Consider the following 72,089-nt stretch of genomic DNA (forward strand, 5'->3'; position numbering starts at 1 on the left):
TTCACCATTATCACTACAGGTGGCCACATCACCAACTTCATTTTTCTAGGTATTGAGGTTAGCAACAACCTCATAGCCAATTAATGGGTCACCCTCCCCTTAAATGCTTTCGGAATGGGAGACAAGATTGTGCCTACAAAATGTTTAACTTTTTATGTATATTCAGCCTTAGATACAAGCTACTTTGGAATTTATAGTTGTTCATTGTACAACAATTCAGGGGTTTTTTTTCAGCTCACTACTTGAACACAACTGTATGTAATTTTTGATGATGTATTTTTTATAGAAAATGTCAACCACTCACATTTTTTGCAATGGATGTAGCACCCTCTCTACCCACTTATGCATAGTAAATCGTACTTTCAAATTATCATGATGACCCAGTTTATATTTCTTTATTGGTTTTTGTTGTTGTGCTTGAGAAATTTCAAATGATGTGGGCATGGTTCCCTTCAACAAAGTCTTCTTCTTATTGGTTATATTGTATTAATAAACAAATTCAAATTTTTCTATAACAACAATACAAAGAATATTGAACATTACAAAAAACAAACAACATATTTGCATTAAAAAAAACAAGTAAACGTTATTTCATTCGGACATTAAACAAAAGGGAACAATGTTTGATTCAATAATTAAACAAATGGAATAGAGTTTGAATTAATCATTAAACAAGATGGAACCGTGTTTGATTTAGCCGTTAAACAAAAGGGCACATTATGCTTACCGAAAAACACATTGATGGTTCAACGATGAAATACCTCTAATGAACAGTTGTCAAAAATAGTTGCCAAAAATATTTGATGAAAATAGTTTTCAAAAGGAAAACAGATTGGAGACCATTGGTTGAAAAAAAAGGACAAAAACCCCTAGATTATGCGAAAATAATTAGGTTGGAGACCACAACAGGTTTATATATGACACGAGAAAATATTTCACAATAAATAAGCAATATCTCATACGTGTCATGCTTCACAAATAGTTATGTAAGGTATTTACAATATAAGGTGATTCACAATTATGTTATGCAAGAACGTGTAATATATACAAATAAGTAAGATATTTGTGAATTTAGTAAGGTTTTGCAAAATGAAAATATTATAAATTTATGTGATATCATATCGCATATGCAAATAAGTACAATATTTACGAATTTGATGGTAAGTGCAATTTCACACATAAATTTATACGATTTTTAGAAATTATATGTAAAAATTAAGCTATTGGTAAAATTAGTGGTAAGTGAAGTTTCATAAATATATTTATGCGAAATATGAAATATATGCGAAAGATTAGGACATTTGTGATTTTAGTAGTTTCTGTTTCACCAAGATTTCATGAATAAATTTATGTGAGTTAGTTCGTGACGTCTAAATTTACATAAAAAAAACCTGCGACTTTGAATTTAAGTGTGTGTTGGATATATTAAACGACTCGTACAATTTTATTTAAAAAATGTCTAAATTCGCAATTGTAAAGGGTAAAAGTGTTCTAACTATGTTGGATACTTGGGATTTTGGACATCAGAAGAATATCGAAAATTGTAGGATTTTTAAGAAATTGCATCAAATTACGTGTACAATACCATCATTTTCCAAAAAAGTAATATTGAACCCAAATGAAATTAACTCATTGAATGTATCATATATATATATATATATATATATATATATATATATATTCTGGTTGAACAGTCTTTTCAGACATTGATCCAAAATTGCATACCGAATCTGAATCCAAATGATTAACGGAATTCAGATTCAATCCATATTTTTAGTGAAATTAAGCTCATTAAATTACATGAATCTCGTTTTGGAACTTCATTTTCTTGACCCTAAAAAACCCAAACACGAAACCAAATCCAGCAACTAGTTATTTCGGCAAGTTTGAGAACACCCTGATGGATCAGATACCCGACTAGTTGACAGCACTAAATCAACGTCCTATTTTACCGAACCATCATCATCATCTCTTTTTTTATTTGATTGTGTTTCTGAATTTAACTAGATTTTGTAGATGGAAATAAAGTTTTAAGCCGTCCCTCTACAGTGGGCTCTTTCAAATACATTGACCTGGATATCCTGATTTCTGGGCTTCTGTTAGGAAAAGAGAGAAAACCTACCACAAGTGAGAAAACTCAATTTTTGGGCATTTTATTGGATGCATCATGTGATTTCCTATCCAACATTGTTGGTGATGCTGCTTGATAAATCTTAGTTCAATTTTTAACATTTTGTCAACTAACAATCATAAGACTTCTCATATTCCATAAATCGAAAACTCAATACATCCCATAATCCATAATGACAATAAACATGTTGCATGAGTACAACAACAACAACTACAACTACAACTTCATCCCAAAGCAATTGGGGTCGGCAATATGAACCAAAAAAGAAAATCATTCTGGGTCTTCCACATGAATCCTTCTCCTCCAATCATTTCTATCCAATGTCATGTCCTGAGTGAGGTTCAAAGCATTCATATCCTTTCCTATCATCTCCATCCATGTCTTCCTATTTTTTCATTTCTCCATCCTTCTAACTGAAGCATCATTAGGCATTCGCCGAATATGTCCAAACCACCGTAAACGATTCTCTCTCATCTTATTTTCAATGGGTACAACGCCTACCTTCTTATGTATCTCCTCGTTCCGAATCTTATCTTTTATTGTATTTTCACACATCCATCTAAGCATACGCATCTCAGTTACACTCATTTTTTGAATATGATATCTCTTGGCAGCCCAACATTCCGTACCATATAGTAAAGCGGGCCTAATAGTCATCCTATAAAAGTTTTTCATAAACCGCAATGGCATTCTACGATTGCACAACACTCCAGTTGCACTTTTCCATTTCATTCACCCAACCTTTATCCTATGATTTACATCTCCATCAAACATGTTGCATGAGTAATGTTTTTTTAATGCCTTATGAATTTTGCATCTATTGCTTAATAACACCTATTCATATCTTAAAAGGAATAACAAATAACCAGATAATTAAATACAGAAACATAGTAAGACAAGTTAAATAGGATAAAATGGTTGTATAAAATAGCATATGTTAAAGAAATCATATCAACCAGTTAAAGCATTTTCAAATCAAACAAATGTACATAATATATACTTGATAATGGTCACGAGGATATGCATTAATCAACTATGACAAACAACTTTAAATCATGTAATTCATTTAAATCTCCTCATACATCTACAGTTGCATCAATCTTAGCTTTATTATTATCTTTCCATACGAATGCAAGTGCTTCTTAATGATAAGCTTCTAGATGACTTAAGCCAATCAAATTTGAATATTCCTGCACTAGAAAGAAGTGTGTCCGTGGAGTAATATTTTGTCAGGTTGCCATCACATCCAAGTGAATTTTTTTTTCCATAAAACTAACATTGAAAATGTGAAACCCCATAGTTTGGGTTGTGGGAATCGACTCTTGGATAGTCCCATTACGACATATAGGCAGGATTTTATGAAGTTTCAAAAATCAACCACCTACAATGTGTCATATTTTCTGGTAATAACTGATTATTTCCTAAACTAATGCATAAATTTCTTGTTCCACATGAAGTAAATCAATAACTATTTCTTAGATTTCCATGCAAAAAATTATGAACAAAATTTTCCTCAGAATGGATTGAATAGTGAACAATTGTTTTTTTATGCCTCTTGAAATAATAATACAAACAGGTGAACACAAGTGCTTGAACATATGATGCACAAACAAGAGTTGAATAATTACCAATCATTTGTCGCTTCCAAAAAGTATAGACAAAACAAGCAGAGTTAACATCTGATGAAAAAAATTATGATCATAAGTTAATTCAAAAAGACAATTTCCATGTACTAAACTTTACTGCTTAAGAATGTAAACATACATGTATCGACTAATCTAACACAAAACTATGCCAACACAAACAAAACATCTACTTTACTACAAAACAAGAAAGAACCATTCAAGACAACAAAAACGAAAAGAAAAAAATTATTAAGCTCAAAACATCCAATACATCATCCTTTATTTTCGGAACAAACATTGTTAGACTGATATCGGCTTTGGAGTTTCCTCTCTAGCCACACATGCCTAATGTGTTCAGGGCATGCAATAAATGTGTCAGCTTCCTTATCATTTTGAAATAACTCCATGGCCTCCAACATCATCATGTCATCAACATCCATTGCTCTCATCAATTCAACACATGCGTTAATCTTTACATTCTCCTTAGATACATCTCGGTCTCTCTCCTGCGTATCCACGAACCTATTGAAGCCATCAGCTAATTGTTTTAGCACTCCTTGGACATTCTCTGTTATTCTTCTACTTTTGTTTGACTTGCTCATGTCGTGTTGGCTTTTGTTTTTTAACGTTGCTCTATAGATTGTGGGTGGAGACACTGGAATATGTACATTTTCAGGCGCTGAATGGGATCCTAAATCCTCTATATATCCAATTCCATCATCATCTAAATTTACTCCAGAACCGGTAGGATCATTATCTGGATCCAGAAGATCAACTGTGTGGGCATCATCTTCAATTGCAACTATAGACAAGTCTCCAGCAGCTGTAGTCTCTCCAAATATGAAGTCTAAATCATAGAAGTCATGAAAGCCGACTTTTCTATAGTCTTTGGAATTTGGATGTGCCTATTAAAGAAAAGGTGGTAATAAAACATTAAAATAATGTTAAAAACAAACACAAAAATAAAAGGAAATTTTATAACAATCAACTTATACCTCTATATATCTTTCCCAAACTTCATCACCAACCTCAATTTTCATCGTAGTGGGGTTCAACCGAAACCCACTTTCAGATAATATATTCTTCATTTGTTTATAATTCTTGATTACTGTCTTTAGCCGATTCCGTATATGTTCCTTATTCAGTTGTAAACTGAATTTCCTATTCATTCGAGCAACTATTTCCTTCGTTGCCTCTTTGGTCCAAGCGCCATTCACACGCTTTCCTCTCATTACACAATCCTTCATTACTTTAAGTAAGAAGGCATCCATAGGATCTGACCATTTAATATTCGTTTGAGTTTTGATCTTGGAAGCTTTCCGCCGTCGCACGTGAATCTGAGAAGGCTGTGAAGGTGGGGAATGAGACTTAGATGATGATGAACCCTTTGAAGTTTGGCACTGAGCATGCTGATCCATTTTCCTAAAATAGTATTTTTCAATCATGAAATTGTGTTTAATATCAAGTATATAAAATTGAATTCCATACCAACAGCATAATAATAGAACCTAGTAATATATCCAAAATGCTGGTGAGACAATACCAAAACAAATTCTGAATTACAAATTATGATTCAGAGAAAAGAAGTATTGCTTCACCAAACAACAATTCACTTGATAAAGACAAGCTCGAGATTCACACACACACACACACAATATATATATATATATATATATATATATATATATATATATATATATATATATATGAAATCAAACCCTATGGGAACAATAAAGAGTAGGAAGTAGACATTTAGGATGCACGCACAGATCAAGTATTGGACAAAAAACAAATAAAAGCACTGTACAAACTAGGTCATTCTTTGTTATTCATTCTAGAAACTAAATACTTTCATCTTTTATCCAACTTCAATCTTTATAAATACATGAGAAATTTATAAGAGCCACCTAACTTATCAGCCATTTATGAAAATCTATAATGTTTTGTATATTATATCTAGATGCCTGCTTTTACAAGCTACACCTTAAGGACATGCTTGGTCTTAAAATCACTTAGGTCTAAAAAGGTGATTAAACTGCCCCCTTGTTGATTTCTTTAACAAAAGACCATAAGATGAGAAAAGAAGGGTTATATAAGGACACAAATGTCATTTTATATGTCAGGTGGGTATTTGACATGCATTCAGATCAAGCAGGCAAACAAAGGTAAATAACATAAATGTGGGGCATCTTTTCATAAATAGCTGATAAGGCTGTTTTTTGCAAATTGCACTAAATATATTCTTCATTTCAACAAAAACAGTAAAATGCACCAAAAACACACACACAAGTTTATCTTCTCAATGTTTACAAAATAGGCAAACCTTTTTAGAGAAACTTATGCATAGACGGGTGATAAAAGACATTCATTTTGCAGACTTCATTTGGCATCTATACTCTTATGAGTAGCGTACCCAGAGATGTGATTTTCTTTTCTGCCAATAAGTTCTTAAAACTTGCAGAGGTGTACATGGAGCTTAAGTAAGAGTATTATGATCCACGAGCTTGTTTGAGAAGTTCAGTTTAATTGTCAAATCCTTAAGTTTTGAGCACAGTTACCATCATCCAACATTGTTCATGTCATCATTTAACAAATGGATGTGCATATACTTCTCTTATATGTAGATAATATGATTGTCACAAGTGATGATGTACTGAAAATTAAAGATATTAAGAAGAAATTGGTTAAAGGGTTTGAAATATGAAGGATTTGGAAAACTTGTACTTTCTTGGTCTTAAGGTAGCATGCTCAAAATGAAGAAATTATTTTTGTCTCAACATAAATAAGCAATCTAGTTGGTGTCAAAGGCCAGATTGGTTGATGATACTAAGAGAGTTTATTCTCCCATGGAACCAATGAAGCTAAGAGCAACTGACAGGAAAGAATTAGGTGATCTAGTTGTATATAGATTATAGACAGTTAATTGAGAGTCTAACATACTTGACTATAACTAGATCAGATATCTCTCATGCAATAAGCCCGCTTATGAGTTCACCAAAGTCGGTGCATTTTGCTACAACACTTATAATCATCAAATATGTTAGAGATACTATGCAGTATGGTATGTTTTTTTTTCATCATCAACCTCTATGAACTTAGAGTGTATAATGATGCAGACTTTGGAGGGTCTACTTGTGATACTCTCTACTTGATGTTTTTGTGTTTTTCTTGGGATTTTACTAGCCTCATGAAAGAGTAAGAAATGGCATATAACGGCCCTATCTACTACTGAAGCAAAATACAAAGCCATGGATCAAGTTACAACTGAAATCATATAAGTAAGATTGTTGCTAGGAAAATTTAGTGTTCATCTACATGGGAGAACCCTTTATATTGTAACATGAGTATCATTCACATTGCAAAGAATCCATAATGTCATGAGAGAACAAAGCATATTGAGATAGATTGTCACTTTACTAGGAGGGCTTAAAAATAAAGTTATTTCACTTGAGTATGTGAGCTCTAAAGAGCAAGTTGCAGATATATTCACCAATAGTCTTGCTCCATGTTACTTTAGAACATTTCTTTCCAAACTTGGAATGATTTCTCTAGCATCATCAAAAGTTTGAGGGGAGTGTCGAGAAATGTAATATAGTGTATCATAAGAGTTGGGTACTACCGATCTATGTGCTTTCTTGTATTTATAAGAGCATTTTTATATTTTAGCTTAGAAAGTATGTAGCAATCAAAGTAAGAGGTCTAAATTTGTCCAAGTTGTATTTGAGGTTAGTTAATGGAGATCAACCCCTATATGTTGTATTCTCTCATTCAGTGTTGTTAAAGACGCACCTCAAGGTGCAAACAAAAAGTGCACCTCGCCCCAAGGCCCTCGCCCTTTTGCCTTGAGGCACATATAAATAGCGTACATTCCCTAAGACGTATGCCTCATACGATATGAGGCATAATCCAAAGGGCGATGTGTGCCTCAGCTTGAGGCGCGCACTATTTTAGTATCACGCACCCATTTGACCCAAAATAAGGGAAAAGGAGAGGGAGTCGAGGTCTCTCTCTCTCTCTCTCCACGTTCTCCCTCTCATTGTTACTCATCTCTTGCTCTCCCACTCTCTCTATCTCTCCCTCTCGTTGTCTCTCTCATCTCTCGTCTCTCGCTCTCCCTTTCTTTGTCGAAAGGAAGAAGAAGATGACGACGACGAAAACATAGGTACTCTCTCTCTCTCTCTCTCTCTCTCTCTCTCTCTCGATGTTGCTCAGTCTATTATGTGTGTGCATGATGTAGTGTTTGGTGAAAATAAAGGAATTTTAATGCTTTAAATTAGAGGTTTTTGTGTGTTTGTTAATATTCTTGCATTCTTTTGTGTGTTTGTTAATTTTTTGGCATTCTATTGTGTATATACATGCAAAAATGTATAGTGTTTGGTGAAGATAAATGGATTTTAGGGCTTTGAATTAGAGGCTTTTGTGTATTTGTTAATATTCTTGCATTCTTTTGTGTGTTTGTTAAGTTTTTTGCATTCTGTTGTGTATATACATGCAAAAATGTGTTGGCTGGCCTTTTTATATAGTGTTAGGTGAAGATAAATGGATTTTAGGGATTTAAATTAGGGGCTTTTGTGTTTTGTTAATATTCTTGTATTCTTTTATGTGTTTGTTAATTTTTTTGGCATTTTATTGTGTATATACATGCAAAAAATGTGTTGGTTGACCCTTTTGATAGTGTTTGGTGAAGATAAATGGATTTTTGGCATTTCTTTTATTTATTTGTATTTTTAGATATATTTTTAAGTTTTCAAAAAAAAATGAGGCTTATGCTTTATGCTTCGAGTCTTACACCTCGCCTCAGTTTTTGGTGGAGTGCTACGCTAAGCTTCAACGCTTTTCACAACATTGCTCTCATTCTTTCGATCAATTTCGATGCTCTCTCTCTCTTATTCACCAAGAAGGATCATGAACTATGGACAACTGAAAGGCCTTCTAGGTTCCAATGAACATCAATTGGTTCCCTCTAACCAATATAAACTAAGTCATCCGACACTTAAAATTATGGAAACATGATAAAAAATACAAGCTTCAATAATATAACCTTCCCAGGAGTTTTTGCAAAGAGAAACATAAAATATATCACAGGAAATGGCATTTCTCATAAGATGACAATGGGAATGACTAGATGGAAGTGAAGAGATGGTAGAGTGATGGTCAAACAGAGAGTGGCTGACATTTAAAAAAAAAAACCTTTTGAAGTGCAGATCAAACAAATAAGATGCCTAATGAGTGGAGGAAGAGTACTTTGGTGCCTCTATATAAGAATAAGGGTGATATACAAGATTGCACAAACTATCGTGGTATAAAACTCATGAGTCATACTATGAGACTTTGGGAGAGGGTGATTGAGTCTAGGTTAAGGAAGGTTGTCATGATATCGGCGAATCAATTTGGTTTTATGCCTGGAAGATCAACTATGGAAGCTATACATCTTCTTAGACAACTTATTGAGAGAAATAGAGAGAGGAACAAAGATTTGCATATGGTTTTTATTGATTGGGAGAAGGCATACGATAGAGTACCTAGGGACGTTCTCTGGTGAACAATGATGAAGAAAGGTGTTTCTCTCAAGTACATTAGTATAATTAAAGATATGTATGAAGGAGTAGTAACCAATGTCCGCACTTGTGGAGGGGTGACAACCAATTTTCCTATAACGGTTGGGTTACATCAAGGATCTGCTTTAAGCCCTTTCCTATTTGCTATAGTGATGGATGAGCTTACAAGATCAATTCAAGAAAATGTGACGTGGTGTATGTTGTTTGCTGATGATATTGTTTTGATTGGTGAGTCTAGAGCTGGGGTTAATGCTAAGTTAGAATTATGGAGAGAGACATTGGAAGCAAGAGGTTTTAAGTTGAGTAAGAGTAAGACAGAATACAAGGAATGTCGGTTTAGTAAGCAACGAAGTAGTGATGGGAGTGTAGTGAAGCTTGGTGAGCAAGAAATATCGGTGGATGATTGTTTCAAATATTTGGGATCTATTATTCAAAAGTGAGAAATTGATGAAGATGTAAATCATAGGATAAAGGTTGGGTGGATGAAATGGAAAAGTGCAACTGGAGTGTTGTGCGATCGTAGAATGCCATTGCGGTTGAAGGGAAAGTTTTATAGGACGACTATTAGGCCCGCTTTACTATATGGTACGGAATATTGGGCTGCCAAGAGACATCATATTCAAAAAATGAGTGTAGCTAAGATGCGTATGCTTAGATGGATGTGTAAAAATACAATAAAAGATAAGATTCAGAACGAGAAGATACGTAAGAGGGTAGGCGTTGCACCCATTGAAAATAAGATGAGAGAGAATCATTTACGGTGGTTTGGACATATTCAACGAAGGCCTAATGATGCTCCAGTTAGAAGGATGGAGAAATGGGAAAATATATTAGTTAAAAGAGGTCGGGGTAGGCCTAGGAAGACATGGATGGAGATGATAGGAAAGGATATGAATGCTTTGAACCTCACCGAGGAGATGGCATTGGATAGAAATGATTGGAGGAGAAGGATTCATGTGGAAGACCCAGAATGATTTTCTTTTTTGGTTCATATCGCCGACCCCAATTGTTTTGGGATGAAGGCGTAGTTGTTGTTGTTGTTGTTATTTGAAGTGCAGATCATGCTTATGTAGTCTAAATATGGTAATTCTGATAGAAATATGCACTAGAACATATAGTCATTTTAGACAATATAATTAGGTAATGAAAAGCTATCCCAAAATACGTTGTTTCAGTGAAGGACTGGCTGGCCCACTTATCATTGTAGATTTTTAGGGAGACAGGTGACACCTCCAATAACGTATATAGGCAACCTTACTGAATATACTCGAAATAGAAGCAGGATTGAACCAATTTAGGAGCCTAGCAGAAACAAACAACTAGTAATAATGCATACAATCTAAGCAACATATTATCAATTAAATCAGATAATACAAGCTGATGATTTTAATTTAGTCTAATAGTACACTCATATAAGCATAGCATAAGCTTTACATCGAACTCATATTGTCTCAACGAGATGAGCTTGCACCACTATCTTCACTGCTCCAACCAAGCAGGAAAGCCATCATAATGACATGACTCTCAAATCATGGGAATGTCAAATAATCTGGTTATCATTGAACTTGATAAAATAAAAGGTTCGTATTAAACACAAATTACTCCCAGCCACCTAGGCATGGCCCAATGAACATTGTCATTAAGTAACCAAGTTCCCAACAAGCATGATCAACCAAATTCAACTCTTATAACAGGACTGCAATTTTGAAACTACCATTTTCAGACCACAACAGTCCAGCTTGATTTGCTCAGGCTCAGACTTGTTGAGAAACAACGGCTCGCAATCCAAGCGAGCCTTTCTCATCCTCTCTCTCATTTCAAGAAAGACACGTCCATTATTGCAAGTTCTGAACAACTGAACTTGATAAACCAAGCACTATGAAGTTAGAAAAACTCAAGAAAAATGACAAAAAAAATAGACCATGAAAATCAACAAATCATTAAGCAACCAAACGAAAAAAAACCCCTCAATCTTCATTAGTCAACCGCAAAGATCTGATATCCCTATCTACCATCATGAGGTTAGCTAATGTTAACTCATGTTACAATATGGCATCATGGTCGAACAAGGTCACCAAGAAAACACAATGGTACACGATGAACCAAAAGTATCTATGGCTCCTTGTCAGCAACAATATAACCACTCAACAATTGAAATGAGAGACCAATACCATGATCTTGTCGCATGTATTATTTTTTACTCATTTCATTAGGTTTTGATAAAACCGACATGGTTAGTGTTACTATTGAAACATGAACAGGTATTGGAACAAAAGAGGAGAGAGAGAATGATGGAGTGACTTCTAGCAATTGAAAGAGACAGAGAGAGGACTTAAGAGCAATTGTTGAGGCGCAAGGGAGAGAACAGGCAGATAGAGTTTTTTAGAAGGGGATAGTAAATGTTATCTCATGGGGCACCCCTTTTGCATGATAAATTTGTTCTTATCACGATATTATCATGACATGGGTTCCATAAGAAACCTATGGTCAATGAAAAACTCACTTCCCACTGACCGCAGGACCCACCTAAGTATGTTCACTTCATGCCCATGAGAAAATGGCTCATTTTTTTATGAAAAACAGTCACCTGTATCGTTAAAGGTAATTTCTCGGTGAGGGTATTTCTCAGAGAGATTTTCAAAACTTGATAAATCTTGAGAATATCTCGGGAGTTTAAAAATTTGGAAAAAAATATAAATAACAACAAAAAAGCTAAGAAAATAATAAGTTTTGCATTATTTTTCTTCCAAAAATATAAAGAAACATGTTTTGAAGGTTTTAAAAAATAAAAGAAACAAAAAATAGAAAATGCAAACTTAAAATAAAAAAAGGGTTTTTTCCCAAAAATATCATGATAATATCACGATAATATATCGCTAATATCACGATAATATCACAATATTTTGTCTTCTAGCGATATTTTGAAAATATCGCGAGATATAAACTTTAATATCGGCTACCTTGAATATCGGCATTTCTCACAATATTTTCAAAATATCACTGATATCGGTGATAGTGACGAAAAAGGGGGTCATTTACATACAAAACATGTATCAAACATGCCTTCGGACCATACCATTTAATGGCGGGCTGAGATAATACTGTCAATATGATGGAGACTGCAGAACTATAGGTAGAAAGCTCAAAAGTTTGAGCTTTTTGACATTATCCTCTTTGACAGTGTTGAATTTTAATGGAATACCTTGCCACTAAGCTTGCAATAGATTTTTCAAGTGCGTTATGGCATTGGTTAGAACGCATTATCATGGATAAAATCAAGGATGCACAAATAAAGAAGATAACTAGAGCTAAGGATCTTATTGACCAAGTGCAAGAAACATAGATTTCAGATTAAGGCATGCTGTATATCTAGGTACGATATATTCATTGCAGTACATCTCAGCAGACCATCAATCAATTGAACACTCAAAGTGAATGGAAAAGCAATAACCAGTTTCCTTTTTAGCAACTTGCTATATTTGAATTTTGGTTCAGAACACCTTATTATCAAGCAACAGTAGGATCAACAGCTTTTATTGAAATATTTCATAATGTTCCAGCTAAGAGATCTCGTGCCACCAATATGGTAGGAAGACAGCTAATATGATTTTACAGTTTGCTAGCAGGTAATCCTGTTGATGATGTTCTGGACCTTAATTCAACAGCACGGGACAGTTCTTTGACAGCCTCTTTTGCAATATGGCGTGGCCGACTTAGCCAAAGTCCTCCATCAACAACCAGTGTCGTCCCATTAACATATTTGCCTACATAAAGAAACATCATGTGTATTAGATGATAAAGCATAGTCCATTTAAAATCTTAAACAACCACGTCTGTGAAATAATGAGACAAGTGATGCATCAAAGAATGTGATTTCCAAGCACAGTAACTAGAGAAGCAACATGATACAAAAATAATGTGTTGAAAACGTTACAAGAAATCTATCAAGAACCACATTTTAAGTTACAACTGAAAATTGTATGCTTATGGTCCATAGGAATGAACTGAACTGAAATTTGGTGAAATCATGAATGCTTTTCTTAATATTAGTTCAGTATGGATCTGTCTCCCAGTTCTCTCACTTGAATTGTGGACAACAACAACAACTACGCCTTCATCCCAAAACAATTGGGGTCAGTGATATGAACCAAAAAAGAAAATCATTCTGGGTCTTCCACATGAATCCTTCTCCTCCAATCATTTCTATCCAATGCCATGTCCTCGGTGAGGTTCAAAGCATTCATATCCTTTCCTATCATCTCCATCCAAGTCTTCCTAGGCCTACCCCGACCTCTTTTAACTAATATATTTTCCCATTTCTCCATCCTTCTAACTGGAGCATCATTTGGCCTTCGCCAAATATGTCCAAACCACCGTAAACGATTCTCTCTCATCTTATTTTCAATGGGTGCAACGCCTACCGTCTTACGTATATCCTCGTTCTGAATCTTATCTTTTATTGTATTTCCACACATCCATCTAAGCATACGCATCTCAGCTACACTCATGGGAGTGACAAATAATTTTTTTCATGGGAGTGGCAGCCTACTTGGATAGTTAATCTTTTGGAGATAAATCAATTTAAGAAAAGCTGGAGAGGGACCATTTGTGAGAAGTGGCATTGAGACTCCAGCCAAGTTTTACTCAAAAAGGGATGAAATACTTCATTAAGATGGGCAATCTTCCTACTCAAACTCTTGACTTATGTAGTCAAAGGTGCCGACTAGGAGCCTAGTTGGGCTAGTCGTCAAAAAAAACTAGGAATCAGTATGATTCCAAGTTTATCACAATAGGAGTACCGACTTTCCCGACTAAACGCCTAGTCGGCGCTTAAACTGCCCTCATCTAAGCGTGAGGGCAGTTACATTTAATGTTTTTTTCATTTTACGATAAAAGGGTGGGGGGTTATAAACCTCTCTCTCTCTCTCAGAGGCTCCTGGACCCTCGCCCACCGTCGTCGCTTCAGGTACGCCTCGGACTCTTCTTCTTCTCTCCCTTTTCCTCCACCTCTTCTTCTTCTTCTCTTCCCCTTCCTCTGCTTCTTCTTCTATCTTTGTCTTTGTCTATCTTTATCTCCGCCTCTTCTTCTTCTTCTTCTCTCCCCCCTCCTCTGCCTCTTCTTCTTCTTCTCTCCCCCTTCCTCCACCTCTTTTTCTTCTTCTTCTCTCTCTATTTCGGTCTCTCTTTCACTACAACCAATTTTCCTTTTTTGTTCTAAATGACAGTTTAATATCTGAAATTTTTTATAAATGAATTGTCCATGTACTGAAGCTATTCTTTCAGTGGCTTCTATTATATTATACTTGTTATGGACAATTTTGTTGTTAGTAATTCATACATTGTCAAATATGTCTTTTTTGCTTGCAGATGACTTTTTGTTGCATCATTTTAAATTTCTCAGGCACTATCTGCAGTGCAATAATCATGACATCAATGTATGAATTGAATGAGGTGCCACCTTTTTGTCATGCTCATCTTGCCCATCTTTTAATGGAAAAACAGAGAAAATTCTTTTGTTTGTGTTTGTGTGTGTGTGTGTGTGTTTTAAGAATTCAGATTATGTTTAAATTGCATAGCTTTTGTTGATATTGGCAATTGTTCACTTGTTTATTCAATTCTTCTTAATTTTTGGGCAGGTTTTATAATATAACAGGTTTACTATGCTTCATGATAGTGGTATTTTGTACTTTGTGCATTTGTTGATTAATTTTATGTTGGATACATCTCTCTTGTTAGTCTTAATAATATTTGGGCAGGTTTTGTAATATAACATGTTTGCTATGCTTGACGATAGCAATATCTTATGCCTTGTGCATTTGTTGTTGATTTAATTTATGTTGGATACATGTTTGCTACTAGTTTTAGCACTTTATTTTAAGAATTTAGATTATTTTTAAATTATTTGGCATTTGTTGATATTCATAGTTGTTTGCATTGCTTATTCAATTGTTTTTAATATTTGGGCAGGTTTTGTGATGTTCGACATGTTTTTTTGGTCTATTGCTTATTGTTGATTGATTTTATGTTGCATACATGTTTGTTACTAATTTTAGTAGTTCATTTGCATATTTTTTTTATTTTTTAGTTTTTAATTAAGGTACCGACTAGTCCGCCTAGTCCCACCCAGTCTCAGACTAGTCTTTTTAGGGGTCCACCGACTAGGCACTGCCTAGCGGTTTTGACTACATAGCTCTTGACAAAATATTAATTTGCCAAAATGGTCAGGCTTTTTAAAAGAATATATCTGATAAAGAAGAAAACCAGTACCCTTCATCTTTTTTATGAGTTAATGATGACTACAGCAGTTGATGCTTCAATCATTAAGAAGAAACCAGCATGGCAGCAATTACATGACAATAGAACTTGACAAAATTGACTGGATTGATTCAGCAGAAACAAAAGGATAAATTGAAAACATCTTCAAAGATGAAACACTGGCTTTACACATTGAACAATGTGAAAGATTGGAATTAGTATCAAGCTCAGCAATTACACAGATAAATAAATATTTGAACAAGATTTTGGAAGAGACTATTTTGGTGCAATTGGAAACGTATAAGGTTCTTCATGTTTGTTATATACAATCTTCTTCCATCCTCGATTTATGAATCATGTCTACATGGAAGAGATAAGAAACAAAAGAGTAACAGAAGTGAACAAATTACCAGCATCTGATGCAAGATAGAGGGCAGCCATAGCAATGTCCCATCTCTCCCCAAGTTTATATAAAGGCATGAAGTCTTTAAATTGGCTCTTCATCTCCTCAGGCGAAAGTTTACTCATACCAGGAGTGTCTTCGATAGGACCAGGTGCAATTCCATTAACTCTAATATCATAATCTGTCCCCCACTCAAGTGCCAAGGACCTGGTAATACTATCAACAGCTGCCTGCAATGGAACTACATAATTATAAAAATAAAGCACAGAAAACACGCAAACAGTTATTCAAACAATAAATTCATGTTTCATGTTATATACCTTGGCAGCAGAAACATGAATTTGATACCATGCTGCAGTATAATGAAGAGTAGCACTTATGTTCAAAATAGTGCCACCTCTTGATGGACCCTTCCCTTGTTCACCTTTCTTCAAGTACTTTAGTGATTCATGGCACATAGTGAATGTGCCAACGGAGTCTATGTCCATAACTGCAAAAGACTTGCATGATATTCATATTTAGCCTTACATCCATAATAAATCTGGTAACTGTTTCATTAGAGGAGGTTGAGTTCAGGAAGCAAAATACTTTACCAGGAAGAATGAAAGCATATAGCTGATGGCCTTATCTATGAATATTAGAGGAATTTGAAGACAAACCAAATATGGACAAACATGCACATGAGAGTTTTTAATGTAAGATGGCCATCCAAGAATGTCAATACATTCACCACAAATTTATACTCCTGAAAAATTGTAAAATGATACGGTAGTTGCATGCATTACTTATGATTAATTAGGGTATTTTTTAAATTCTATAAAGAGTAATGGCACATTTATTAGATATGTTTTGGAAATATGCAATGTCTTCTGATGTGTTTTCTTTAAAAAAATCATATAAATGCCCATGCTGGTAGCCATTAGGGCATGACAGCATCATGTCATTCTTAAATTCATTAAGGATATAACTTTGTGGTGAACATGTTAACATCCATTGATAGCTGTGCATATTAACAGCTCTCCAGCATTATAAATATATATATAGTAATGCAAACATGCTAAATGAGTTTTTCAGCTTTTTTGGTGCTTTTTTCGTGATTCCGACCCCATGGATGTGTTCGGCATGGTCGATTTACTAGGGATCGGCACCCGGATTATGTGTTTTTGATAAAAAAAATGATATTTGAAGCCTCAAAAATTTACTAATATTTTGTACCATTGATTTTTCGAACCTTATAAAAACCCATCCATGTGTCGGAATTTAAAAATAAAACGAAAAAAGCCTGAAAATCCCATTTAGCATGTTTGCATCACTATATATATATATATAGAGAGAGAGAGAGTCACTAGAATATGTTTACAGAAAATATGTTTACAAGAGTGTGAACCGAGATTTTTGTGGGTTTATCTTAAATCTCACTGTACATATGCAATCTACATGCAATGTTTTATGGGGACCGGCTCTCGGATCGGCCGATTATGATGCATAAGCAGGATCTTTTAAGGCTTGAAAATCAATGGCTTAGAATCCTCATAAATACCTGGTTCAACTTCACACTCCGATAAACACATTTTCAGTGAATATATATATATATATATATATATATATATATATATATATATATATATATATGTTAAAATGTAAAACTGTACACATATGTATATATAATAATATAATAATATAATATTATTATATATACATATGTGTACAGTTTTACATTTTAACACTCCCCCTCAAACTTACGGTACAATGAGCGAAATTTTGTCTAAGAGAAAGTGAAATCGGGGAGCAGCGAGAGGCTTTGTAAAGAAGTCTGCTAACTGATATTCTGAAGTGACATATGGCAGATCAATTATCCCATGTAGATATTCCTCTCTGACGTAGTGACAATCCATTTCGATGTGTTTGGTGCGTTCGTGGAATGTTCTGTTACTGGCAATGTAGATCGCACTTTTGTTGTCACAACACATTTGTGAAGCCTTTGTTGCTTCAGCTCCCATGTCAGCAAGCAGTCGTCGGAGCCAAACTACTTCCATGGTCGTGGTTGCCATGGCTCTGTATTCAGCTTCGGTGGATGAGAGAGATACCTTATGCTGCTTTTTACACCTCCACGAGATCAATGATTCCCCTAAAAAGACACAAAAGCCAGTGGTTGAGTGTCTGTTATTGGGATCACCTCCCCAATCAGCATCAGTATATGCAATTAAATCAAGAGAAGAGGAGGAAGATAAGAAAAATCCTCGTGAAAGAGAGGACTTGATGTATCTGATAATACGCATGACTGCTCCCATATGAACAGAAGTAGGAGCATGTTGAAATTGACTTGATGTATGAACAGCATGTGTTATATCTGGTCTGGTAATGGATAGATAGGAAAGTGCCCCGACAAGCTGTCTGTAAGGAGTAGGGTCTGCAAGAAGTTCTTCATCATCAATCTTCATTTTAACATTAACAACTTCTGGAGTGTCAACTTTCTTATCATCAGTAATACCAGACCTGAAAACAATATCAAAAGCAAATTTAGTCTGAGATAATAAATATCCTCTAGGAGAATAAGCAACTTCAATGCCTAAAAAATATCTCAACAAGCCCAAACCAGTCATTTCAAAATGAGATTTAAGAAGTGTTTTGATTGTTTCAACTCCCTGTTTATCGCTTCCGGTGATGATCATATCATCCACATAGAGAAGAAGCACAATGATCCCTGCATCAGAATTCTTAATAAACAAAGCAGTGTCAGTTAAACAGAATTGAAAACCAATATCAATCATAACACGACTAAACCTATCATACCAAGCTTTTGGTGCTTGTTTAAGTCCATAAAGAGCTTTTTCTAAGCGAAGGACTTTACCCTTAGAAATACTTAGACCAGGAGGGGGTTCCATGTATACTTCTTCAACTAGCTTTCCATTTAAAAAAGCATTTTTGACATCCATTTGAAAAAAAGACCATTTTTTGATAGAAGCTAAGGCAATTAAGGTTCGGACAGTAGTCATACGAGCCACCGGAGCAAAGGTTTCTTCATAATCAATCCCATATTCTTGGGGATAACCTTTGGCTACTAAACGGGCTTTATATCTTTCAAGAGTACCATCACTCTTGGTTTTAATTTTATAAACCCATCAACATCCTATAGTTTTCTTCCCTGAAGGAAGATCTTGAATATTCCATGTAGAAGCCTTTTCAAGTGCATCTAATTCAGCTTTCATGGCTTCTATCCATTTGATATCATTTTTTGATTGAAAATATGTGGATGGTTCTTCATATGAGTGAATTAATGCAATAACTGCCCTATATGTGGGTGAGAAAGACTCGTATGATACAAACTTTCCTGGAGGCCTCGATATTCGGGATGATTGTCTAGTTGGAATGTTAGAATATTTTTCAATTGCACATGGAGGATTAGACTCTTGTCGCCTGGAATATTGAATACTAGTATCTCTATGAACTTCTTCATTTTCAACATTAAGATCAATAATTCTTTGATCATCATCAAAGTTACAATCAAGGTCATATTCATCAGATGTTGATATTAGATCTAGCAAAAAGGAGTACTCAGTGACGTCTTTTAATTTTCTAAAATCAAAGAAGCTCTCCTTTTCAAGAAAGGAAACATTTCTAAACACATATAGTTTATTATTTTTGAAGTCAAAACATCTATAACCTTTCTTATTTTCAGCATATCCTAAAAAGGCACAGGGAATCGCACGAGGGGAAAGTTTATCATTTTTGTCAGTAAATATGAAACATTTGCACCCAAATATTCTTAGTCTAGAGTAGTCTGGAGAAATGTTCATAAGTTTTTCAATGGGAGTGATATTTTGTAACGAAGAAGATGGCATCCTATTAATGAGATAGGTGGCAGTTAAGGCAACTTCTGCCCAAAAGTCTTTCGGGACTTGATTTGCTATTAATAAAGTCCTAGTGGTTTCTATAATATGGCGATGTTTTCGTTCTGCCAGTCCATTTTGTTGAGGTGTATAAGGACAAGATCTTTGATGTGTGATGCCATGCAATTTAAGATAATTTTGAAAATCTGTGGATAAAAACTCTCCCCCTGAATCTGTGCGAAAAATAGTAATATCATTTTGAAACTTGTTTTTAACCATATTATGAAAAGTTTGAAAGTATGAAAATACTTCAGACTTATGTTTGAGAAAGTACATCCACGTATGTCGGGAGAAATCATCGACAAAAATAACATAGTAAACAAATCCTCTTTTAGAAATTACTGGTGCAGGACCCCAAACATCCGAGTGTATTAATTCAAGGGGTCTTGAAGAGAAAAAGGTTCTGTTCTGAAATGGTAATCTTTTCATTTTGCCGAGAATACAATCTTTACAATCAAATGATTGAGAGTTACAAAATTTCCCTAGATTTGGAAAATGTTGGATTTAGGCTATATATGGGTGACCAAGTCTCTTATGCCACAGTTCCAACTCTATTTTTTGAATATTATAACAAAAAGCTTTCTTCGGCATTTCCAAAAAATCCATGTAATAGAGTCCTCCTTCTCTATGGCCTTCCCCAATCAGCTTGCCTGACTGGCGATCCTGTACCCAACAACCATGAGAAGAAAAAGAAATATTACACCCATAATCAGAAATTTGAGATACAGATAAAAGATTTAAATTTAATTTGGGAACATGTCTAATTTCTGGAATAAAAATTTTTTTTGTTTTATAATTTTTTTTCAAAATTTCCTATTTCTTCTATTTCAAGAGAAGTCCCATCAGCAGTAAAGACCTTTGACACACTTGTTTTGTTTTTAACACATTTGGATAGACTTTGATTATTTGGGGTCATATGAAAAGATGCACTAGAGTCAAGAAGCCAAGAAATTTTACCTAGATCAGAAAAAGATGAGGCTGCTGCGCCGGTTGAAGCTTCAGATGAGGAAGAGACACCTTTGATGAGAGGCTGAAGAATCTCCATTAGTTGGGCCAGGGAAACTGGTGCATCCTGATCTTTAGGCTCCGATCCAGCAATTGCAGCTCTTTTTTCTCTCAGCTCCTTAAGTTTGGGACATTATGGCCTGTAGTGTCCCGGTTCATGACAGTGATGACAAATAACTTTCTTCTTATCATAGTCACCATTTTGTCGGTTAAAGTGAGGAGGCCTATATGATCGAACATGATTCCCTGGTCTAGACACGGCTAAAACAGAATCATCTTCAATTTTTAAAGAACCTTTCCGGAGACGATTTTCTTTCATTGTTAACTCTTCAATAGTTTCAACAATAGAAGGAATTTTTCCCCGGTGAAGTAGGGCCGATTTAGTGGTTTCAAATTCCGGCCTTAATGTAAAGACCCTGAAAAAAAAATCGCGTCGGACACGTGTCAGACACGTGCCCTGCACGTATCGGACACGTGTCAAGGTTGGTCCGTCGTGTCGGACCCGGGTCCGAGCTGGACCCGGACCCGAGCCCGAACTTGGACCCGGCTTCTCGAACGATCGAGAAGCCTGTGACTTTAAAAAGTCACAGGCGTCTCGGGAGAGGGGCAGAACCCCCTCGCCCCTTCTCTCTCCTCTGCTCCGCCTACCTCGAGCTGTCGCCGGCGATCAGAGACTCCGGCGAGCAGCTCTGTCCGGTCGCCTCCTCTCTCGGTCCGACAGGCCTCCCGACGATCCACGATTTTTCCCTCTTCGGGCCGACGTCGGCGACTTGCCGCCGACCACCACTGCCCCCTTCTGTCCCCAAACGGCATCGCCTCCTCCACCTCTTCGCCTCCCCTCTGAGTTCCGGCGACCCAGTCGCCTCCGAGCACCAGTGTTCCTCCCTGCAGTCGCCGAGCGCCGGCGATCGTCGCCACTCTCCGCCTCTCACCTTTGAGCTCCGACGACCTGCCCCCTGACAACGATCGACGTTCGTCAGCCGACCCTCCCCCGATCTCCTCTTTCTGCTCCCGTCTATGCTCACGTTCCGGCATCGCACACCGGCGACTCCTCCCATTGCTGCGGTCTTCTGAGGTATAAAACCCTCCCCTCTTCGTTGCTTCTTTTCGTCTGTGTGCAGGGTGGATCGACAGGGGGGCTGAGCCCCCTGTCATCACCACTTGTTGGCAGGGGGCTAACCCCCACTGCCTCCCTTTCTTCTTGGTCGACAGGGGGTTGAGCCCCCTGTCGTTGGCTCTTCTTGGCAGGGGGTTCCGCCCCCTACCACCCTTTTCCTTTTGTTGTTGGACGACAGGGGGGCTGAGCCCCCTGTCGCCTCTTGTTTTGGCAGGGGGTTACCCCCCCTGCCTTTTGCTCTTGGTCGACAGGGGGGCTGAGCCCCCTGTCGCCTCTTGTCGGCAGGGGGTTACCCCCCTGCCTTTTGCAGTGGGTCGGTAGGGGGACTGAGTCCCCCTGCTCTTTTGGTGCCTCTCAGCAGGGGGCTTTGCCCCCTGTCTTTTGTTTGCCGGCAGGGGGCGGGGGCCCCCCTGCTTTCTGTTTGTTTCCTCTGCAGAGGGGCGGAGCCCCCCCCTGCACCATTGTGTTGATCCTCGGCAGGGGGAGCTGTCCCCCTGCCTCTTGCATTGTGCCGGCAGGGGGCGAGGCCCCCTGTCTTTGCTTTTATTTGTCGGCAAGGGGCCTCTCTTCTGTTGCTTCTCGGCAGGGGGCTAGGCCCCCGTGCCTTCTGTTGTTTCTCCTGCAGGGGGTGGAGCCCCCTGCACCCTCTGTTGTTCCCGGCGGGGGGCGAGGCCCCCCTGCCTCCTGCGTTGTGCCAGCGGGGGGCGAAGCCCCCCCTGCTTTCCTGTTTTCGAGCAGGGGGGGGGGGGCAGTATCTCAGTGTTTGTTCTTCGGCAAGGTGCCTTGCCCCCTTGCCTTGTTCTTGCTGCCGGCAGGGGGCTGCGCCCCTGTCTCATGCTCTGTCAGGGGGTGTTTTCCCCCTGCCTTGTTGTTGCAGGTGTGGCAGGGAGCCCCTGCTCCCTCCCCTGCCTTTCCTTGTGCTAGCAGACAGGGATGCTCCCTGCCTCTGCTACTGTTGCCAAGCAGGGCCTCTGGCACCCTTGTCTGCAGGATGCAGAGTTCCTGCATCTGCCTCCTGCAGGCAAGAGGCCTGGATGCCTTGTTGCTTCTTGTTTACCTTCGGCATATGCTAATGTTTTGAGATCTCCAGGTTGAACGGTGGATCCAGCTCGCCCTCTGTGGCTCGAGCTCTTCTTTGCCTACGCTGCATGCGTACGAGGACCCGCAACCCCTTAAGGTAGGGGATTCTTGCGTGAAAGGACAATGAACTGATAAATGCTAAAATAAGAAAGATAACTAAAAGAGGACGATATATGTATACGTATAATGTATATACGTATGTCTTTACCTTCAAGGACGCGGTTTCGCGATCCTTGTCCTCTTTACTTTCCTGCATTTGTACCTAGGCTTTCTATTCCTGTCTTTACATTCCATGTCTTTTAACTCAAAGACGCGGTTTCGCGATCCTTGTCCTCTTTACTTTTCTGCACTTTACTTTCATGCTGCCCCGCGCTTTGCGCCTTGGCATTTACTTGCTTATGTCTGCCTTGTTCTCCAGGATGTAGATCCTGGTCCTTCTTTACGTTCTTGCACTTTACTTCCTGCATTTATTTGTTGCCCCACGCTTTATGCGCCACGGCCTTGCTGCTGCTTTACTTCTCGTGCTTTACCTTCCTGAACTGTCGCGCTTGCTTTTGCCCTTATCTTTTGTATGCGTTCGTCTTTTCCTTGTTGCCGCACTTCGTGCATATGCCTTGCTCACCCATGTATTCTATTGTTGTCGTATGCTTCTTTATTGGTTTACGCTTATTGATCTATCAAGGTGCAACCCCTTGCCTCGTGAGTCGTCCTTTTCACTGGCGTAGTCCGTATAGGATCTCATACCTCACGAGTTGCTTACGTAGTTGCCTGCTTGTGCGTTACGATGATCGAGGTATGAACTCATACCTCGTGAGTAGCCCTAGCGTTCTACCCCCGCGGTGCAGCTCCGCCCCACGAGTCTTGCCCCTCGATTTGACATTGTATTGGTTTGTGCACGGGTTTGTCCCTTGTCAGCGTGCACTCCTTGAGTGCAGCTTCGAGTATATAGTGTATATCGTCTCACTTGGCTTACAAGCCACGACACGCACTTATGCACTTCAGTTCTCAAAAGACATCGTCTTAGGTGCAAACCTATTTTCTAGATGTACAGCTTGTAAAGTGATAGCGGTCAGATCTCCCAAATCGATGCATTCGGGATGGGTGTGTTACAACCTTAGTTCACCTATTCGATATGACTCAGATAGTCTTGTTTAGCATCCTGTGCACGAGTGGGGCGGGGATCCTAGCGAGGTACTTGCGCCATCTCTAGATCGGCATTACTTCACCTTTGATACGAGACCTAGTTTCTAGGCTTTCTGGTTCAACCATGTTTGCAGCGCCTTTCTTCGTGAAGGTATTGTTGGATCTACTACAAGGGATCCATGTTCCTCCTCTTGTAGTTCTACCCTTAGTCATGTACGATATGTTTAGACTACGAAGAGCAGAACGAGAGATCTATAAGAACCTTTAAACGTGTATTGACACATTGAGCTAATCCTGTTATGTTGATTTCGCCTAATAGGCAGATTGCTCGCAATTGTCTAAAGGACCCGAGCACGATCAGTTGGAACTGGAATGAGTTCACTGCGAGCTTCTATAAAGTAGAAGCATTGGGATTTCCTGCGAGAGATCCGTACCCCTCTCATCGTGGTTGTACTTTTGAACAGGTACGTTGCGTACTACGATGAGTAGGATGAGAGGTCTATGTCTGCCTCGAACATGCAATGGCATGTGTTTGAGATCACAAGAGTGATGTTTCTACCCTCACTGGGGATTGACCCCTTTCAACGTGATTTTACGTTTGAATAGGTACGATGCATACTGCGGTAAGTAGGATGTGAACTGTGTGCTTGCCTCGAACGCGCAATGACGCGTATAACTCACCTAAATAATAATCATGCACCTTCACAGGCAAGATGCTCGAATGGGTCGAAAGACCAGAGCATGAGAATGGGACGGCGGTTAAGAAACTCTCCGTCGTGCTCATTCGGAACGGTTCATCAAGAGAGAGGATGGATGGTACAAAACTCCGATGGACAGTCATATATGGCAATCTCGGGCAAAGATCCAACCTTCCCCAGTCATCGGAAGTTAGGGGAAATCCTTCGGGCCACTTCTGCAGAAGTACGGATGCGCATCCATTGGGCCTTTGTTTGCCTTTGGGGATTTACTCTCTTGGTCACAGACCGTCCCCTTAGAAAGCGGACTCAGTCAGTCATTCGGGGTATAATAAAATACATAGCATAATGGACCCCCGAATCGATCTCGGCTGTTTCTACGTTTTGCCTTGTGCGTACCCACAACGGCCTGCTCAGTAATGAGACAAGATATAACTTATACACATGATCGTGAGATACGCATGTTGTGACGTGCTTTGCTTGCTTGCTTGTTAGCTCGGTAGTTCGGTATGCTATTCGTTGAGCTAGGTACGCCCGTCGAGGCGTTACCCTTGTTGGTTAAACTGCTTACGCAGTTCCTCGCTTGGTAATAACTAGCTTCTCATACTAGTTGATTGCTTATTTTGTATTGCTTATGAATTGCTTGTGATGCAATAGCTTGTGCCTCACAATTAATGTAATCACTTGTCGATTGACTGAGCCATCCTATGGTACTTGTATGTATTACGAGTGTTGTTATGAATACCTGTCTTATGAAATTGCTTTGCTTGGTTGGTGGATAGAGTTAGTTACTCTTCACCCATTATATTTGTGAGATTGTTATAGTTGTCTGTTCAGCACTCTGATCCTTCCTGCTCTTTTACGTAGCTGTCTGCTTTACTAGAGTTTTGCTTACTCCACAGCACATTTGGTTAGATTTGCTAGTCTTGCTTGTTTCTGCTTGAGCTAGCGTTTATCTTACTTATTGCAGCTTCTGCTCTTTCTTGTCCTTTGCACCCCTACTAGTCTGTTGTGTGACTCACCCATTTTCATGGGCAGGTGGTGAACAGGTTGAGACAGCTTGCGATGGCATGATGACGCGATGCATTCAAGGCAATGCCCTTTCCTGACGTTGCGCTCCTGGGGATACTTTTGATAGATGTGGTATAAGGTTTCTTTGAAAGCATCTCTTTTGATTATAACTCTGCATTTCTAAAACTGTATTACCAAAATGTGGTTCTTCTTTTCATTTCAATAAAATATATATTTGAACTGCAAATCGGTTTGTAAGGGGGAATCTGCTTTTGGTAGTAATGTGCTCAAAGTCTAGGGACTTGTTGTTTTGAACCTGATCTTCCGTTGAACTTCTGTTTTAAACTCTGATAAATGATTGATTTCAAAGCTTTCAACCTTTTTCATAAAAGGTTTCAAGTCCACGATTTTGGGGCGTTACACTTAATCCAGTGATAAACTGGTAAAAATGTTCAGCATCGAGTTGTTTCTGACGAAGCTCGATGTCTTCGACACAATGCCACTTTGGTTCTAAAAGGGAAAGTTCTTCCCAAAGTTCGGACAACCCATTGTAATATTCACGAATAGTTTTGTCTCCTTGTGTCATCATTCGAACTTTTTCTTGGAGGTTGCACACGTGTGCAATATCTTTAAGGGAATACATAATTTTAAGATATTCCCATGCCTTATCGGCATGATCAAATTTGGCAAGACTTGAGCATTTTTTAATGTCAACGCTATTGATAAGCCATGACATTATCTTCGCATGAGATATTCTTCATTCTTTCCATTTCTTCTCGTATGAGACAATAGCCTTGATTTTCTCTTCTTCCGATAGAGGGACCTTTTTATCTCCCTCCTTTTTAGTAAGAGATAGCTTAGGTTCCGAATCGGAACCATCCACAATCCCCCATAAGCCTTTTCCCCATATATGGTGCTTCATGATTGAAGCCCATGTTACATAGTTCGCTTAGTTTCATAGGCATGATGGTGACTTTATCATTGTCATCCATCGATTACAAGGAGAGAAAGAATAGGGATAGAAGAGAAATAAGAAGGAAAATGAAAAAGAAAGAAGGAAAAAAACAATACAACAAGATGTGAAATCTTCTCTAATGAAGTGATAAAACACTTCTCTTCAAGTGGCGAACACTTTTGCAAACGGGCACGGAAACCGAGGCAGATTTTCCTCAAGATTTAGTACTTCCGCGGCTCTGATACCATGAAATGAAATGGGGATCTTCGAAACACGAGCTTAGATTAACAAGGGCAAGTGTCAAGAATGACACTAAAGCATAACCCTTAAAAAGGGTATAACTGGAAACAAAATAAAAATAAAAATGTATTCTTTATTGATATGAAAAACCAATTGCTTAAGAAGCATTGGAATGAAATACAAGAGGGGTTGCACCCCTTTATATACACAGCTGAAAGAAGACTCAATAGAGCTGTTGGACACAGTCCAACAACTCTATTTAGAGCTGTTGGAATGTGTCACTGTGTCAGTGCAACAGCTCTATTGCTAGTCAAGTCTGGACAGGACTTGACTAGCAACAGTCATTCTAGTTCAAACTGAACTAGATGACATAAAGACAAAAAATAAAAATAAAGGAAAAAAATTACAGAACAGAAAGAAATGAAAAATGTATTTATATATATATATATATATATATAATATTATTATATATACATATGTGTACAGTTTTACATTTTAACAATATATATATATATATATATATATATTCCAGGAATCGGGTACCACCAATAGCAATTCCACCTGCAGCCAGATTTGGCGCTAATCCATGTAGTGAAATCAATTGACCAGGTCCAAGTGTCATCTTGAAAGGAGCACCTTTCCCTTCAAAATATCCAGCCTAGCATTGGAAGGCATAGTTGGCAAACTCGGTGATCCGACTCGAGAATTGCCCAAGTCGGATCGGATCGCCCATATATCGTGCCACTGATTCAGGCCAATCTTGTTTTAACTAGGATCGGTTTTGAATCGTCTGACTCTGCAAGTCATTGATTTAGTCATGAATCGTCTGACTCGGGACTGATACACCACGAGACGATTTGGTTCTGATTCGCTGAGTCGAATCAGGTTTCGTATCGGTTTGTTTTGATACGAACTGGTTTTAACTTTTAAAAGATTTTTTTTTTGAGAAGGGTCTTGACAGTCGACCCTTCTTGCTCTCCACTGCAGTCCACGAACCCTAGGCAACCACCAGCGACTGTCGACGACTGTCAGCAACCACTGTCCACCGCTGGCATCCAGGCTCTATGTGTGTCTCTCTCTGAAGAGAGGCCCTCACTCTCTCTTTGCCCGTCTCCATTGTAACCTTGGGGGTCATAGATTTCCTTTTTTTTCTAAACTGATGGGGGTTTCCCATTTCCCTATATTGCAGTGTGCACGATGACATTATTGGGGGTTTATTTTGTTGTCCACAATCCACACAATCTGTAATATCGTGCATTTTCACACTTAGTTAAATTTGAGATTTTCAAAAATTTGGCTAAAACCTCGATATTAGATCAATGTTCTTTGAGTCTAGACTTGACTCAGGTCTCATCGACAAGGTCTAGATGAGCCAATCAAAAGGTGATAAAGGTTTTGTTTTTCGACCTTTAAATTCAAGAGAAATTCAAGCAAAATTCAGGTTAAATTCGAACGATTTTCATAAGCAAAATTCGAGTTATATATCGTTAGATGCATCTTGAAATTCTGAGTGTAATGGTCAACAACAACAACAACAACAACGCCTTCATCCCAAACAATTGGGGTCAGCGATATGAACCAAAAAGAAAATCATTTTGGGTCCTCCAGATGAATCCTTCTCCTCCAATCATTTCTATCCAATGTCATGTCCTCGGTGAGGTTCAAAGCCTTCATATCCTTTCTTATCATCTACATCCAAGTCTTCTTAGGCCTACCCCGACCTCTTTTAGCTAATATATTTTCCCATTTCTCCATCCTTCTAACTGGAGCATCATTAGGCCTTCGTCGAATATGCCCAAACCATCTTAAACGATTCTCACTCATCTTATTTTCAATGGGTGCAACGCCTACCTTCTTACGTATTTCTTCATTCTAAATCTTATCTTTTAGTGTCTTTCCACACATCCATCGAAGCATACGCATCTCAGTTACACTCATTTTTTGAAAATGATGTCTCTTGGCAGCCCAACATTCCGTACCATATAGTAAAGCGGGTCTAATTGTCGTCCTATAAAACTTCCCCTTCAACCGCAATGGCATTCTACTATCGCACAATACTCCAGTTGCACTTTTTTGAATTTGGGCTCCGATTTGCCCAAAAATCGCAATTTTTCAAAAAAAGGCATCGTCGAGTAGGTCCCGATTTGGATCAGACTAAATCCAATGTATATGATCCAAATTAATATGAATCTGGACTCAATCCAATACCCATATTAATATGGAAGTGATTCAGCTTAGGATCTAAATAGATTTTGGATATGGATTTGGATCTTAGATCGGGATCCATATTTAAAATCCATACCCAACGAAAATACAACTTTAAATTTGATTTTTTATATTTAAATTGAACTTAACTAGAGTTAAAAGTATTCCCAGAGGCATAAGGTACCCTCTGAAAGTTTTTGGATATTTAATTATTAATACAACAACAACAACTACTACGCCTTCATACCAAAACAATTGGGGTCGGCGATATGAACCAAGAAAGAAAATCATTCTGGGTCTTCCACATGAATCCTTCTCCTCCAATCATTTCCATCCAATGCCCCCATGTCCTCGGTGAGGTTCAAAGCATTTGTATCATTTCCTATCATCTCCATCCAAGTCTTCTTAGGTCTACCCCGACCTCTTTTAACTAATATATTTTCCCATTTCTCCATCCTTCTAACTGGATATTTAATTATTAATAAATAATTAATATATTATTAAATTAAAATTAATTCTGAATTTCAGTTTTGGTTAGCTAAATGGACTCCCTAAAAAAGTCCCTAAATTGCTAAGAGATAAGAATAAAAAACAATTGTTTAAAAGAAGAAAGACTTTTTTAGGAAGGAATTGAAAAACCAACAAAGAGAAAATTTTTAAAAATTTGGAAATTGGGTGAAAGAGACTCCCAAAAGGGGAAGTCCTCTCTCTAACCCACATTAGAAGGAGCTAGAAGGATAAGGGCTTATTTTTTTATAAAAGGGTCAAAAAAATAAGAAAGAGAATGAAAGCGAAAAAGAGAAAGAAAGAGAAGGGAAGAAGGAAAAGAAGAGGAGGTCCTCTTCCCCTAAGAGCCTAAATAGGCTTTAGGCAATATTTTTGTAGAGAACCATCGATTCTAGTTTGGTTTTTCACCGTTCCTATCCATGAAAATCAATGTATGCATCCTTAAAATACGTATTTTTGATTCCTACGTTAGTTTATATATATATATATATATATATATATATATATATATATATATATATATATATATGTGGAACACATGTAGATAGATATATTTTTTGGACAGATCTGAACCTTTGTTCGTACTGTCTGTTCTGGACAGATTTGTCCACAGTACTACTGGACAGATTTGGATAGATTTGAAGGGGGCTGTTTATGTACGAAAATAGACAGATTTGAAGAAAAGAAAATATACGTAAATCCTTGGGTGTTTTTGTTGGATTTGAGACCAGACAGATATCTGCCCAGTCCCAGCCGATGCAGTTGGCTAGGACAGAACAGACTTGCTGTCCAGTCCCACCCGACTGTTCGGCTGGGACTGAGTCCATAATAAAGAGAAAAAAAATGTAATATTCAGCAAGTTGACTTAAAGGAAAAAAAATAAGTATATATAGAAAAGTGAAATATATATATATATATATGAGATTGGGGATCTTCGAGGACCGGACAGAATTCTGTCCAGTCCCAGCCGATGCAGTTGGCTGGGACAAGACAGACTTGCTGTCCAGTCCCAGCTGACTGATCGGCTGGGACTGAGTCCCTGTTACACAAAAAAAAATATAGATGTTATGTATATATGAAAACCAGAGTTTGAGCACCCCAGCCGACTCAGTCGCTGCACAGGGCTGAACTGGGTCGGTTCAGTCCCAGCCGACTGGGTTCGGTTGGGGCTGGGACCCTGTAAAAAAAAATGAATTTTTATAAATCATTTTTTTATGATGTGTCGGCTGGGCAGTTGTGATCATTGCAAAATTTTTCCTCTTGTGTTCCCTCTTTTTTCTTCTTCTTTTCCTTTCTAGCTTCTATTCCCTTTTTTGAATGGGAACAAAAGATAGAAAAAAAGAGAGAGAGGGAAAAAAAAAGAAAGAAGAGAGAGGAACTCTTTTACAAAGGTCTCGCTTGACCTTAATTTTGAAAATATTCTGAAATTACTCGCTTCTCTTTTTTAAAATTTACGGAAAAATGGAGAGATGGGATTAGCTCGTGGATACGAGGTTCGACCGTTCCTGACGTCTTTACCAGAAGTAATCGAACCAAGGATCGAACTTATGCCTTTCGCTTTGCCTGAATATTGTCTAAGAATTTATTCTAAGTCTAGAAATGCACAAAGAATCATGCTTGTGCAAATGCCAAGATAATTGCTCTTTTGAGAATAATTCAGAATTTTTTGAGATTTTTCAAGTGATTTTTGAAATAAATTTGAAGATACTTGAAGAAAATGATTCAAATGATTGAAATTGGTTTGAAAAAAGTTAGATTTTGAATCTAACTTAAAACTTTAAACAATGGATATGAAAGAAGAGACTTTTAAGTTTTGGAATAATCAGAGTTTAGAAAATAAATCTTGAATGAAGAGAAAAGGAGAAATGGAATTCGAAATTAGAATTTTTTAAGTAAGAATGAAATTTCAAAGTCAAGATGAACTTTGAATTTGGATCGATTTTCAAGAATCAATTTTGAAAAGGGATCTTTGATCTTGAGTTTTAAATTCAAAACATGAAACAGGAACTGAATTTCGAAGTTAAATTTAAACTTGGGAAAAGTGAATTTCAAAAATAGAATTGGAATCCGGATTTGAAAATCAATGTGAGATTTGAAAATGGAATTGAGTTTGGAATTTGGAAATCAAATTGGAAAATGGGATTGAATTTGAAAATCTGAATCCAAGATGGAATTAGATTTGAAATCTGGAATCCTAAATGGAATTAGATTTGAAATCTGGAATTCTAGATGGGGTTGGATCCGAAATCTGGAATCCAAGATAGAATTGGGTTTTAAATCTGGAATCCAATATGAAATTGGATTTGAAGTCTGGAGTCCTACATGGAATGAGATTTGAAATCTGGAATCCTAGATGGAATTGGATTTGAAATCTGGAATCCTAGATGGAATTGGATCCGAAATCTAGAATCCAAAATGGAATTGGATTTTGCAATATGGAATCCAAGATGAGATTGGATTTGAAAATCTGAATTCAAGGTGGAATTGTATTTTTGAAAACCTGGGATCCAATATGGAATTAAAAGATGGATTTGGATTCTGGGAAATCCTGATTGAATTTGAAATTGGACTTGAATTTAGAGAAAATCAAATTTTGAGATTTAGAATCAATCTGAAAAACCTTGATTTTGGATAAATGAATTGAATTGGGAATCAAGACTCAATCTTTAGATAGAACTTTGGAGATTTTGAAAAATAAAAAATAAACTTGATTTTAAACTTGAATTTTGAAGTCAGGAGATGAATCTGGGATTTCAAAGTTGAATTGAACTTTGAAATTCAATCTGGAATATTGAATTGATTTTGAAATTGAATCCTGAAAATGAATTTTGTATTTCAAAGTTAAATTGAACTTTGAAATTTGATTTGAAATGGGAAGTTGAATTTTGAATTCAGAGATGAGTTTGAAATTTCAAAGTTAAATTGAACTTTGAAATTGGAATATTGAATTTTGAAATAAAATAGAATTGAGAATAGGAAGATAAATTTGAATAAGAATTGAAGATTGATTTGAGAAACGAAGAAGATATTTGAAGGATTATCTCAAAATCACTTGGATTTTTGAAGAAAGTTTGAAAAATATGATGTAATTTTATCCTACATGATGAATAAATTAAAGAATTTTGAAAATTGGATATTGAAAAGCAAATTTCATTCTTTAAGTGAATTGAAATAAGATTGAAGATATAATACATTCCTGACTATGGTCATAACATGCATTATATAATAATCTATATTTAAATTCAAATGAAGAATGAAATACATTTTGGTGCCCTTATAGAGTTTGAAATGAAACTAGCTCTCAATATATCGTGTAATATTGTGAGCTATATGTTGAGACTGTAATATCGTGTGTTTTTGTATTGTGTTAGACTTAGAATTTCTGAGAAATTTGTCTAAATGTTGAGGAAATATTGGTAGAACACCCGATGTTAGGTTATGATATTTGAGTCTGGGCTTGGCCCAAATCTCACTGATAAGACCTAAACAAGCCAAACAAGACATGATAAAAACTTTTATTTTTGACTTTTAAAATCAAGCAAAATTCAAGTAAAATTTGGGTGAAATACAGGTGAATTTCGAAAGCGAAATCCAAATTATATACCGTTAGATGCGCCTCAAAGTTCTGAGTTCAGTGATATTTTACTTTTCCGAATTTAAACTACGGTTGGCCCAAAAATCGTATTTTTTAAAAAAAAATGCCTGTCTCGATGGGCCGGGTCTGGGTTGGATCGGATCGGATTGGATCTGATCCATATGATCCAAAATTAACATGGATCTAGACTCAATTCAAGACCCATATTAATTAGTATATGATTCAGCTTAGGATCCAAATAGATTTGGATTTGGATCTTAGATTTGAATCTAGATCCAAAATCCAGATCCAACAAAAATAAAACTTTAAATTTAAAATACAGGTTTAAATTAAGGAAATGAAAGGTTTAAAAGACTCCCAAAGGGATAATGTACCATTTGAAAATTTCTGAGAATTTAATCAATAATAATTCATTATTAATTAATTATTTTAATATTAAAATAAGTAAATTCCAAAATTTATTAGATGACATAGTGAGCTCATTAGGGTTTCTAGAGGAGCATCACCCTCTAGAAGGACCCAGCAGAAGATAAAAAGTAACTAAACAAGATAAAGAAAAAAGGAAAGAAGTTTTAGAAAGTCAACAAAAAAAATTTAGATAAGGAAAGTGAGTTAGAGAGAGGGTCCCATATGGGAAGCCCTATCTTCGGCACCTATTAGAAAGCCCTAGAAGGGGGGGGGGGGGGGGGGGGGGGGGACCCTCTAGCCGCCTTCATTATAAAAGCTTAAAAAAAAGAAAGAAATAGAGGAAAGGAGAGAGAGGAAAAGTGTGGGAAGAAGAGGAAGAGAAAAGAAGAAGAAGGAGATCTACCTTCTTCTCCGATCGTCCGACAAGTTTTCCGGTTTCTTCTTCGAACTCCAAACAAGGTATGGGTTCTTTCTTTTGATTCGAATAGGGAAAAAGAGCCTAAATCGGATTTAGGTAAGGTTTTTTTAAGGAATCCCTAAAATCTGATTTGGTTTTCTAAGTTTGGGTTATGAAAAATCGGTAGATTCTTGGCTATGTATATGTATATCATATTTAAATGCTTTTTAATGGCAAACAGCATGTTTTAATTGTGATTTAAGCATATATATATATATATATATATATATATATATATATATATATATATATATATATATATCGAGGTATGTGTGTAAAACCCAAAATTTTTTGTTACAAAATATTTTAAAATATGCAAATTGGGCCTAGATCCACATTTCAGATAACCCATAAAGGGGTAATTAGGAATACATGATATCAAACATGATTTAATAACATTAATAATAATAAATAGATAAAATTTTAATTATAAAATTATTTATTTTTATTAATCTGAGGATCCACAATTGGATCCATTTGGATCCAACTTGTGGATCCATCTCGTTGGGGTCGGGTTACGGGTCGCGGGTCCGGACCCGAGCCGCACCTTGTACAGCCTTTTAAAGAAAGAAAGGGGCAACCCGGGGTTGCCCGATAATGCTGTAACAGAACAAGAAAGGGGGGCAAAGGGGGGGTTACGCAGGGCGTAACCAACCCCGCGTCTCGCGATAAAGGGGAGTGGAGAGAGAGGGTTTTGCCCTCTTCTCTCTCTCTCTCTCACGGTGTGAGTTACGCCAGATAACGGAGGGGGGCTACCGACTGCCATTGAAGGCCACAACAAGCAGCCTGTAACGGCAGCAACAAGGAGCGTCAGCCGCGGCCCTGCCCACGCGATTGCAGCCTCCGATCGCCGAAAAGATTGTCGAAAAAGCTTCAAAAAGGTACGGTGCTTCTAACGAATTTGGGTGAGGGATCGAACATGGGTTTGATCTCGTGTGAGGGGTTTGAGGGGAGCATCCAGGGAAGGCTGTCGATGGAGGTATTCCCTATTTTCAAAAAAAAAAAAAAAGGGGGAAGAAAATTCTGTTAAACCCTAGATGTACGATTTGGGGGTTTCCTGTTTTTATGCAAGAAGGGGAACCAAAGGCCATCACGAACCCTGGGGTTACAGGGGAAGCTCTAACTCGGACGGAAATAAGGGTTTAACTTGTAAATGCAAATTCTTGAATTTTAAATGCGTGATCTACACAGATTTTGGTTCGGCATGTATTAATTTAGGAAATCAGTATAGAAGCACCTGATTAGCCTAATTTGGTGTTTAATCTGTCGATTTTAGGGGTAATCACGATTCTCTTAAAGAAATTTGATTCACGTGTACGTGAAGGTTGATAGATTTAAACCCATGAACTTTAGGTTATTTCATGTACAGTGTTTCTTTTACAGTTTTCATTTGACTATAGTATTCTTGATCATGGTTTTTATACTAAGTTGCAACAGTTGGGTCAAATTTATGTTTATGTATGATAAAGTTTCATATCAACAGCTTGGTTCATCATAACTTCAGGACCATGAAGTGTCATTTTATAGCATGGTTTTCTTAATTGTATTAAAGTGATTAGGATTGGACTGGCCATCGAGATTCAGAAACTTGTTTAAATTACTTTGAAGTTTCATACCATGAAGGCCGGTGTATTAGGTGCACAAGCATATCCCTGTGTGCGGTATGTAAACAGAACAGGGATTGATTTTATTTTAAATCTTGGTTTAGATATGTTGTGAGTGTTAAATCCACAGCGGCTGATTTTATTTTTAACCTCGGTTTAGGTAGGTTGTGTTCTATGGACATGATTGAGCTTTATCAATCTGTATTCTGAAAGATAAGTCTTGCTACTGTTATTTACCTAAAATAGGGTTATCTGAACTTGAGTGCTTGTATTCTTGAAACCGAATACTTAAGGACTGTTTGGAATCTGAAGTTGTTGTTGATAATGGGGATGCACATTTAAAATAGCCAAAAGATTGCAAACCCCCATCCTTGATCTGCCCCATTTGCATCCCTAGTTGGATTTGGGCCATGAATCCGACATGGATGACCTGATATCAATGCCTTTGATATCAATCCAAAGTGTTGTTGTGTATGTTTTGTTAATGAACTATTAGTGCCTACGTTGAGTTGATATTTTCCCAGTTCAAGTGTTTTTATGTGATACATTAGGCTTTGATTAATGAACTGTTAGTATTGTTACTCGTAAGGAAACTGTTTTCCATCTTCAGCAGGCAAATTTCAATTGAAACTGCATCCATGTAAAAATAGATAACAGGCTATTCTATCTTGAATTAAGACAAATGGAATTGTGTTTCAGTGCCAAATAGAAATTAAACTCTTGTTATAGGACTGAAGGGAAGCGTTGGTTTTCAATATGTTACTTATGTTTGCCATGGAGGTGTATGATCTCACTTGACTGTTATGAATCAGATTTAATGGAAATATGTTCCAAATTTTTATAAATACTGTGTATGATATAAGTCTTGATATGAATAAAGGGAAATCTTGGAACATATGCACACCTATATATAGGTGTTAAGAATAGGTTGGAATGTCATTTCTAAGAAGGTTATGTAACTGTTATTGTTATGATTATGGTACTTATGAATGTGAGCATGATCCAGTTATTGATAATTCTTCTTGGGTAAGAATACTTGAATTGTGCACTCACACACTTAAAGAAACCATGGATTGGTTAATACCCGTATGTGATGTAGGTAACACACACATAGTGGAAATGCATATGAATGAGCAGTGACATGCATATGTTTGGGTTTATGATTGCATAAGTGCACATGCTTTTGGCTCTTTGGCCTAGTGTTATAAATGAAACACTAATTTGGTTTCATTATGTGGTGCATTGATGGCCTAAATGGACCATCATCGGCCCGGAGAGCCGTGGGTTTGGTTTTCTTTCACATATGTTTTTAACTGCATCACTAAAACCACATAAGATGGTTTGGCACATTACTACACTGTTCTAGTGGTTTATACGGGCTGGAGTCCCGAATGGGTCCCCGTAAGGGAGGATGCGGGTTTTCACTTTACTTTTGCATATGGTGTTACAAACTTAAAGAATTAACTTTAATAAAAATATAATGAATAAGAACAGTGTAATATACAGTCTAGGATATCTCATCTGGAGTATGAGAATCTTAGAGATCCGGTCTTGGGGAGGCTGTGAGGATACAAAAACTCCGTGTGCTGAAATTTTGTCCCCTGAACCCGATATTGAGGTTCTTTCTCCTAACCACGGTTTTAGGGAGAGTCTGTCACTTTACCCGAGAGTGGTGTATTAGTCACAGCTGTGAGTTTTTTTGGTACCAAAGAAGTGGCACATGTGGGCGTGGGGTGTCTGTTGTGTCCCCGACATTAGATGTGGAGGTCTAATGTTCCGAATGTGATTCGGTCGAGGGCTAAGTTGGAACTCAGTAATAAAATACAAATTGTGTGTTAAGCTACCTTGGGAACCTACTTGACCTCGGGGATCATACTCGTTTGGTGTATCCGCGGGCAACGGTAATTAAAAAGAGGAACTTAAGGTTGTGTGCATTTAATAGGGCATGTATATGAAAAGATGGAACTTAAATGAAAGATAACAGAAAAAATCATGCATTGCACATAATCATGTATTTTTCTGTTATGCATTAGATCATGCATGTTTGAATCATTCTCTATATCATGACATGATTTGGTGGTAGCATAGGATTTACTTATTGAAATCATGTTGCAAGGTTTGGTTATTTAGTTCTTGATATATGGTACTGCTTTATTGTTCTTGACTGGTGAGCATAAGTAATTGTTGGTAAGTATGGATATTTGAATGCTGCAAATTTTATATCTGCACTCACTCGAATCATTGCATGAAATCTTATTCATGTTCTTTGTTTCACCTGATTTCTTTAGAAGTAGTTGTGCTCAGAATTTCGGTTCTGACACCCTACTTTGTTGGTTTTTCACAGGACATGGTGAACAGTGAGGTTGGACTGGCTACTGGGGATGGATGAGAGTCATACTTGGGCTTGTCAGCTTCAACAGGGGACATAGTGACTCTTTCTTTTGTCTTAGTACTTCTTGCTTCTTTTCAGTTGTCGATTTATTTTCAGTTGAATAAAACCTTGTCTTTGAAATTTACTCTTACTCATAAATAAAAGAATTGGTTTGATTCTTATGGATGATGGTTGCAACTTCGTTTGTGGTGGTTGGACTATCCAATGAAAATTGGAACTGTGAGGACCCCGGATCTCTGGGAAGGTTTCCGCATTGAAAAAAAAAATATTCTGCATTTTCAAAAGGTATGGATTGGGGTCGTTACAATGTGGGATTGTTTGACAGTCTCATAAACTGTCACAATCGGCTGAGCAGGTGCACGTGGGGCATAGACCCAGCCGAGGTGCACCTGGGGCATAGACCCAGCCGACACAGTCGGCTGGGCTGGTCCACAATTAAAAAAAACTGGCAAGACCCTTTGATAGCGAGCCCAGCCTACTGTCTCGGTTGGGCCGAGTCAAAAAAAAAAACAGTGGGCCCAGTCGACTGTCGGCTGGGCAGCGACTTGACTGACAAATCCCAGCCGACTGTCGGCTAGACAGAATCATCAAAAAAAAAATAGTACAGACGGGACAGTTTAAAAGAAAACAATATCTTGAACATGTTATGTGTCTTCTATAGTTCACATATATGGGCAGCCACATGTTTATCTAAGCCCAGCCTACTGTTTCGGCTGAGCAGACTCAAAAAATGTGCGTGTGTGTGTAAAAGAAACAGTTTCAAATCGAAATGAATCTGGGCAGATTCATAGTCGGCTGGACAGATTCACATTCTGTCAAGCCCAACCGAGGGCAGGCTGGCTGGGCAGGTTCAAGAATCACATAGAAACAAAAAATTTAAAAAAAAAATATGGGCAATGATTTTCTGGACAGATTTCAACAAAAAAAATACATGCATAATGAACATGTCAGGTTTGTTCAGATTCACATGTAATGATGTCCAAATTTACATGTAAAGTATGTGCAGATTTACACATAAGTGCAGAATTACATAAGTGCAGATTTAGATGAATGTTCAAACTTGCATGTATAAGAATTACATATATGTTCAGATTTAGATGAATGTTCAGACTTGCATGTATAAGTAGAATTTAACATTCATAGGCATGTCCTGATTTACATGTTTAAATGCATGTTCGGGTTTAATGCTCATGTCTATGCCCGTTAGATGTCTAGAATTACATATGTAAACGCTCATGATTATATGCTCACGTTTATGTCCAGATTTACATGTCAAAAGTTCTGATTTTTGTACATGTCAAATGTATAGATTTATACATGTGTAACATGTAGATTTGTGTATCTATCCAAGTCCGGACTATGCGTGTTTATGACTGGACGGTTATGCATATTTGCATATGAGTATTGAAATATTTTCATTTAACTACCAATGATGTCCCGTGTGCGGGCAGCATGTCTTGGACTCGGTGAGTACGTGTTGTACCCTGAGTCATGAAAATAAAGATGTACTTTGCAAGCATGTGACCATATGCATATTAGAAATTGTTATACATATACATTCATATTATGTTTGCATGAATGTGCATATGTGGACATGTTCGGATAATTGTGTGATCACATGTTAACGGTGGTTTTTGCATAAGATGCATCGGTGGTCAAATGTGAACCGTTGTAGGCTGTGGGCCACGCCCAGGTGTTGCTTTATGTTTTGTTATATGCATCGCAAAAATCAATTTGATATTTATTGAATTTCTAAGGTAATTACACTATTAAATATTATAACGGGTTGAGGTCCCGTGTTGTGTTTTGCATGTTGATTTGCAAAATGAATTTTGTTATTATGTTTTGCATGTTGATTTGCAAAATGAATATTGTTGTTGGGTTTTGAATGTTGATTTGCAAAACAAATAATGTGTAAAGAACCTGTCTTTTGATAAAAAGATAAAATGAACAAAATAGTATAATTAATGTTTCTTTCCGGATGTCCCTTCTACAATGTGGGAATCCTGAACTTCGGTTTTGAGGAACCGTGAGGATACTAAAATACTGTGTGTGATTGTGCCCCTGAACTCAACTAGGTGGTTCACCTCCCAGACACAGTTTTAAGGATATTACACCACTTTGTCTGTGGATGATGTGTAGACACAGCTGTTATTATTAGTATACCAAGAAAGTGGCATTAGTTGATGCTAATTTCCTTAGTGTCCTAATATTATATGTTGAATTTTAATGTTCTAATAGATTATGCCGATTTCTGATATCGGTCGAGGGTCAAGTGTGAAACTTAGTAATAAGATACAAATTATGTGTTAAGCTACAACGGGGGACCTAACTTCACCTCGAGAATTTGTTGTGCCCGTTTTAAGTATCTGCGGATTTAATAAAAAGTAAAACTAAAATTGTGTGCATTTAATAGGAACATGCATACAAAAAAATTTCTGATAAAATATAATAAGTTACTCATGCATGTGCATTGACATCATACATATTCTTATTCTGCATTAGATCATGCATTTTTACCTGTCACATGGACTCGGCTAGGGAGGTGTCGTACCCGAATCGACACGCCCCAACACGGGTGCGGACACGGGTGCAGCTTCGGCCTGTACTCGGTCAACGTCGAGTCAGACTCGATCAACGAGTCGAGGCCGAGTCCGTCCACATTTTGGACTCGGTCAACTTTGACTGAGTCCAAAAATGTCCATTTGTCCCTAAAAAAGAAATTTTTTTATATTTTTTATTTGAAAATAAATAAATAAAAAGAGTCACAGTACACAGTCAGTGTTGCAGTCACAGACACAGACTCTGTTGTGTCTGTGCACTTTTTTAAAAAATAATATATATATAGCCGAGTCCCCGTGTTCAAAAATTTTAAAATTACGCCGCACCCGTGTCGCACCAGCACCCACACCCATGTGACATAGATTTTTACATGTTCTTTTAATTGTGTTATATTGTCGTGGCATGATAATTGTCTACTAATGCAAGAATGGTTATTTGAATACTGAAATTTGTTGTAGTTGTATTCATCTAAAAACGTTGCATGAATTTGATTTATGTTCATCTTGCTTATTTGATTTATTAGAGGAGTTCGTACGCAGAATCTATGATTCTGACACTAAATACTTTATGTTTTTCACAGTCTCTTAAGCCCAATGATGAGACCAGCTGCTATAGGGAGCTACGAGGATTGCGTGACGACTTTAATATTTTGTTTTGGGACAGAGTGACTCTATTTTCCCTTCTAGCTTTGGAATGAGTTGTCTGTCTCTGGGTTGTTTCCACAATTGTTTAAAAAAAATCACTTTTCAACAGGAACGAGATGAGTTGGGTCGTTACCGTGTTGCCCCTTTTCTCGTTATGCCCCGTTAGGCCCCTTCAAAAATCAAATACTTTTTGCGATTTTTCTCACATCTAACTGTGAAAATATCTCAAAAAAGAGATAAAGTGTGCGATGAGCACAACACCACCAATGTGCACAAATGCACAAGAACACTTAGAACAAATGTACACAAAGGTAAAATAAAGAAACTCAAATGCACAAAGGCATACAAAATATAAAGAATTTTATTGAGAAGCTTGGAGAACAAAAGCTCCAAGAAGTGAGAATTACAAAGGGGGAACCCCCTTATTTATAATGAGAAAGGAAGCCTTGGAGGGGCTCCACTAGCTGTTGGATCCCCTCCAACGGTTAGAATTCTAACCGTTGGAGAGGCTCAACAGCTAGTGTTGAGCCCTCCAAGTTGACTTTGAGTCAACACAAAAAAGGACAAAAAACGAAAAAGAAAAAAGAAAAAGAATAAAAGTGAAAAAGCAAAAAGAGTTACAGCATATTCATAATTATGAATATGCGCAAAAGGTGAATGACTAAAATACCCTTGTGGGTTTTACAAGAAAAGAAAAGAAACAAAAAAAAACATACATATTTATATATATATAAAGATAGATACATATACATATATACGTGATATATATATGTATATGTATCTCTCTTTATATATATATATATATGTAAATATTTACATAAAGAGAGATACATTTTAACACCCTCCCTCAAACTTAGGGCACAATGACCGAAAGTTTGCTAAGGAGAAAGTTGAATCTTGGAGAGCAAAGTGCCCTGGTGAAGAAATCTGCCAACTGATATTCTGACGTTACATAGGGAAGGTCGATGACTTTTTGTAGATATGCCTCTCGGACATAATGGCAGTCCATCTCAATATGCTTTGTCCGCTCATGAAACGTGTGATTCTTAGCAATATAGATTGCACTCTTATTATCACAACACAACTTTGTGGGTTCTTGAATTGAAATCCCCATGTCTTGCAACAACTGATGAATCCAGACAATCTCCATAGTTGTAGACGCCATGGCTCGATATTCTGCTTCGGTGGATGATAGAGACACCTTCTGTTGTTTCTTACATCTCCATGAGATCAGGGATTCACCTAAGAAAATGCAAAAGCCTGTAGTGGAGTGACGGTTATTTGGGTCACCTCCCCAATCAGAGTCAGTATATGCAATTAAATTCAACTCAGAAGAAGAGGAAAGGAAAACTCCCTTATTTAAAGTTCCCTTTAAGTATCTGACAACTCGGAGAACGGTACTCATATGAACGGATGTAGGAGCATGCTGAAATTGGCTTGCAGTATGCACGGCATGAGAGATGTCCGGCCTTGTGATGCTAAGATACATTAGAGATCCCACAAGTTGCCGGTAGGGGGTAGGATCCTCCAAAGGTTTCCCATCATCGATCTTCATTTTTTATCCCACAACTTCAGGGGTCTCACAGATTTTATCGTCAGTAATACCTGATCTGTCAAGAATCTCACAGGCAAGTTTAGTTTGAGACAAAAAATAGCCTCTATGAGAGTAGGATACCTCGATACCAAGAAAGTAAGTCAGATACCCCAGGTCTGACATTTCAAACCTTTCTTTTAAAGTGGTTTTAATGTTTCTGATGCCCTTTATGTCACTACCTGTTATCAACATATCATCAACATACAACAGTAAAATCACAATTCCTGCATCAGACTTTTTGACAAACAGAGCAGTGTCAGTGTAGCATGAGGAAAAACCATTTTGAACCATTACATCATTAAATCGATCATACCAAGCCTTAGGGGCTTGTTTTAAACCATAAAGCGCTTTTTGCAAACGAAGGACTTTCCCCTTTGGTACGTTCATACCAGGAGGAGCATCCATGTAGACTTCTTCATTAAGATCCCCATTTAGAAATGCATTTTTAACATCCATTTGGTAAATATTCCATTTTTTAATAGATGCAATGGTGATCAAACACCTTACAGTAACCATTCGTGCAACAGGAGCAAAGGTTTCTTCGTAATCGATGCCGTATTCTTGACTATATCCTTTTGCGACAAGACGGGCTTTATATCTTTCGAGAGTGCCATCACTCTTGGTTTTGACTTTAAAAACCCATCTACATCCTATTGTTTTCTTTCCTTCTGGAAGACATTGAAAAACCCACGTTTTGGCTTTGTTGAGGGCTCTAAGTTCGTTGTCCATGGTATCCCTCCATTCAATCATTTCCTTAGCTTCTTTAAAATTTCTAGGTTCTTGATACGAGTGAATGGCACTAAGGCATGCCCTATGTTTTGGAGAAAAAGACTCATAGGATATAAATCTAGAAGGATTTTTCCTAGATCTTTCAGTTCTTCGAGAGTTGTTGGAAGATTCACTAAGATCACTATATTTCTCTATTGCACTTTTAAAAGTGCCTTTATCTCTATGAGTATAGGTAATGGGTTCATTTATCATTTCTTCTTCATCATGAATGATTCGAGGAATACTTTCACTTATATCCTCATTCTCTTTTAATTCATCATCGCTAAAAAAATCTTCATTTCTAGATAAAAGTTCAAACAAGAAAGAATAATCGGCATTATCTTCATGATTTTTGTGTTCTTCAAAACCACTTATGTTTTCTAAAAAGGTTACATTTCTTAAAACATATAGTTTATCATTTTTAATATCATAACACCTAAACCCTTTTTGAGTTTCCGAATATCCCAAAAAAGCACAAGGAATAGCTTTGGGAGATAATTTATCATTCTTATCGGTGAGAACAAAACATTTACAACCAAAAATTCTTAACCTATTGTAGTCGGGTTCTTTTTTATACAAGATTTCATATGGAGATATTTGATTCAAGTTTTTGGATGGAAGTCGGTTGATGAGATAAACCGATGCAAGAGCCGCTTCGGCCCAAAATCTTTTTGGAATTTTTTGAGAAATTAGCAAAGTTCTTGTAGTTTCAATTATGTGTCTATGTTTACGTTCGGCCAACCCATTTTGTTGGGGAGTTTTGGGACAAGACCTTTGATGAACAATCCCATTATTTTCAATATAACTTTTAAAATCATTTGAGAGATATTCTCTCCCGGAGTCGGTTCTAAAAATTTGTAATTTACTATTGAATTGATTTTGTATTAACATGTGAAAGATCTTGAAAGTAGAAAAAACCTCATGTTTATGTTTGAGGAAGTATATCCAACTATACCTTGAAAAATCATCCACATAAATAACATAATATGAAAAACCTCCCTTAGACACAACGGGTGCCGGTCCCCATACATCCGAATGCACAATTTCGAAAGGTTTAGTTGAAAACATAGTTCTTTGTCCAAAAGGTAAGCTTCTCATTTTACCAAGAATGCAATCATTACAATTGAAATTGTCTTTACATAAGGTTTTAGCAAAATGTAAATACGAAAGCTTGACAATATTTGGATGCCCAAGGCGTTTATGCCAAACATTTATATCCTTATGTTGGGCAACATTACAAAAAGAGGTTTTTGGAATTTGAAGAAACTCCATGAGATAAAGATCTCCCTTCCTAGAGCCTTCCCCAATCAACTTCCCGGACCGGCGATCCTGTATCCAACATTTATTTGATGAGAATTTGATATCACACCCATGATCCGATAGTTGAGAGACGGAAAGCAAATTTAAATTTAGTTTTGGTATAAATCTAACTTTTGGAATAAAAAAAACTTGTCTTTCAAAATCACCAATTCCTTTTATTTCAAGAGAAGCCCCATCCGCGGTGGAGACAAAAGAGGGTGACAAATTTTTTGAGTATTTAGAAAGTGAAAAAACATTTGGAGTCATATGAAAGGATGCACCCGAGTCTAAGAGCCAAAGAGTCTTACCGGGAGGAGAGAAGGTGGTCATGGTGGCTCCGGAAACGGATCCCTTGAGGAGTGGTTGAAGAGCTTCCATGATTTGATTGAGAGCCAAAGTAGCATGATTGGAAGTAGAAGGACCTTCCTCCTTGGTTGATTGGAAAGTAGTAGACATAGCCACCATCTTCTTCCATTTAGGGCATACCGGTTTAATGTGACCCGGTTCTTTGCAAAAATGGCATATGATCTTACTATAATCTCTCCTTCCATAATGCCCACCATTTTCTCTTCCTCCTTGATTTTTGTTAAAATGAGGGGGTTTATAGGTTTTAACATTATTCCCCGGTCTTGAGACGGCATAAGCACCCTCATCCTCATCTTTAGAGGGAACGGCCAACACACTTAGATTGGTTTTATTCATTCCCAATCTAGTTTCTTCTCCACTTAATTTGGTAAGCACATCTTCCAAAGGAGGGGAAGACAAAGAAGATAAGAGAGAGGATCTAGTTTGTTCAAACTCGGATCTAAGCCCATTTAAAAAGTTAAAGAAATGATCATCTTCTAGTTGTTTGGCCCTCAATTCAATAGCCTCACCGCTCCATTTAGGTTCTTGGAGGGCAAGCTCATCCCAAATAGTGGATAACTCGGCGAAATACTCTCTAACGGACATTTCTCCTTGTTGAAGGGTTACGGCCTTCTTTTGGAGATAGTACTTATGGGACAAATCTCTTGAAGTATACATTCTTTCAAGATATTCCCATACTTGACATGCCTTTTTAAACTTTAGAATATTGGCATTAATTTTGGTCTCAACCGAAGAGAAGAACCATGAGAGTATCTTGTAGTTTTTCATTTCCCATTCTTCATGCTTCTTATTGTAATCTTCAAAAGCCTTTTCTCTTTCTTCTCCCTCAAGAACCTTGATCTCTCCTTTGTCAAGGGTAGTAATTTTTGGTACGGGTTCGAGAATAGTTCCTTGAACATATCCCCAAAGACCCTTTCCTTTTATATGGGCCTCCATATTCCCGGCCCATACATGATAATTCGTTCCATTCAATTTGAAGCCAAGAGAGAAGTGAGAATCCTTTTCGCCCATTAGAGAGGATACAAAGAGAAATAAATGCGTACCACAATGCGAAATGAGTCCCTTCTTGATGTAGGAAGCTTCCAAAATATAGAATGAAGAGCCGAGTCTTCACTTCAACCACCACAACTTAATGGCACGCTTTACGAGGTATTCCAACGAAGAGAAAAAAGAGCACGATCTTCTTTTCCTTTAAGCCTAGCTTTGATACCATGTGAAAATATCTCAAAAAAGATATAAAGTGTGCGATGAGCACAACACCACCAATGTGCACAAATGCACAAGAACACTTAGAACAAATGTACACAAAGGTACAATAAAGAAACTCAAATGCACAAAGGCATACAAAATATAAAGAATTTTATTGAGAAGCTTGGAGAACAAAAGCTCCAAGAAGTGAGAATTACAAAGGGGGAACCCCCTTATTTATAATGAGAAAGGAAGCCTTGGAGGGGCTCCACTAGCTGTTGGAGACCCTCCAACGGTTAGAATTCTAACCGTTGGAGAGGCTCAAAAGCTAGTGTTGAGCCCTCCAAGTTGACTTTGAGTCAACACAAAAAAGGACAAAAAACGAAAAAGAAAAAAGAAAAAGAAAAAAGAAAAAGAATAAAAGTGAAAAAGCAAAAAGAGTTACAGCATATTCATAATTATGAATATGCGCAAAAGGTGAATGACTAAAATACCCTTACGGGTTTTACAAGAAAAGAAAAGAAACAAAAAAAAACATACATATTTACATATATATATATATATAAAGATAGATACATATACATATATATGTGATATATATATATATATATGTATATGTATCTCTCTTTATATATATATGTAAATATTTACATAAAGAGAGATACATTTTAACACTAACACCGTAGATGTGATCTATAGGTTTTGTTTAGTGGGAACCAGCTTTTGGATCACCAAAATCTGACCTGTATACAAGGTTTTTCGATGGTCCAAAATCAATAATATCTCATTTTTCGTCAAAAAAAATGATCCAAGAGTCAATCCCCAATAAATCGAGCATACTAAACACATCTAACAGTTCAGATCTATCATAAAACACTTCAAATTGTGAGACCTAAGAGGACAGAACAAAAAAGTGGGCCTAATATGTTCAATGCACATTAATTATTAAAAGATTGCAACAGGATACAACAACAGCTACGCCTTCATCCCAAAACAATTGGGGTCGGCGATATGAACCAAAAAAGAAAATCATTTTGAGTCTTCCACATGAATCCTTCTCCTCCGATCATTTTTATCCAATGCCATGTCCTCGGTGAGGTTCAAAGCATTCATATCCTTTCCTATCATCTCCATCCATGTCTTCCTAGGCCTACCCCGACCTCTTTTAACTAATATATTTTCCCATTTCTCCATCCTTCTAACTGGAGCATCATTAAGCCTTCGCCAAATATGTCCAAACCACCGTAAATGATTCTCTCTCATCTTACTTTCAATGGGTGCAACGCCTACCTTCTTACGTATCTCCTCGTTCTGAATCTTATCTTTTATTGTATTTCCACACATCCATCTCAGCATACGCATCTCAGCTACACTCATTTTTTGAATATGATATCTCTTGGCAGCCCAACATTCCGTACCATATAGGCGGGCCTAATAGTCGTCCTATAAAACTTTCCCTTCAACCGCAATGGCATTCTACGATCGCACAACACTCCAGTTGCACTTTTTCATTTCATCCACCCAACCTTTATCCTATGATTTACATCTCCATCAATTTCTCTATACTTTTGAATGATAGATCCCAAATATTTGAAACAATCATCCACCGGTATTTTTTGCTCACCAAGCTTGACTACACTCCCATCACTACTTCGTTGCTTACTAAACCGACATTCCATATATTCTGTCTTACTCTTACTCAACTTAAAACCTTTTGCTTCCAATGTCTGTCTCCATAATTCTAACTTAGCATTAACCCCAGCTCTAGACTCATCAATCAAAACAATATCATCAGCAAACAACATACACCACGGCACATTTTCTTGAATTGATCTCGTAAGTTCATCCATCACTATAGCAAATAGGAAAGGACTTAAAGCAGATCCTTGATGTAACCCAACCGTTATAGGAAAATTGATTGTCACCCCTCCACAAGTGCGGACATTGGTTACTACTCTTTCATACATATCTTTAATTACACTAATGTATTTGAGAGAACGTCCTTAGGTACTCTATCATATGCCTTCTCCAAATCAATAAAAACCATATGCAAATCTTTGTTCCTCTCTCTATTTCTCTCAATAAGTTGTCTAAGATGATGTATAGCTTTCATAGTTGATCTTACAGGCATAAAACCAAATTGATTCTCCAATATCATGACAATCTTCCTCAACCTAGACTCAATCACCCTCTCTCAAAGTTTCATAGTATGACTCATGAGTTTTATACCACGATAGTTTGTGCAATCTTGTATATCACCCTTATTCTTATATAGAGGCACCAAAGTACTCTTCCTTCACTCATTAGGCATCTTATTTGTCCGCCAAAACTTGTTAAAAAGATTTGTCAACCATTCTAAACCTTTCTCTCACAAGCATTTTCAAGCCTCGATAGGTATACCATCTCGGCCAATTGTCCTTCAGGATTTCATTTTCTTCAAAGCCTCTGCAATTTCTTTTTTTTGAATCTTGCACATGAAGTCACGATTCATCTCATGAAAAGGAATGGAGAAGTCTCACATACCCATTTGGTCTCTTGCAGACATAAAATATCAATCTTTCTCCTACACGTAACATCTACTAACTCTACCAACTTATCAGTTAAAGACCCTATGTTCCAAGTGGCTAACCTAATTTTATGGTCTTGGACTAACTTCTTTACCCCCACCCGTCCAACAAAGTAAGGGAACCCTTGCCTATTAGACACCACACCCGGACGCCGGTGTGACGCGTCGCAACAGGATGCATTTGTTAAATGGTTGCACTTGCATATATGATTCAGTTTTGATATTAATAGATCAGGTTTAATGTTATCTACTAGTGTTTTATTTTGTCAATGATAACATAAATTTTGTACTTTGGTAAATTAGAAAAAATATAATTATACTTTCGCTTATTCAATTTCTATTCGCTTCCCACTCGAATCCTAGATCGTTTTCCCTTCGAATTTGTGTTCCCTTCCGGTTTGATTCCTGGATCGCTTCTAGTTCGCTTTTGAGAAGATTCTCGATTCGCTTATAAGTTGTTCTACGCTTCCCTCTTCTGCTTCCCGAATTGCTTTATGCTCTCGGCAACTTTTGTACAATTTTAGACAATTTTAACAAAGAAATAGCCCCTATTGACCAACATCATTATCGGTTTGGCCATAAAATAGAAAGAGCGCAAAAAACTGAAGAAAAAGTAGCAACGCACTATGGGAAGTACTTCAGCAGCAGTTGGAACATATTCAAGTATCAACCAATGGTTTGTAGTAATAAAAGCATACTAACTATTCTATTCATATCCAAACATTATTCAAACACAATCATTCATATCCAAACATTATTTAAACACAATCAAAATTACTAACAAGTATATAAGTAAATAAAACAGCAGTTTTAATATTTTTATTACAGTCTAACCATTAAAATCAGGCGTTCATTGTTTCTATCGTCTCTATTAATGGTGCCATGAGAAAAGATGTTTTATAACCTGTCCGAAACCCATTAGGAGATAAATCCTCAGATGCTACTAGGAAATTCCCAGCAGCAGCATTAACAAGTATATCCAGCTTCCCATAATGATTGACAGTTGACTCTACAACTCTTGCTGCATCTTCCTTCTTGCGCACATCACCGACAAATCCAATGGCCTGCAAAGGGCACAAAAACAAAACCTTAAACTTTAGAGTTCTCGTATCCAGTGACTCATAATAGAGTTGACAAAATGTGAATCAGTATTCTAATGGTAGTCATGCATATCAAGGTGTCATCAACAACATGGCACCTGCAATAATTGTGAATCTACCGTTCTATGTACTGAAGGTGAATCATAACTTTAACAAGAAGAATCTTGAAAGAAAAGCAAGAAGAATTGCTGCAGCCAAAGGTTTTTTTGTTTTCCCTTTTTTTCCCTTTTTCTCTTATTATGTCAGCCTCTAAAAAAATCTGCAGCCAAAGGAGAACGTCCCTAGTGAGTTAGGATGTCCCATCCAATTTACAGTTATCCCCTATTAATTTAGATGAATTACAACACAATACACAAGATACATATCACAATACAACAAAACTCATGTCACATATAACTGTCATAACTCACTGCGGCCAAAATTTACATGCAAAAATAATGAGCAAACAATTCTGCCCTTATATGTATAACAACAGCAACAACAACTACGCCTTCATCCCAAAACAATTGGGGTCAGTGATATGAACCAAAAAAGAAAATCATTCTGAGTCTTTCACATGAATCCTTCTCCTCCAATCATTTCTATCCAATGTCATGTCCTCGGTGAGGTTCAAAGCATTCATATCCTTTCCTATCATCTCCATCCATGTCCTCCTAAGCCTACCCCGACCTCTTTTAACTAATATATTATCAATTTCTCCATCCTTCTAACTGGAGTATCATTAGGCCTTCGCCAAATATGTCCAAACCACCGAAAATGATTCTCTCTCATCTTATTTTCAATGGGTGCAACGCCTACCTTCTTACATATCTCCTAATTCCGAATCTTATCTTTTATTGTATTTCCACACATCCATCTAAGCATACGCATCTCAGCTACACTCATTTTTTGAATATCATGTCTCTTGGCAGCCCAACATTCCGTACCATATAGTAAAGCGGGCCTAATAGTCGTCCTATAAAACTTTCCCTTCAACCGTAATGGCATTCTACGATCGCACAACACTCCAGTTGCACTTTTCCATTTCATCCACCCAACCTTTATCCTATGATTTACATCTTCATCAATTTCTCCATACTTTTGAATGATAGATCCCAAATATTTGAAACAATCATCCACCGGTATTTCTTGCTCACCAAGCTTCACTACACTCCCATCACTATTTTGTTGCTTACTAAACCGACATTCCATATATTCTGTCTTACTCTTACTCAACTTATTTTGTCTTACTCTTACTCAACTTAAACCCTCTTGCTTCCAATGTCTGTCTCCATAATTCTAACTTAGCATTAACCTCAGCTCTAAACTCATCAATCAAAACAATATCATCAGCAAACAACATACACCACGGCACATTTTCTTGAATTGATCTCGTAAGCTCATCCATCACTATAGCAAATAAGAAAGAACTGTTAACATTGTTCTGTAGCAACCTATGTCACACGGACTCTTCTAACAGGGCACCGCACCTGCGCCACACCTGCACCCAGGCGGGTGTGACACTTGGACACAACTTCCTTTGTGTTAGGTGAAGTCAACCATACTAAGGTCCATTTCTATCCAAAAGTAGATTCAGTTAACCCTAATCAAGTCCATTTTTATCTATATTATATATATAAATACATAAATGCACACACATACACGTAGTGATAACTTGAAACTGTTAAAAATTATATATATATACATATACATATATATATATATATCCTCCCTGCACCCCCGCACCCCCGCACCCAAGTTTTTTTAAAGTGCCGCATCGCCGCACCTATGTGACATAGGTAGCAACTAATGCTTGTTTAAGGTTGGGGACTTCATGCATAAGTCAGCAACTTCTGGCTCTCCAATGATGAATAATTTCATAATCTTCAGCTTCTTACGAATAAAATGTTCAAGCTGATTATGCCTGGCCTTCCATGATGCATCAAATTCATTGCAATTGGCAACAACACTATGATTATCACAATAAAGCCAAAGAACAACTAATAGGCTGATGCAAATAACGAGAACATTACAAAGCTGAGATAGCTCTGCAGCAATTGCATTTATGGCACAGTATTCAGCCTACTATATTGCTTTTGACTACACCTTCATATACTATTTTGCCCAAAAAATATAAAATATCCACTAACCTATGAGTAGAACTGTAGAACAGTTACCTACCCAATCAACATCTAAATATGGAACAATAGTAATAGGCAACCCTTTGGAACTATTCCCACAACATTTATAGACTAAGCCATCAATCAATGTTCCTCTGATAATAAACGATCCATTTTACTAGTTCCATATGACTGTTCAAAAGTATGCAGCCCACAAGGGCTCCGCTCATCTGGTAGGGGTGAGTTGTAAATTTCACCAAGTTGACCGGACGTCACAAGTTCGAAACCCATAGGTGGCACCCCTTGCCGCAAGGTTGAAGCTGGATATACTCCCCGGTGGGCAGGAGGGACTTCAAGGGTTTTACCAACCGGAGGCCAGTCAATGTGCAGTCAGTCGGGGGGGGGGGTTCCTTTCTACTATCCAAAAAAAATGTTCAAAAGCATGCAAGGTTAACAGCAGATACCAAATCAAGGTAAGTGGCCTCATTGAAATGCACCTATAACTTTACAATGAGGCAGCAAGACATCTTTTACTAAATTGCTGATTAACCAGTATTAAGAGCAAAAGGAATTTGGACACGTTTACAATTTAGTATACTAATCCTCTGTATTCCAGTAGCATACCCCTCATATAATAAATGTGATGAAGAAGTCCATACAAATGGTAGCATCCCAATATCTAAAGTGATGTCCATGTTAGATCAGTCCTCTATAACAAATCTCTTGCACACTTATGTTGAGTTAATACAAGCAAGTCATTCCTGCTATTAATTGCAATTCCAAAGGAATACCAAAAATGGACCAAGTCCATCTAAAACTTACCACACTGAAAAAGCTTAAGCTTATGCATGTGTTCTTCAGTGAATCCTATAATGACAATATCATCAATATAAAACAATAAAATCATTTTTATAAATTGGTTTATCAACTAGTTCCCATGCTTCACATCTATACAATGCTTCCATTTCCTCATTGACCACCTCCACTACAACAAGTGTCAGTATATGATTCATTAAAATGGTAAGGTTCCAATCATGAAACTGCCCATAGTTACAGACACAAACAGACCAGGGAAAACAAGCATTAGCTACTAAAGCAATCCAGAGAATTCACAAAATAACCTTTTGAAATATTGCTCAAATCCATGTCAGAATGAACCACGGTGTTTGATTTGACTTTGGTGAATGCTATACAAATTCCAAACTGCATGTCCTCAGTAAAGAGATGCCCCAAGCGAATGCTTTGCATGGTTGATCTGCTCAACCTACAAAGTGACCGAAACTCAAATAGTACAATTAAGATACTTGAACTTCTAGCAATATCTCCTGGTTACCAGCCAATTAACTTCAATGATATCAGTATTGCTGAGTGGAACTCAGACATTACGGCCACATCCCACCACATAACCATCAGAATACCCTTTGTAAAAGCAACTAAAGCACATTCAGTAACCGTTCATCCTCCCACTCCAAGACAACAAACCTCAAACAGAAAGCAAAAAGAAATTCCTTTTCAGGAAATTGACAAAAAAGTTCATCATATCTTTGGAACCATATGAGCTTTTGATTGAGATTAACCAAACCCATAAATCAAAAGAGTTAGATGGTTGGGCATCCGACTGTTATAAACCGCTGCTCTTCAAATTGAGCTAGAGAATTACTCATCACAAACGACAAGCAACTCGTTTCCGTGTCCCATGAAGGAACAGCTAAGGAAGAACAAAGGGATGGACTCCGCCATGTATTTGGTCATCAAAACACTAATTTAACTATTCTGAAGTGTATAATTTAATTTTTTGAAAAAAAACACTGTGGATCTCCCTCCCTTGCATAGGGGAGAAAAGTGAAAACCTACTGCAACATTTGCCATCAAGCAATTTGGGGAAGTTCCCCACATTACTTGACAAGATATTTCCATAAACTCCAGAGGAAGGGAAAAAATGCCATTTTGACATCAAACTATGTGGCTGTTGTTCTAGTTTCTTCACACTAACATTCACACAATCAACACACAAAATGAAAAAATAAAAATTTAAAAAAAAAAACATAAATGGACCTCATATCACATGAAGTCTTCCGAATAACCAAAAAAATCATTAACCAACATCAGAAATCCTGCTCCGAGAGAGAGAGAGAGAGAACGAATAATACATCAAAAAATAAACCACATACTACATGAACTATTCTGAATAACTAAAAAACTCACAAAACCCAACATTAGAATTCCTGCTCCCTCTAGAGAGAGAGAGAGAGAGAGGTACCGGGATGCCTTGGGAGCGGAGGGAATCGACGGCGGCGTCGAGGACGTGCTGGCGGCGACCCATGATGGCTATGGAGGCGCCGTGCTTCCCAAATTGGGTGCTGATCTCGAATCCGATGCCGGAGCCACCACCGGTGAGCAGCGCCACCTTCCCCCTCAGTATCGTCTCCTTGAACGGCGACTCCATCGCCCACCACCACCAACCACCTCTCTCTCTCAGTCGCCACCACCACCAACTCTCTCTCTCTCTCTCTGGACAGAGCAGCAGCTACAGGGGAACAGAGAAATTGGGAAAGGAGTGCATTTAAGGAGTGCAGATGAGGCCTGTTGAATCATCAATCCCCCGCTTAGCTGATCTTCCATATTGACCGTTGATCGTGCGGCCCCCACCTTTATGGCGTTTCACGGAGAGCACCCGCGTGTTGGGACGTCGCTTTCACGCGAAACGCACCTCTCGCGGAAAAGTGCTTTCCCAGTTGGGGGGTGGGGGAGGGCGACGTGCCTTTCGTACACACCGCGTTTCATCACGTGAAAGGCCGTGGGGCCCACATAGGGCTTTCATTTCACACCTCCCAAGAAGGAAAAGATTATTTCTTGCCAAACCTTGCGCTGGAGCGAAATCCCTGAGGGGTCGTGAGAAAGGGTCCATTCTTATGAAAGTAGTGCTCTTTTCTGCCCGGGTTGAAACGAACGCTAGGCAGGAAAGAGCTTGTGGGGCCCATCTTTTCTTTTTTTCAAAGTGGTTATTCAGGTTCTCTTTGAAAAAAAAAAGTATCAGCGGTGTCTGAGACAGTCAGGTGACATGACAGGGTTCAAACGGATTTAAATTGTGTTTGGGAGAGGGAAAGTGAATGGAAGCATGAATGTGGACTAGAACCAGCCAACCCCAAATATTAAAAATTTCAAATTTCAACTCTTCCAATAATACAACTCATTTAATCACAAGGAATTTGATGGGTTCTTGATTTTTTGAATACAATAATGGTGTAGTCAAGAGGCTCAACACTATACTCACCTAGAAATCAGGATGAGTTGAAAGCTTGACTCTTTCAAAAGTTACTTATGCTTCCAAACAACAGAGAGAATCCACAACTCCGCATTTGACCTTTTGTTTAAGAGATGTTTGCAAATCTCTACAACATTGATTCTCTTTTACAGGAAACAAAGCATTTTTCCTAAAAAAAGTGAAACAGACATGTTTTATGAAAAATATATATATTGAAACTCATACAATAAATGCAAGAAAGCAGTCTTTCCATCAAAATGGGTTCATATCTCTTTATTGAGAAAGTATCCCTACAAAGTAGCTCTTTCAAAGGAAAGAAGCTTAACCTTCAATGAAAATGTAACAAACATCCTCTTAGGAAAGCATTCCTCCCCAACACCCCAAAAGAGGATTTTCTGGTGATTTTGGTTTCTGTCTACTGTAAAAACAAGACACTCGAGTAGAGGGAACCCAAAGAAACCACACCCTGCTGGAGAGACATAGACACTATATAGGCGGCATAAAGCTCCAGGGCTAGTGCCCTCATCCCCAGGGCATATGTTGGGCGTCGGCTTATGAAAGAGAGTAGTGCCAGAGAGAATCGAACCCTAACTGTCTGTATGATAGTTGAGGCCCACTCTTCTCATGAAGATGTTTGTTTCACTCACTTACATAAGAGGTCACTTTTTTGTACGGAAGCGGAACAGGTCATGCTGAACATGAGCGTTTTTTCTCATGCTAACATCGTGGCCGTTCGATTTGCATTTTAAAAAACTCAAAAGTCAACAAAACCACGTGGCATTCACCCAAAATGCAAATATACGGCCACGATGTCAGCATGAGCAAAAATGCTCATGTTTAGCATGACCTGATCTGTTTCCTTTTTTACCAACCGGGCCTCCGCTGGCATGAACAGTTACTGCACACACCTTATTGGGAGGTTGCAAGTTCGAACCCCAAATGGTATGGTTGTATAACTGATAGGGGTCTGCCTAACCCCAGCTTTTTCTGTAGAAAAAAAAAAAAGAGGCCTCTTTAATTTCTTATAAAAGTGTAAAAGAGAGCATTATGAAAAAGAGCATGAACGGAATCATCTTTGGCCGATCAGGTGGGGACCACAACACAGTGCAAAATGAACATAAACAATATCACAAGAAATCTTTTACGTCACCTCAAAAAAAAAAATCTTATATGTTTTCTTGCCCATATTATTCTATAAGCATTTCTCATAATAATTCAAGGACTAGAAGCACTGCAAGAGTTTGTAGAGGAAAATTAGTAAATGCCAGAACCAGGTTTTTTCTGGCAAATATGAGGGTTATCTTCTATTTTTTTATATTTACACAGAAACTGCCCTCAAGATCAGAAACTAGCCGCACTGGCTCTGCCTGCCTTACTATCACTGTCTTGGCAGCGTAAAACTCTCTGTGAATATAAACTAGCATGGAAAACATGCATGTTGCTAAATTCCTAAAGTTATGGCAGTGCTAGCCTTTGTTTTTATGCATTTGGCATTTCCATAGCAGACCACTTTGTGATTTTTCTGTTTTGAAAAAGATAAAAGGAAACACTCAAGGCATGTTTGTAAACATCTGAAAAATCACCACTTTCCTGGGTTTTGAGAAAAAGAGGTTTAACCCAACCATTTTCTCAAGTGCTTGCAAACTTAAGAAAGTGCAAGCTTAGAAAGTGGTGGATAGTTGAGAGAATTGGTGTCCAGCATAGTGACAAACGTATTTTTCAGCAAAATCTTGTTTTTCAAAAACTTGTGAGAAATTGAAAAATTTTCATAAATCTTGCATTTTTTTTGGCAAAATCGTGGCAATAAAAAATAAATTAAAGATATGAAAAATAATTTTTATAAGAAAATATTAATAAAAAATATTTAAAAATAAAAATACATGATTTTTTCATTATAAATAGCCGTTTAAAACGTAAATATCACATTTAAATTGTGGTATTTGTGTTTTTTTCATAAATCTGGAGAGAAATTGTCATTTTTAACTTTCAGGCAATTTCTCGCAATATTATCAAGAGATTTTCATAAATCTCGCAATATTTGTCACTATGGTGCCCAGTTACGTGGGTCAAAGGTTTGACCTCGTGACTAGCTTTTTCAGGCATGGCACTCTGACATTTTCTCATGTCAGTATGTTCGATACCGAGATTTTCACTATCTTAAAAATTCAAATTTAACAACTTATGGTAAATATGGTTTGTTGGACCACACTCCACTTCAAATCAAATTTGATTTAAAGTCATATGAATCACAATCTCAAGAAATCAAATTCGACTTGAAGTCACATCAATCAAAATCATAAGAAGCCCCTTGTGATTCTGGTTCTTACGTAAATGAGAAAACTACTCATTTCCCTTGGGATTTTGAATCTTTTGAGATATTACCAAACATGAATACCCATACTTTCTCCAAGTTGTTGTTGCTCATTCTTTCATATGTTAGAGAGAAAATAGGGAAAGCTTCAAACAAGGATTTGAAGCCCTCAAGAAAATGAAAGTGTATTGGCAACAACATCCCGAAGGAGGCATAGTGGGGTGGGGCCTTGACCGTTAGACGGGCAGTCAAGGTTCAATTCTCATGTGTGTCCCCTCTGGGCAAGTCAATGCGTAGCATATGCTATGGGGGCAAGGTCCTTGCTTCAATTTTTTATGCTATCGGCGCGATGATCATAGGTATGGCGGGTTGATAACCATGGCCATGCTTCACGAAGAATCTCATATGTTAAAGAGAGAAGAGGGCACATTCTCTCATTAACGGATGAAACTTCCCTGGATTAGGGTCTTATTCAGAATGATCTTCTCATTCTGGATAAGCTCCAAGTGAAACAATGTAACATATTGTTGGGGTAAACGGCTACCCAGAGGGAGGTAAACTCCTAGCAACCTTCTTCTATAAATTGAAGGAGGGATTACTCACCGACATACAAGCGTGAGTTAAAACGCCCTTTGAAGCAGGACATTTACGAAACAATCTCAATCCCCTCTCTCGTTCCCGTATTCTCAATCATTCACTGGTATCAAAGCAAGGTAAGCGGTGTGCGCAGGACCATCTCCGAATCACTCAGCTACCGTCATCGAGACAAAATGAAAGATCAACAAAATATGACAGTGTTATTATTTTTGAAATATCAGGCAGGTCACCAGATTCTGGTGACCCTTGTTCTTGTTTACAAATCATAAGGGAGATATACTTAGACTTAGTCTCCCTGTTGCAAATCTGTCCTCTAGTTTTTAGAAGGTCTTCATCATTGGGAGACCTTCGTATTAATATATATATATATATATATATATATATATATATATATATATATATATATATATATAAAGAAAAAGAGGGTCACCAGAGTTTTTTTTTTCTGTAAAGAAATAAAAAACACACAGATCTCATCTGGGATCTGTATCAATTTCAAAGGGTCTCAGACGACCCCAAAAGGCAAAAAAGGAAAAAGTGGGAGAGGGTCGTCGATTTTTTTCCTCTTTTTTTTTTTAAGTAGGCTACTGGCATTCAACGACCTTGGTAAAAAAGGGGTTTCAAAGTAGAACACAGACCCCAAATCGGGGCTTGCATATACCGTCATTGGATCACATGAAAAAAAGAAGGATTACCTTTTGTTTATTATCGACAACCTCATCAGGCAAGTCGATCGACAAAACCTTTTTGTTTTGTTTTCTTTTTTTTTTTGGCGAACAATCTAGGAAGCAAATCATAACAACTGGACAAAAAAAAAGAAGGGAAAAGGGGAATATTGTTTGTCTTTAATCGCCATTTTTTCCTGTTTTCTGGTGACCTCCGGATAGTTTTCGGCGTTCCTGATGTTCTTTTTTTTTTTTTTTTTTTTTGACAAACGACAAAGAACTGTTCATTTTTTTTTTTTTTTTGCGTCTTCCACCACTGCAACAGTGGGCAAGGTTGCTTCGACAACCATTGGGCAGCTTTGACGCCTTCAGATACGGGGTGCCATCATTGATTTTCTTCTCTCCGCCGAATGAACCGACAATGATCATTTTTTTTTCGTCGGTGAATAAAAAAACAACCAAAAGCTTCATCGAGAGGCTTTTGATTTTTTCGAGAAAGACCAGATTATATATGGTTTACTAGGTCAAAAGATATTTTTGCCTCCAGTCTTTTCTGGAAAGTTCGATCATATCCCTGTCAAATTCAATTTACTATTTTACCGAGTTTTCTTTTAGTTATTTCGGTCAAGTCTGATCATGCATATATTTTGCATTCTATTCATAGTATTTTATGCATGATCTAGTGGAAAATTGTTTTCAAAACCCATTTTTATTGTTGTTTTTGAGGTTTTGTTTTAAATTGATTTTTTTGAGAAAACATCATATTTTTATCGAGTCCTGCATTTTTAGTGTTTCTAGTAGTTATAGAAGTTTATTAATTATATATAGTTTAGTTAGATTAGGTTGTAATTAGCTATTTTTAATTAGTTTAGGAATTTGGATTTTAGAAAAACACATTTTTAAGAAGAGCCCTTTTTTGAAATTATTGAAATATCTTTGGATTTTTTTTGAAAAACTTGTTTTAACCTAATTATATTAGTATAAATTGGATGTTTTTAGCATGGAAATTATTTTTCCCAGCATTGGATTCACACCCTCCTCTCTCTTGCCCTCTCTGTCTCTCCCTTGTTCTCTCTCTATTGCCTATTTTCTCTTCTTCTTCTTCTTCTTCCTCTCTTTCTTGTTGCTTCTAGCCCTTCTCATCGTCAGCATCCTTATCTTCTTCATCGAGGAGGCGTGCGTGCAACTGGGATCAGACATCCTCTCTTCTCAACCGATCCGTCGGAAGCAGATCGTCTGGTTCGTATCTTCTCTCCCGTTTCACCATAGTTTTAGTTTTGTATAGCATAAAGCATAGTATTTAGTTTGATCATCGCATCATCTACATATTTAGTTATATCAGTTTATATTTAGCATCTGAAAAATAAAAAAGAAAAAAATTTAGATTGTGTTTTAATATAGTTTAGTCGTTTCTTAATTTATGCATAGAATAATCTTGATTTAGATAGATCGATAGTTTTAACATAGGTTTTCATATCCTTTCTTGGTTTTTAATAAGTTTTAGGTTTGATCTAGGGTAGAGTTAATCTGCATTATGTTTTGAAGATTCAGTATTTCATAGATTACTTAAATAGAAAATTTCTTTTCTAGCTGATTAGCTTTTTACATCATTTTTTTTTCTAAAATCATGTTTTGACGTTAAGTAGAATATATTTTCTATGGTTAAAGTAAATCTGAGTTAGTCATTGGCTGTTTAATATCTCTCATCAAGTTTATTAGATTTCTTAATAGATTAGAAGAGGAAAAAAAAAGCAGTTGAATTCTTGAATTAGGTTAGCTTGATTCCCTAAATTTTTTTTGGTGTTAGTTAGTTTCAAGATTACATAGTTGTTAATTCGTTTGTTAGTGAGTTAGTTTAGTAAGTTGTTAATTTTAATTGGTATTTGATAATCGGTTAGTATATTTCATTAATCTTTCATTTAGTTAGTCATTAATTCATAGTTTGCCAAGTAATTAGCTTCTTGTTATTAGTTTGTTTTACTATGTTGTCATTTAGTGTGAGTTTGTTATTAATTGGTTCAAAGTTAGTTACATATTTATTAGTTTGTTTTTAGTTAGTTTAAATCTTGTTTTTTTTTATTTCATTAGTTATTAGATTTTTGTTTAGTTCTATTCGTTCTGTTGTGTTTTGTGGTTTTTGTTTTGCAGGAGAACGATCAGACGTGCGGTGAGCCCTCGTTTTGAGCCCTTGAAGTGCCCTCTGAGGTCTCTTCAGGCCCTCAGAAGTGCCATCAGGAAGTCTTTAATTAAACCATGCAAAAGTGTTCAACCTAGAAGAAGATCAAGGGGACAAAAGACTCAAGCACTGAAGGTTTTTTTCTTTATTTCTAGATTAAGCTTTTCTTTCATTTAATTTAATTCAATTTGGGGTTTATGATAAAACCATTTTTTTCTTTAAGCCCTCTACATGGGCATCACTTTCTTGTTTATTTAGTTAATTAATATTTTATTTTTCAAGGCAATAAAGAGTAGATTAGTTATTTATGGAATACAAAGTATTTCCCGTTCCCTGAGTTCGACCTCGACTTCACCACTCGTGCGAGTCGGTTTTTATTATTTGATGCACGTTTTGCATAAACATTTTTATTGGAAATATATTTTTAAAACATTTTATTGAAAAAGTTGCATCAAAGTGCTTGATCGACTAAATTATTTTTTTAACCCTACACATTTACATTAAAGGTTATTCTACCCTGTTGCAATTGATTTACCTTGTTGCTCCTACTTTTAATTTAATTATCGATTATATCCCTCTATTATAAATTATAGTAGGACCATTATCTTTCCTAATTATTACTTTTGTATCCCTAACTTACATCAACAATTCTATGTTTTGCTGGTAATTCCAAAAAAGGAGTCAATCTCGAATTTTTTTCTGAAATAGGGTCAGTTTTCTGATTTTTGCATAAAACCCCCTGATTCCTTTTAAGTCCTACTTTTGGGGATTATTATTGTAGAATTGTCCTTTGACTTTTCTGAAATTATAGAAAAGTGGTCAGAGTGTGCAAATTAACTCAATTTTAGTTAAAATCAAAGAGCTTGATTGCCATACATTTTTTTTTGTATTTTAATGAAATAGTGAAATTGATCATGAATTTTCTTTTCATTATGAACATGTTCTTTTATGCACTCATGACTGGTTTTCTCCTGTCATTCTACGTGTTGATTGTTGGACTTAAACTTATCATGTTATGCCATACTAAAATAACCAACAACGGAAAAATGGCAAATAGAGTTTATGCTACTGAATTAGCCAAAACTGATAAACTCAATGGCATAAATTTTTACATTTGGAAGAGAAGGATTCCTCTTGTTCTGACTCTGGAGGGCAACGAGAATGCCCTTACTACTGAGATGAGTAACCTTAGTCCTATTGTTTTTTATGAGGTTAAAACCTCATATACTAAATACAAGGGACAACATGTTGGCCAGAACCATCATGTTAACATATATGGATGATGATCTCATTAAGGTATTTGAGGATTACCCTATAGCAAAGTCAATGTTTGAAGCCATATCTAAAAAATATAACACAACCTCAGAAACCCATATTCAACTTCGCTTGGAACAATATAATACATGTCGTATGCAAGAAAATGACAATGTTGTTGGCCATGTCAACAAAATGTAGGTTATGGCAAAGGACCTGACAATTATTGAGAATGTAATTCCTGATCGGATCTAGATATCCACCATTCTACATAGTTTACCATCTTCTTGAAAGATGGTACAAACTGCTCTGAGGTTGAATTCAAAAAACCTAACTATGGAAGAACTTCCTTTTCAACTGAAAATTTACCAACAATATATGCAACAAGAACGGAAGAGCGAATTACACTTCGTTAAAGATGGACCTTCTCAGTGCTATAACCCTTCTATACGCCCATAATTCAATAAGAAATACTTTAAAGGAAATGGCAAATCTTATAAGAAAAATTATCCAAAATTTCGCAAGCCGCAGGCAACAGCCTCACAAGTGAAGTGTTTCAAGTCTAAAAAAACTGGACACTTAAATGGACCTTCTCGGGGCTATAACCCTTCTATACGCCCATAATTCAATAAGAAATATTTTAAAGAAAATGGCAAATCTTATAAGAAAAATTATCCAAAATTCTGCAAGCCGCAGGCAACAGCCTCACAAGTGAAGTGTTTCAAGTCTGAAGAACTTGGACACTTAAAGAGAGATTGCAGGAGCCAGACAAATAATAACATTGGCTGAAATAATGGAAGCAATCAGCAAAAAAAGATACAATATATTATTTGCATGATATCAGAATGCTCTTATGTGGATCATGCTCTTTCCGGCTGGTGGGTGGACTCTGAGGCAACTCGACATATCGCAATGTCCAAAGAAGGGTTGGTGAAAATGATCGACTATAAACCTGGTGAACATTTAGTGTACATGGGCAACAATGCTTACTCTGATGTTATGGATGTTGGGACTTACTGAAACCTCTAAAAATAATATTTTTTTGTCCAGGGATTGTTTCAAAATGTATTACTCAGACATGAATAAAATTAATTTGACTTCTGCTTATATTGATACTGTCTTTAATATGGATGTAAATGTATGACACCAAAGAGTTTGTCATATTAACTTAAAAAAGATGAAAAAACTTGTTGAATTGCAATTAGTACCTTACTTTAATGAATCAGTAATTCATAGGTGTGAACCCTGTATTTATGAAAAAATGGTAAGAAAACCATTACCATAAAATCTCACTAGAGCATCCAAATTATTAGAAATCATATACAGAGATATATGTGGTCCCTTCAGGACTCCAACTCATAAAGGAATGTTGTATTTTATAGCAATATTGACAAATTTTTTAGATACAATTATGTTTATCTTATAACTTATAAATCTGAAGCATTAGATAAATTTAAATAATATCGTCAAGAAGTCAAAAATCAACTTGGTAGGAATATTAGAGTTTTACAGTCTGATTGTGGAGGAGAATATATCTCAAATGAATTTACTGTATATTGCAAAGTCAATGAGATCAGGCCTCAAACTACTACTCCGGGCACACCTCAACAAAATGGTGTGACTGAAATATTTAATAGAACTCTTCTTGATATAGTTAGATATTTGTTATCTAATGCTTTATTACCCAAAGTGTTTTGGGAAGAAGCTTTACATACAATAATATGTGTCCTAAATAGAGTTCCATATAAAGCTTTTATCGCAACCCCTTATGAGTCATGGACAAGAAGAAAGCCTAGTCTAACTCACCTTTGTAGATGGGGTTCTTTAGTTTATATAAAAGTCATAGAGCAATCAAGGGATAAACTCGATACTATATCTATAAGGTATATTTTTATCGGATATCCCAAAGGATCTACAGGTTATAGATTCTATCACCCAGATAAGGGTTTAGTTGAAAGTAGAAATGTTATCTTTTTGAAAGATTAAAATGTGAAAGAAGTTATTTTAGAAATAAATGAAGACGATCATCTTGATCTACAGTATGATTCTGACAACATACAAGAACTTATAAGTAACAGTGAACCTTCTGAAATCACTCATTCTTCTTCTTCTCAACAGTCTCACGTTGGACACAAAAGGTCTGGAGCTCCTCTGTCTTACTTAGATGACTATTATGTCTATCTATTGGAAGAATTGTGTTATGCTTTAGACATGGATGACACGAAAGATAATTTGTCATATAGTGAGGCAATAAACTCACGTGAGTCAATGGACTAGGTAAAAGCTTTGAACGAGAAAAATGAGTCCATTGAGAAAAACCAGGTCTTGGAATTGACTAATTTACCTGAGGAAAGAAAAGTCATTGGATGCAAATGGATTTTAAAGAAGAAATTCAAGTCCGATGGTAGTATTGAAAAATTTAAAGCAAGATTAGTTGCTAAGAGTTTCTCTCATAAAGAAAGATTAGATTATATTGACATATATTCAGTGATTACAAAATTTGCCTTGATAAGGATAATTCTTGCGATATTAGCTCACTATGACCTAGAACTATATCAAATGGATGTTAAAACCGCTTTTCTTAATGGTGAGCTTAAGAAAACCATTTTTAAGGAGTAACCTGAAGGCTATATAATAAAAGGTAAAGAAGATAAAGTATACAGGTTGAAAAACCCTATACGAACTCAAACAATCACCACGTCAGTGGTACTTAAAGTTTTATAAGGCTATTACATCATTAGGGTTTGTGGCAAATAAGTTTGACCATTGTGCTTATGTATGGAGAGGTGAGAGTAAATTTACTGTTCTCTCACTATATATGGATGACATTCTTTTGACTGAAAACAATAATGATATGATTGTCAAAACCAAGTCATGGTTAAATTCATAATTCAAAATGAAAGACATGGAAGAAGCATCCTATGTTCTTAGAATTAAAATCACTCGAGATAAAAGTTGCAAACTTTTAAGCTCGAGTCAAGAAAGGTATTTAAATTATATACTCAAGAAATTTAAAATGAGTAATTGTAAGACAGTTAGAACATCTGTGGTAAAAAGTGTCAAGTTGAGTAAAAATGATAGTCCAGGTGATAGACAAGAAAGACTAAATGCCCCTTATACTCAAGCTGTCGAAAGTTTGATGTATGCTATGCTTTGCACTATGTCGAATATCAGCTTTCGTATTGGCCTCGTTAGTTGCAACCAGAGTAATCCTGGTTGGCCACACTGGGAAGCCGTAAAAAAAATATTTTGATATTTAAAAGAAACTATAAACTTGAAATTATGTTTTCAAGGTGATTCTTTAGAATTAATTGGATACTCTGATGGTGACTTTGCAGGCAACATATATGATAATAAATCTACCTTTGAATATGTTTTCCACCCGGGAGGAGGAGCAGTTTCCTAGTACTGTAAAAAATATGGTTGCGTAGCTCAACATACTGAGAAAGCTGAATATATTGCATGTAATGTAGCTGCCACATTTGCCGTTTGGATAAGCTGCTTCATTAATGATTTGAAGCAGGAAATAACCAATGGGTCACTCTAGATTTATTGTAATAATCAAGCTCTCATCTCTCTTATGAAAAAAAGAATCGATAATTCAAAGAGTAAACATATAATGATAAAATACCATTACATTCATGATATGAATGAAAGAAATGAAATCAAAGTCAACTACTTATCTATATCTGATATGATTGTTGATCCTTTAACAAAAGGCATGTCAGAGGAGATGTTCTCAAAACATGTATCCTGTATGAGATTAAGGTATCTCTAATAAGGACATGTGTCTGGACGAAAAACTCAAATTATAACTCATTACAGGAATGTTGATGCAAGAAAAATACTCCAATAATGAGAGGCTAAATCCTGCATCTAAGTTTTGTTCCGCATGGCCAAGTGAGAGATGTTGAAAATCGTGGCCATGCTTCACAAAGAATCTTATCCGTTAAAGAGAGAGGAGGGTCCACTCTCTCCTTAACAGATGAAACTGTCCTGGATCAGGTCCTTATTAAAAATGATCTTTTTATTCTGAATAAGCTCAAGGTGAAACAACATAACATATTGTTGGGGTAAACGGCTACCTAGAGGGAGGTAAACTCTCAGCAACCCTCTTCTATAATTTGAAGATGGATTACTTACCGACATACAAGCGTGAGTTAAAACCCCCTTTAAAGCAGGTCGTTTACGAACCGATCTCAATCCCCTTTGTTGTTCCTTTAATCTCGATCCTTCAACCAGGTCTTGGTGCCAGGTGCAATTTCTTCAGGTTATAAATTCAAAAAAATAAAATTGGCAACAAGACCCACATTCATGGTTTAAGCTTTCGGGCGCATAAAATATTGTCAAAGCGTGGGAAAAAATGTGAACCCATTTGGCTTGGATTCGATCAACCCATATAATAGTTTTAGTTTGTTTTTTCCCATAGCACATTTATAGTATCATTCTTATGCAGGTTAGCAGTACTCAGGATATAAATGGTTTGGATTAAGATTGGATGCGGCCAATACCACATTCAATCAATCGAATGTTGGCTAAATGGATTCGAGCTCTGATGGTGACAAGCTCATGCTAGATTCAATTTTGCATGTAAAAGGATTCGGACCCTTGGGGTAAGGAGTAAGCCCCCACAGAGTTTTACATTGTCATGGAACAATGACCATAAGTAGGCAGAGCCAGCGCAACTAGGTCTCTGATCCTAGAGGTGGTTTCCCTATGTAAATATCAAAAAATGTAAAAAGATTTAGATATCTGCTAAATTCAGACATTTCTCAGATTTGGTAGCAAAAAATCAAAATCATATCCACATCCAGTTATAATCAGGTTTTGTTTTGGCTTACCAAATATAACTAAATGAAATCATGGATATCGGATAAAATCCAGTTCATTGATATCACTAGATAACACATTTCTGCCCTTCATGTAGACTCAAGTGGGGATGACAAAAAAGTCCCCATGAACGTTGTAATGCTAATCAGACCTGGCTTCCCCCTTTCCTTTTTGTTTTTTCATTTATGATCCTACTTTTGCCTAATATCCCCAAAAGAGCTAATATTTTTTAAAAAGGATTTTCAAAACCCAAATTTCATTGAAAGTTTGAAACTATCAATTAGACACTGTAATTGGATTAACCCAAGTTAACCCCTATTGCATAAAATTTACTGCACAGTACCTATTGCATAGTAAAATAGGCAAATTTCACCTTTTTGAACCAAAGTTTAAATTAACCTTTTTATATGAATCTCAACCATGAAATTAATTTCAAATCTCTGTTTAGCTGTTTTAGTGAAATACTGGGCCATAAAATGTCTTTTCAAAAAGCACGGAGCCCTTTTTGAAATATCATACAAAATTGAACCCTTAAATAGAAGTTTTGCCCTTTTTCAGAGGGAACACGGATCCCATCATTTGAAATAGAATGGGATCCATCATATATTCAATCCTAACCATTTGGATGGATAGTTAGGCTTAAATGTATGATGGATCCCATTCTATTTCAAATGATGAGATCGGTGTTTAAGAGAGAAGGAAAAAAGTGGCACCTCAGTATTAAGGAGACGGGGGCAATATGATGGCACAAATATTTGTGCATTAAGCACAGCCCTCCATCGGGCCTTGGGCCCCACAATTGACAGGCCCTGTCACCAAGATGGAGGGTGATCAGGTGCTTAATGCACAAATATTTGTGCATTCATATTGCACCTAATCTTTTCCCACTATCAAGGGTATAACTTAAGCTGCTTGTAATCATACTCTTTTTTTTTAAGAACACCCTGCTAACCAACGAGGGCTCCGTTTGTCTGGCAGGAGCTGGCAGGAGCAGTTAATGCACGTCACCTTGTGTTGTGACGTTGCAAGTTCCAACCACATGGTATGGTTGTATAACTGTGGTAGGGGTCAGACTAACCCCAGCTTTCTCTGCATAAAAAAAAAAAAAAAGAACACCCTACTAAGGCTCCATTTGGCTAATTATTGTCATTTTTTTTCTGAAAATGCGGCTAATTATTGTGGTTGTCAATGTACCCACATGTAACTCTATAGCAGCCAATGGCGTGTTCTTTACAATTCCTCTATTGGGTTATGATCAAAGGGCGTTTGGATAAGGACCATTGACCAGCAATTTTTTCAGCATCAAAAGGTGATTCCCAACAAGCTTTGGCCTTCTCGGAGTATGTGCCAGTGTTTTTTTTCTTTTCTTTTTTCATGAAAGCGGGTAATCTTCAAGTAGGGTGACTAAAATCGAGGCCCTCATGGAGCCCACCAGAGAAAGGTATCTGAACACCCAATGGAGGGGTTAGCACCTTCCTCCTTAAGCCTGCTGCCGCTTGGGCTCGGGTGTAAGTGTGGGTCAATGTTGCCAAGAAATTTCGATCTAATGAAGGGGGCAATTTAGACTCCTTACAAAATCCTCCGAGTAAGGCTCGATTCAGCCTTAATTGAGTTTGAATATATATATATATATATATATAGAGAGAGAGAGAGAGAGAGAGAGGGTAGTAGCTGGTAACCACGGGATTTTGAAAGGGTTTTTTTCCATGTATTATTTAAATTTGACCATACAGATGTGTTCTGTACAATCGATTTACTAGAAAACATCACTTGGACTCACATGTATAGTCAAAATTAAGACAAACATGAAAAAATACCCTTTGAAAACCCAGTTAGCTAGAAAAGTGGTTAGAAGCTACTACCTTTTCTCTCTCTCTCTCTCTCTCTCTCTCTCTCTCTCTCTCTCTCTCTCTCTCTATATATATATATATATATATATATATATATATATATATAATGAGTAAAAATCACTATTTAAAAAAATCATAAATAAACCATAAACCCTAAAATGCAAGAAAATAAATCATAAATAAATTAGAAAACAGTAAACTACAAGAAAATTAAACCATAAAATAAAAAAACATAATTAAACCATAAAATTAAATATAAAATGTGTTAATTCAAATTTTAATTAAAGATATTTGTTTCAAAGCCCTAATCAATGAAAATCAAAGAAAAAACTCTAATCAGTGAAAATCAAAGAAAAACCCAAATCAATGAAAAAAAAAATTAGAGTAAAAAAAGCCCTCATCAAAGAACCAAGAAGGGGAAGAGAGGGAGAGAGGAAGGAAGAAGAAAAAAAGAGAGTAGCTCCTCCTGCCGGTCGCCACCAGTTGCTGGATGAGAGAGAGAGAGAGAGAGAGAGGCAGAATGATGGAGGGTCAGGGTTAGACCCCTTCTGCCAGTTATTTTTTTTAAGTAATGTTCCCCTATCCCATTCTCATTGAAACAAGGCGGGGGGGGGGGGCACAATATTTCACTGTTCCATGGGCACGGCGGATGATTGCTTCCGCACGGAATGCACAATCAAACAACCCCTTAATGAGCCAAGCCGAGCAGCCCAAGCTCAGCACATTCAACTCGTTTACCAGCCCTAATTATCACTTTGAAAAGGATGACACACCTGATTAAGCTCGAGACCTACGAGCAACAGTAGGATCAACAGCTTTTATTGAAATATTCCATGATGTTCCAGCAAAAAGATCTCGCTCCACTAATATGGTAGGAAGATAGCTAATATGATTTTACAGTTTGCTAGCAGGTAATCCTGTTGATGATGCTCTGGACCTTAATTCAACAGCACGGGACAGTTCTTTGACAGCCTCTTTTGCAATGTGGCGTGGCCGACTTAGCCAAAGTCCTCCATCAACAGCCAGTGTCGTCCCATTAACATATTTGCCTACATAAATAAACATCATGCGTAACATGATATAAAAATAATGTGTTGAAAACGTTACAAGAAATCTATCAAGAACCATCAAAAAACATTTTAAGTTACAACTGAAAATTGGCTCAACTTATGGCCCACAGGAATGAACTTATCCGAAATCTGGTGAAATGATGAATGCTTTTCTCAAGATTGGCTCGGTATGGATCTGTCTCCCAGTTCTCTTGCTTGAATTGTGGACAGATAATTTTTTGAATGGGAGTGGCAGCCTACTTGGATAGTTAATCTTTTGGAGATAAATCAGGCTTAAGAAAAGCTGGAGAGGGTCCATTAGTGATAACTTGCATTGAGGCTCCAGCCAAGTTTTACTCGAAAAATGATGAAATACTTCATTCAGATGGGCAATCTTCCTAAAACTCTTGACAAAATATTAATTTGCCAAAATGGTCAAGCTTTTTAATAGAACAGATCTGATAAAGAAGAAAACCAGTACCCTTCATCTTTTTTATGAGTTAATGATGACTACAGCAGTTGATGCTTCAATCATTAAGAAGAAACCAGCGTGGCAGCAATTACATGACAATAGAACTTGACAAAATTGACTGGATTGATTCGGCAGGAACAAAAGGATAAATTGAAAACATCTTCAAAGATGAAACACTGACTTTACATATTGAACAATGTGAATGATTGGAATTAGTATCAAGCTCAGCAATTAAACAGAAATAAATATTTGAACAAGCATTTGGAAGAGAATATTTTGGTGCAATATTGGAATTAGTATCAAGCTCGGCAATTAAACAGAAATAAATATTTGAACAAGCATTTGGAAGAGAATATTTTGGTGCAATTGGAAACATATAAGGTTCTTCATGTTTGTTATATACAATTTTCTTCCATCCTCGATTTATGAATCATGTCTACATGGAAGAGATAAGAAACAAAAGAGTAACAGAAGTGAACAAATTACCAGCATCTGATGCAAGATAGAGGGCAGCCATAGCAATGTCCCATCTCTCCCCAAGTTTATATAAAGGCATGAAGTCTTTAAATTGGCCCTTCATCTCCTCAGGCGAAAGTTTACTCATACCAGGAGTGTCTTCGATAGGACCAGGTGCAATTCCATTAACTCTAATATCATAATCTGTCCCCCACTCAAGTGCCAAGGACCTGGTAATACTATCAACAGCTGCCTGCAATGGAACTACATAATTATAAAAATAAAGCACAGAAAACATGCAAACAGTTATTCAAACAATAAATTCATGTTTCATGTTATATACCTTGGCAGCAGAAACATGAATTTGATACCATGCTGCAGTATAATGAAGAGTAGCACTTATGTTCAAAATAGTGCCACCTCTTGATGGACCCTTCCCTTGTTCACCTTTCTTCAAGTACTTTAGTGCTTCATGGCACATAGTGAATGTGCCAACGGAGTCTATGTCCATAACTGCAAAAGACTTGCATGATATTCATATTTAGCTCTGCAATCACATTTAGCCTTACATCCATAATAAATCTGGTAACTGTTTCATTAGAGGAGGTTGAGTTCAGGAAGCAAAATACTTTACCTGGAAGAATGAAAACATATAGCTGAGGGCCTTATCTATGAATATCAGAAGAATTTGAAGACAAACCA

The 72,089-nt window shown here is 37.0% G+C and overlaps 2 protein-coding genes across 5 annotated transcripts in view; both read right to left on the minus strand.

Annotated features, from left to right (window-relative positions):
* Positions 1 to 3,466: 3,466 nt before the first annotated feature.
* On the minus strand, positions 3,467 to 55,168 carry LOC149844738 (peroxisomal 2,4-dienoyl-CoA reductase [(3E)-enoyl-CoA-producing]-like). 4 transcript variants are annotated; one of them, XM_089997317.1, is made up of 7 exons: positions 54,723 to 54,985; positions 50,168 to 50,327; positions 16,293 to 16,462; positions 15,980 to 16,202; positions 12,967 to 13,078; positions 4,752 to 5,178; positions 3,467 to 4,661 (listed from the first exon to the last, which is right to left on the minus strand). In XM_089997317.1, exons 1-7 carry the CDS (start codon positions 54,906 to 54,908, stop codon positions 4,029 to 4,031), a joined length of 1,911 nt encoding a protein of 636 aa, XP_089853443.1. In that variant the 5' UTR covers positions 54,909 to 54,985; the 3' UTR covers positions 3,467 to 4,028. The 4 variants fall into 4 exon arrangements, with proteins under 4 accessions (XP_089853443.1, XP_089853442.1, XP_089853444.1 ...); XM_089997316.1 differs by having other exon boundaries at positions 12,928 to 13,078; XM_089997318.1 differs by lacking the exons at positions 50,168 to 50,327; positions 54,723 to 54,985 and having other exon boundaries at positions 12,928 to 13,078; positions 15,980 to 16,213; positions 16,293 to 16,454.
* Positions 55,169 to 70,187: 15,019 nt separating this feature from the next.
* LOC149844739 (peroxisomal 2,4-dienoyl-CoA reductase [(3E)-enoyl-CoA-producing]-like) overlaps positions 70,188 to 72,089 on the minus strand; it is a 9,891-nt gene continuing 7,989 nt past the window's right edge. The window contains exons 3-5 of the mRNA XM_089997320.1: positions 71,731 to 71,900; positions 71,418 to 71,640; positions 70,188 to 70,459 (exon numbers count right to left, since the gene is read on the minus strand). Coding sequence (XP_089853446.1) covers positions 70,305 to 70,459; positions 71,418 to 71,640; positions 71,731 to 71,900 — 548 coding nt within the window. The 3' untranslated portion in view covers positions 70,188 to 70,304. The remainder of the gene's footprint in view (positions 70,460 to 71,417; positions 71,641 to 71,730; positions 71,901 to 72,089) is intronic.

Source organism: Nuphar pumila, chromosome 2, assembly GCF_984573655.1.
Source record: "Nuphar pumila chromosome 2, dmNupPumi1.hap1.1, whole genome shotgun sequence".
Taxonomy (NCBI): domain Eukaryota; kingdom Viridiplantae; phylum Streptophyta; class Magnoliopsida; order Nymphaeales; family Nymphaeaceae; genus Nuphar; species Nuphar pumila.

Coding starts and splice junctions, on each gene's coding strand:
- LOC149844738 (XM_089997316.1), bottom strand. CDS start 54,908: ATGGAGTCGCCGTTCAAGGAGACGATACTGAGGGGGAAGGTGGCGCTG. Junction 50,328..54,722: donor TCCGCTCCCAAGGCATCCCG/GTACCTCTCTCT, acceptor TGCCCTTTGCAG/GCCATTGGATTTGTCGGTGA. Junction 16,203..16,292: donor TTCATGTTTCTGCTGCCAAG/GTATATAACATG, acceptor GTTCCATTGCAG/GCAGCTGTTGATAGTATTAC.